Genomic DNA, 72,089 nt, shown 5'->3' with positions numbered 1-72,089 from the left:
GCTTACAATGTTCAAGAGAATCCAGAATTCCTTAGCACCCGCGACATAGATGGCACACAGGTGCCTTACTGTCAACCCTTTTTGATGAGTCAACTTTGCTTAGACTTGTACCTAATGCAAGACTCTGCCAGTGGTAAGTCCCCTGTAAATAAGATGCTACTGATAGTTGTAAAAAACTTTTCTGATCTGGTATATGAATCATGACTGAGAGTTTACATATTAATCTTGTGGTGTGTACACAATATATTTAAGAGCAACAGTATTTTTTTTGCTGTTAAAATCTCTTAAGACAGGAAGAAATCAGTAGTAGTGGTAAGAACAGCCTTAGTATGAGATTATAGCGTGCATCTAAATGCACTACTAGGATTTCTGAAGTCTAATATTTATGGAAATCTTTGATACAGTATTTCCTGATCAAAAAGCAGAGGACTTTGTAAAAATGTACATGGTATTTAAGTGCCCTTCCATATCACAGCTCTATGTGGCCTAGTTTTTCACCAGATTCCCGTGTAAATTGGATAAACTGTAATGATATCAATATGAATTGGAGACTAAACCTAGTTGAAAATTTGTCCTTTAATCTATTTTTATGTACCTCTTTAACATTACTATTGGCTTTTGGATTGATTATTTAGGCGGGGGTTTATTCCAATAACAAAAAAATTCAACAGAAATTTTGACTTTGGATGTACCTCCTTTGTGAACTTAAATTTGTGTATAAAACTGTCGGACCCACTGAGCTAGTGGTTGTTTTATCTTTGCTCAGTTCAGCTTGAAGTTGCTATGTAGTAACTTTACATTTTACAAACCTGTCCAGTTCCAGTCTGATATGCAATGGCAGTAAAACAGATTCCTTTTGGACGGGTTCAGACAATATTTATAATACAGGATTACATTCCTAAAACAAGTTATTACTGCGAACTCTCCAAGCAAATGAAACAGTTGGGAAGGTGGTATACTAAAGGGCTTAAATCAGGGCAAGGTAGTGGTTTGCCTTCCTTTTTGACAGACATGCCTTTGGGGAATAAATATTTGTGTTATAATTTTCAAGCTACTGTAAGTTTTTCTCATACATTTTAAAAACCCCACCCTTTTTTCCCCCGTTAAATTCTTGCTAGTCCTTTTTGTTTCCCTTTAAAATCTTCCAAATAATAGTAAAAGGAAAAGCATTTTTAGTAGGAAACGCGGAGACATATCATAGCTGGTTAAAATATTATGCCAAATATGATACTTCATTTGCTGTAAACCTTTCATCAGATAATATCTCTGTGGAAAAAAAGCAGAAGAGTCCTGTTTTACCCTTCTGATGGAACTTGTGAACCTTTTCTGTCATTCATGTGGAGTTACACCTGAAGCATTGACTGACTGTGTCCATGTTTACATGTGTGTTTATTTGAGGCTCCTGTCCTGTGCATCCTTGAATAAATGATCTGTGAGCACTGGGATTGACGAAGAGAAGGAAGGTTGCAATAAGGATGCTTTGGTCCTCAAGTCCTGACCTTACACTATCCCACTGTTCAAGTAGGTGTAAGACTTCAGTGTGAGGTAGTACTTCTGTCCCAAAGTTTGGCTCATGCAAACTAATTTTGCACTGTGTATAAGCTTTGAGAACATATTCTGTTTGTGCAGAGTGTGCAATAGTTTCAATAGTATTCTTAAAATAAAAGTCTGGAATGAAAAGGGGTGATGTGGGGTGAGCAGGAATAGAAGAGGCCTTGGAGGAGACAAAATTATTTGAACCATCTGCAAGAGAAGGTAGGCAAACAGCTGCAATGGGGAGGGCACACACAAGCAAGGAATGTGTGCAATTAGATTCTGCTTCACATTGGGGGACTATAATTTCATTTTATGACTTTGTTGACAATCCTCTCATTTCTTTTTTATTGTGAATGACATCATCAATACTATCAGATGGTTCACTAACAGATGGTTTCGTACCATTACCAGTATGATACCCAGCATATCATGTTATATTTACCTGCTTTCCACAGAGTATTTTACCTGGAAGGACTGCACTGCTGTGTAAGAATACATTTAACTGAGGGGTCTTATGTAGCTCTCAGTGGGAGATAAGGCAATAAACAAAATTTGGATAGCATTTTGCTAACTAGTTAATGAAGGAAGTGAATTAACATGTTTTGAACTTACTTGTCCATTTACTTTTCATTTACTTGTTCAATTTTCTAGAAAGCAAAGGATATCTCTTGATTGGAACACAGTTCTAGTTGAAGTGGGAAAAAGGAAACCTGTGCCACTGCATGGTGTGCTGAAGAGTGAGCAAAAGCTCTTTGAAGTATTTTCTTTCCCTGTTGTAAATTTGTTTTCTATTCTTTTGCCAGTTAAATGTTCCAATACTTTTTAACTTATCTTGTAATTTATAGGTAATTTTGACACTTAGAGAACACCTTGCTACCTGTATGACTTCACTATGCAAGTAGGGCTGGAACCCTTACTGTGAATAATCTGTACCTGAGCTCTGCCCATCATTAAAGTTTTAAGGCAAGATGGTATTGTGAAGTGTAATTTTCTCTAGGGATTCTGGAAGAGGTTGTTGGGGATAGTTGCTCTGGGAATAGATGTTTTGGATTCTCTAAAATGAAGCAAAGGAGGAAGGGATTCTATAAAATCGAGGTCTATATTCATAATATTTGCTTTTACTTCCAAAGTCATGTATTTGTATGTCTAAATTAATGTAGTCTCCTTATAGCTAATCTTTTCTCCTATATATCTAGATCTGCCACGTGGTTTTTTGTGCTCTATTTAAAACCTAGCAATGCACCTAGCTTTGCATAAAAGCTTATCAGTTGATGATAATGCTAATCCTATTGTGACAGTTCCTTCTGATCATGCAGGTTAATGGTTGGACTCAGTGATCTTAAAGGTCTTTTTTAACCAAAACCATTCCATAATTCTATTCAGCCCAATAATGTAGTTTACAGTAACAGCTTCATATACTTGGTCTTCTGCAGAAAAAAGCTGTCAGAGAAGTATGCTGGTTTGGTGACATATTCAGGTTAAACAACTCAGCTCCCAAAACTGCAGTGTTTGGAGCCACTGGAAATGCTACATGAAGGAGGACTGCACACTCAAGCTTTGTGTGATACAACTAAGAAAACTGTGATAAGATTAGTAGGAAAATAGAACAGTATGCTATAGCAGAAACCAAAGAGTGGGGGATCCTTTATGCCGTGAATAATGTAGATCTTTGGAAATCGTTGACAAAGCATCTTGTAGACACTTACAGTTTACAGTGGCTAAAAATGGGGGTGGAGAAGTTCATTGATGGTTTGTAAATGTGTAAGAATGACCTCTGCTTCAGAATGTCACCAGGCTGAAAATAGAAAGAGGCTGGAAAATAAGAGAGGGGAGCATGTCTCCCTTCTTCTTATTCTTCCATAGGCATGTGCTTATGACCTTGGAGGCAGAGTAAAGCAGTAGCTGGACTGCTGAGCTGAAGCAGTTTGGCTCTTCTGAAACACAGCAGAGCTCTAATAATGAAACCTTTAAATAACAACATGCTAATAGGTTTTCTGGTGTACAAAGTGAGAATAAAATCTATCCACCCTGTAGTAAGTTGGTTTTGGTATATCTAAGTCCTTTTCTCACTGATTTTTACAAGGTGATAAACTTACAGACGGAAATTCTTTTAAGCCATAAATACCATGCATGCTGTCATGCCTAGAAGTACAGATAAAGCCAGTGGGATGCTAAAAACAGTTGAAGTGCATTCCTTCTCTACCTGGTTTGCTCAGCTGAAACTGTCTGCTATCAGTTTGGGCGTACGGTGTTTGACCCTTGCCTGTAGATATAAATGAAATAGAGCTCCCATCACTTAGTCACAATGCACTGAATGACAAATTTGTACACAGCAGTTGACCTGAAAAGTGGAGGCTTAACCTCACACGGAAGCCTCTGAAGTTTCTTGTATCTGCTTTATCTCTGTAAACATTCTCCAGTCTTTCCCCATCTTATTCTTTACAGACAAGAATCCTACAGTTGCAGACTTGGTCTCTGAATTTTATGTTCTGTTACACTCTTCTTAGTTCGTGGTTTTCATATCCTGTGGCTCTGGAGAAAATGGATGGAGTAACATCCACCATACTTTGCTTGATTTTGTGCTACAAAGTTTTTTAAATTATCATTTCATGTATTGCAGGATATGCATTCTATGCATACCTTTTATCATGCCACAGTACTTGCAATGTTTCTTTAAGTTTTTCCCATCACAAATCTGAGTAATATAGGTAATAAATTGTTGAGCCTGGTAGTGCCTGATTGAAATATAAAGTTGTGAGTATAATACTGAGAAGTGATATGTACATTCATTAGCTTTTACTGATCATCAGATCCACAGTGCAAGAAATCACCTCCACAGTGTGAAACCAAAGGCAAAAAACACTTGATGTGCATTCTATTTCCTGAATATGGAATTTGCATATGAAAATGGAATTATCAGCTCTGGACTTTGTGTCACACTAAACAGAAAGAGAACAGAAAAAAATTACTTCTGGAGCCAGTGTCTTAAACCTCCAACATCAAACATGTGTAAAAAGAGGTATTATTTCTTCTTATGCTTTCTAAAATTCCCCATTGAGTGTAGAAATGCCATTAGTAACACTATGTTCCAAAAATGTGGAAATTCAGGGATGATGCACAAATAATTTGTGAATTGGGATCATTGAACTCATGCTAGGAGAAAATTGATATTTTACATCAAGGACATTATTTGTCAAAGGGTTTTCTGTTCACCTGGTCAAATGCGAGAGGCAGAGTATGATGTACCCTTATCATTCAGTTCTACTATATAATTTCATTCTTAGAAATTAAAAACTCCCAATTTCACATCTAAATCAAGAGATTGAAATGTTATTGCATTTCATTTATTAAGATAAAAGATTTTTTTCTCTGTTTTGTTGCTGTATGCTGTGGATTTTTCTTGGGCATTGAGCAACACTTTAAATTACACCCAGAGGCTAAAAGTGAAGGATTCCGAGCTAGAAGGCTGAAGAAACTTTGTGTGTTTTGGAAAGATTCCTGAACAATTTCTATACTTCTTTTGCTCTCCAATAAGGGAAAAGGTCAGCCCTAACTGTTTCCACAGCTGCTTGTTCAAATTTAGAGGGAGAGTAAACAGACACGGTTATGTTCTTCAGTTCAATTACAGCAGATTTTTCTGCAAAACCACGATGAGGAGTTAGAGTAGGGACTTGACCACATATCTTGAAATTTTTATTTTCCTGTTTCCCCAGCATGAGCAGCTGGGGAAAAGCAAAACTGAATTTCTCTATCTTTTAATTTCTGTGGAAGATGGTAAATATATCACTTAGAGAGGAATGGTCTTCTTCCTATGTGTGCATATGACTATTTTAATGCACATTTTAATGACTATTTAGCCTGTTTATTAGAGTGATTTATTTGCATATAACATAAGAGGAAATGGACTGTCTGTAGTACATTAGATCAAGTATCTTGTCTATGCCTGGGCAAGACCAAAAGGACAAAACAAGGCTGCAGTGAATATTCCCAGAATATCTTTGCTGTATTACCTGAGCTTTCGGCACAACATCTTCCATGAGCGTATCTATCCTTTCAAAAGACATGCAAACATTCTGCAACCATGATGGCACCATGAATACTTGCATATAAAAGACCAGAATGTTGTATTTACTACAGAAATTATGTACCTGCTGCAAAAAATATGGGCTTATGATGCCACTTAGAAAGTTCTGGTTTGTCTTCTTGAAGGCTGTGAACTTCAGGTTCCAAGTCCCTGTTGCAGAAAGAATTGGTGTACCTGTCCTGCAGAGACACAGGCATTCCTGTTCTCTTTCCAACTTGGCAAGTCCCTGTAATGACTTTCAACAAGGTAGAAGAAGGAGGATTGCATTAGAAATCCCCCTCCAGCTCTCCCTCCTTGCAGGCACAAGCCTGAGAAACAAATTCTCTCAACTTCATCTAAAGAGGATCAAACACCTTCTGCTGTTATTCCCAGGCATTGTTAATTGTTGTTAATTTCCAACACCTCATTAATTATTTGCTATTAAAGATGTGAGTGAGGCAAATGCCCTTCACCCATGGATAGTCACAAGAATGGATCATTAATAACTACAAAAATTTTTCTACTTTTGAAGTTGAAAGGAAGCTTGTATGAAAGTCACTTTGTTTGCAGGAAAAGCCTGGTGCAGCATCACGGTGTCATTCCATAAAGGGCTGGGTGTGAGCAATGCCTTGACATGCCAAAGAAACAAAACAGGGAACAGTGATAAAACTGGAGTTGATGTAATCAACAAGGGTTAGAAGTAGCCCATTCCTCTCTGCACTACTTCTCATTTAACTTGTTTTATGAAGGACTATTTTTATTCAAGACATTCTGGTGATACTTACCATATATAAAAATTAAAAATCCTATAAAAATGCACGGTAAGGTTTATTCGTTAGTATGTAAAGCAGTACATTAATCTAGTATTCTTAATATGATAAGTCTGAGAAGCCTCAAACAGGACTGAGACTATTAACAAAAGTAACAATAGGACAGTCTCCAATCAAGGAATTCACAGCATTGATAGCTTGAACAGTCCTCAGAAGTATGAATATGTTTCCTAAGGTGATTCTCAGGAATTCTCCTTTACCCTAGGAGCTGGGAAAGGATGCTTATTATTTTGTGATAGTAGCAGAAAAGGAATTTCTTCTGCCCCTTTCCAGCTTTTATTTAAAGCTGAGCTTGTCAGATTGGTTTCCACAACATCAAGGTTTGATCTTCTTAAATAAAATTTTGAGTAAATCTCCAGGTAGTGTCCAATAACCTCTTCACTATTGGCTTTGGCTTGTGGGTCTGCTGTACCTTAGCCATGCAGCTGTTGTCAGAAATCCATTAGATGTCATTCCTGGGACTTGCTTGTCTTTGGCTATTGGTGGCTGATATTCAGGTGAGATGACAAGCTTTCAGGCTGTTATTTCCCTCCATTCTCTGTTCTAGAAAAGATGCCATCAATCTAATCTTAAAATATATCCATTCTGTGGCTTCTCTTTACCTCTCTCAGTTTTCAATTTTATCTAGAATATTCGGTCACTCACTGCACAGACATTTGGTAATGACAGCTCCATGGCTGGCTGAAAATCAGTATTAGATTACGGCCTGAAAACCAGAATTGGATTATAGGCTGATCATCTTTCACTGTTTTAGCTGCAGTGACTGAGTAACTGCCAAAGAGGGGCAGTAACTTCTTCTCCTTCTGCAGCCAAGTCCAAGTAGGATTGTGAATCAAAGCTGTCATTTGCCATTGTTCACAGCCTGGTATATTCACTTTAATTAACTTTTTTTTTTTTTTTAAAGATATTAATATATAAGGCAATGAATTTCAGCAGCTGGAAAATTTACACACCACCCCTCTGTGCCTCTTTAATGGGCTCCACACATTCTTCAGAGTGGGTGGGTTGCCGTTTCAGTAATTTCTGGAGTCGTGATTTCTTTAGCTGCTGCAGCTTTTTCCAAAAGGGACTGTGAAGCAAAGCCAAGAGGTCATCTGGGCAAAGACTGAAAAATCCTGTTCTCTTAAGTTACTTATAAAGATAATTCCATATACTATCCATTGCACAAAAATCTTAAGCAGTGCCAAGAAATCTGTCCATGTCTCCTGAGCTATGTTACACCTTTAATACTAGAGATATCTTCCAAAGCTAGATTTGAATTCAATGAGTTGAGCCTCGGACATCCACCTTACAAACTAGTCAGTGTAGGGGAGTTCAGACTGCCCCATAACTGCAGTTCCCTGATGCTGCAGAAGCTCCTGGTCTCTCCTCTGCGAGGAGAATGAGGATTCATAATGTTGGATCTCAGCTAATTAGGGTAGTACCTGAGTAGCATTGCTTTTGTCTTTTTTCCTTTGCTATATGATGTGAAACAATGAAGTAAATAACACAGACTTAAATATTTTCTTCTCTAGAACCTTCTGTGCGTATTATAAATCTAAATGGTGCTAGCCTTGAAGGCTGATAAAGGCCACTAGATCATCTGTTTATTTCTACAGACAGTGAAATTTCACCTCTCCTGGAATTGTCTCTCAGCTTTTACTGGGCCATGGAATCTTCTCTGTAGGTGTCCAGCTTTGCTTTGGAGAGATCAGTAGGCAAGACATTCACTACTGTCCTGATTATAATCCCCAGAGCTGATAAGCCTCAGTGATTAATGATTTGGTAATCAAAAGTAAATGTTTTCTGTAAAAAATACAGAGACTTTGCAAACACTTAAATGTTATCCTCAAAAAATATTCAATGCATATTGCAAACTGAGAACACGATTAAAACAGTAAATTATATCCTATAGCCTTGTCTCATGTTTCGCATTAAAAGAGATAAAACCTTCCCAGGAAGTGTTCACCAGATGCCAGATCTGTATTTGTTTTAGAAGAGCTGAAGCATAATGAAGTACCTGACTTAAGACTTTACAAGATAAGAAGTGCCTGGTTGGTGCTAAAGCTTCATTTTTAATTCATTCTTTATTATGGGAGTTGCTCTCTCTGGGAGGGTGAGCTGTGATCAGGAGCATAGCCAGGACAGATAAGGCACATGAACCCTGGCCTGAAAGCTGACAAACTACCATAGCTGAGCAGTCAGTTATACTGGAGACAGATCTCTTTCGGAGACTAGTTCAAGCCGAATTTATTCTCAGTCACCTCCAAGAAAGACTCACTAAAAATGGAATGCACCACAATGATATATGACTTCTAAAAGTTTATAATCTATGTGCATACAGGTTTCTGTCAGGAGGTAATATGAAAAGAGACCCTTCCTCTACACATGTGCATACCAACATGTACACATGCTAATACAGACATAGAAACTCATATGTGTATATATAATGATATTTACATATTACAGTATTTATTACAGTGGACTTTAATCAAACAAAATCACAGCCAACTGGGTTTAATGAATTAGAAAAAGCTAAACCCAGGAGACCATGAAGCCGTATGGATATTATCTTTAACGAGTTTTGTTGGAAAAACTTCGTATTTGATTTGAAAATTAATTTTGTGATTCCAGTTTGGGTTTCTATGTGCTCTACTGTGATAATTATTTTCTTGGTTTTCCTAATGATGGACATATACTCATTAGTGTTTTGTGTTTACCTTGCTTGTATTGCAATTCACTTTGTGGAGAAAGCAATGCACCATTGCTTTGTTACGTCATCCAGTGCCTAGCATGGTGCCTAAATGCTCCTGTGTACTACTTCAGTATAATTAATATATGGTCATGATACTTCTATTTCTCTATTTCCTTCTGTGCTGGAAACTGATTTGATTCATGTCTCCTTTAAAATGTCCTGAGCCTGGAAAATCTTGCATTTCCATATTGAAGAGAGACCAAGACTAACAAACAAGCAAACAACCAAAATTTTTAAAGGAAGCAAAATTCCTGGAGTTAAGGTACAGCTATCAGATGTTTAAAGGGAGGTGTGTGCATACGCAAATACAATAGCTGCGTCTCCAAACAGTATGCTTACATCAGTAAATTAAAAGCTTGATTGTGGTGGACCAAGATTTGGTTCTTCATATCCTATGAATATGTTCTTTATTATGTTGAGGGTGTGTTTACCTTTAATCTGACCAGAGAAGGTCAAGTCTCTTTTTTAATTATTAGCACAACATTTTATAGTTCTTTAGTTGTAGGCAAAACTCTTTTTCATTGCAAAACAAAAGCAGAAATCTTGCAACCAGTGTATTTATCTCTCTTCGGGGACTGGGGGTTAATATCCAATAGCTCATAACATCTTTATTATAATGCATTTATAATGATTTACTGGAATGACTCTGTAGCTAACTATCTAATGTCAAAGACTAGATTTGGTGTGGTAGAAAATGTCGTATCCTTTGGTAGCTCTAGGGAAAACGAGGCCTCAGTCAATGCTTTCTGTATAATTCTACTAACTGTAATAAGAATAGGGGTAATTGCATTAATGTCAATTAAGCTATTAATAATGCCCATCTTGTAATTCCTAAATATAGCAGTCACTCATACATGCTGCTGTCGCCTGTAAAGACTGTATGCAAATGAGATCATGGCTTATTTATGCTTCAAAATCTGGCTGACAGCCAGTCTTGTATCTCTTGTATACCATCAAAATAAGTACTATTTTGGAGAGAAACCACCTAAGGCACTTGAAGAGGCCATGTCCTGTAGCTGTGATGTTGATCACCTCAAACGACACTCACAGCTCCTTTGTAATTTGCAGACCCCCAGGAGCCAGCAGGGCGCTCTGTGTCACTTCCATTCATGCCACAGGAAGTTTTGCCATGACTGACAGTGAAGTTCTTTAGAGGAGTGCTTGCAGCATCTCTGTGCACTTGAAGAAATGTCATCTCTGTTAATGATTTCAGGTTTCCTGTATGGTAGGCCATAACTTAGGGGCGCAACTGTCCTTGCTAACCATCTATTGTTGGCTCTACTATTTTGGCTGCATTTGTGAAACAAAATTCTGTTTCTAATGCCAATTAGAGAGTATTAGTTTGTCTTAAGTAGGATTACCACTAGGCAATTTAAAGACAGAATTCTGGAGTAATGTAAATGGTCATGCAAACTCCATGAAACACATACAGATCTATATTTATTGAAAAAGTTGCTGGAAATTGATGCAATAGCTTCACAGAATCAAAGCCTACATGGCGTGTTGTGCAGTGCTTCAACGATGGTGGTCAAATGTTCATCACGAGCTGCAATGTGCAGAAAACCAACATTAGCAAATTTCAAGGGTTGTCGAAGGGGTCACTCTCAGAATTGCACTGTCCTTTAGACAAGAGAAGAGAAAAATAGAAGAGGAACCTTTCAGTCAGAGCTCATGACAAATGAGAGGCCATGGCCAATTCCCACAGGAAGACAGTGAGAAGTACCATGATGTGCTTACATCAAGGAGCAGGAAAGGAGGCAACAGATGATATGTATGCATTAAGGACAAGAGAGGAAAGGGAAGTGAGAATGAGACTGGAATTGTTTGTGAACACCTCTTGATATTCTAATGCTGCTCAACCACCTCCCATCTCCAGAGAGCCTGGGGTAAGGTTATGATAGGTGAACTCATTTTTGTAATAAAGTTGGCTGTAGCTCTAGGCCATAAATCACAAGTTCAAGTGCTCAAACTTATACATTTCTCTCTTGCCTCACTCTCTCTTTCTATTTATACTTTGATATGGATGAATCACTGAATCGAAAGCAGGAAGAGAGAGTAATTATTTCATCCCTATAGAGAATAATGCATTTACATATGAATTATTAGGCATATTTTCTGAAGAGATACATTCTATTTTCTTCTACCAAAGGAAAATATTGTTTCAGTGAACCTGCTACTCTTTCCATATTATTTTAACTGATTCCTACCACAAGGTTTTAATGAGCCTGCAACTGCTGTGAGTGCTAGCCGTTAGATGGACTGCAAGTTTTTATCCTATGCAGCTGAATCTTACTCCTGACTCAGCTTTCATTTATTCCTTCCTTACTCATTTATTTCTTGTTCCAGTGAAGTTAAAATATCCTCAGTGATGGACTGTGTCTCAAAATCCTATAATCTTAAAATTATTAACATTTTAAGAACAGCTTAAAGGAGGCGTTGATACCTCCTTGTCCATTTTTGTCCCTTTTGAGTCAAAACTTTGTCACCTCTGTTAACTAAGCATATTTGAAACAGCTTTTTAAACTCTCTTCCGTCATATTAGTTTCTTTCATAGCTTCTCCCTTTAAGCATAGGTCCAGTAAAAATGGCTTCTCTGTTTAAATAAGGGTCCAATGCAGAATGAGAATGAATGTTGTCATATGAAGTGCATTTCAAATGTAATAAAGCAGAAAGGAGTTCCTGGCCCCTGTGTCAGTTGTAAGAGTGTGCATACTGTGATCACTATAGCTCAGTGGCTGCAAAGCAGAAAATGAAGACTGTAAAAACGTCACATAAAGAAAAAATGCACAGTGGATTCATTTTGCGATGCTCATAATTCAGTAATGCCTTTAAGTAGCTAGAAGAAATATAATAAATGTTTTTCCACAACATTGATCATACTGTATCAGAGGAAATATTAGTGTGCAGGGAGCCATGATTATGCTGGTAGTAATTCTCGGTGCAGAAAACTCCTAGAAGATGGGACCCTTTATAGGCTGAACTTTTATTGGCTGCAGTTATTTACCTTTAAGAATACGCCTAATACACTGTCCTATAGCTAAATATTTTTGTGAAAACTCAAACCAGCAACTGTCAGTAAATCAAAAAACCTGCTACCACTTCATAGAATTTATGTTTTATTATGGACAATCTGATAAGTTCTGAGATACAAAAAATGACCAATCAACCACGTAAAACAAATTTTCCTGCTGTGTTCCAAAATCTGGATTTGGTCAGACAGGTTTATTGTGCATGATCCCATCAAACCATTGCCTGTAAGTATAAAGTATCCTCAAGAAATGTAATGCAATATTAGATTAGGCAATAGATTAAAGTACACGGTTATCTGAAGGTTATAAGCAAACATACATGGACCACCATGGATGATCTCCTTACAGTACTGCAAAACCCACCCAAAGTCACCGAAACATGTTTGGACTTTGGGCTGGGTGAGGAGCCCAGTGTGGGTTCCCAGTGCCAGTCTCCTGCTCCTCAGGCTGGTAGGATGCCGTAGTGCCGGGCCAAGGTGTGGGTCAGCCCTGTGGAGGGAAACCACTGGGCACTTGGGGGAGGCCAGCCAGGGATGGCACATGGGCACTGGGGACCAAGAAAGGAGAACAGAGGTTGAGGGAAGGAAAGTGGAAGGTACAAAAATGTTCTGCCATGGATGTTGAGACAGCCCTTCCCCTACACTGGAAGGGATGGAGAGGCTGAATTTGATATGAGGAGAGCTGGTCTGCCAAAGCACATGTTGCTGGCTTTTGGGCTCTGAAATACCCCATTGTCTCTAGAGAAGGCACTAAAATATTCATGTTTATTTGTCATTAAGCTCCTTTTCAAGACAATGTTTGAACATGGCTACAACTTTAAGCAAGGATCTATGCTCACATACTTCCAAAGTATTGGTCACAAGCCTAACTCCTGCAACAGGATCTGCTGGGCCAGGGCCTGAAGGAGCAAGTCCATTCTGCTTATCATTGTCTCAAGCCAGGCAGAGCATCTGGTCTTGTAAGATAGGGATTGGTTTTGTTTCCTTGATAGACACTTTAGGCAAAAGTTTGACGTGATTGTTTCCCTGAGCAGATGTTGCCTCAATCTTGAAACTCTAACCATTTGCAGCTTTTTTCCTGAAAGATGCTCTGTAGCTTTTCTTACACTTAAAGTAGCAGGGTCATTTTTTCTTGCTTAGAATAAAAAAGGCAATCACACTCCCTGCTATGGGCTAGTAGCCTGGATTGGAGACTAAAGATCAGTTCTGCATGGTCTGTTCCTTGGCTGTATCAGTGCTTTGTGACATGATCTTAGGCAAGTCATTTAAACTTTCTGTGGTTTAGTCTATCTATCCTTAAAGTAATTAAAATAATAAGCACATCTCTTAGCAGTTATCGCATGGGAATTAAATAGTTAAAGGCCTTTGGTAGGTTGTGTCAAAACAAGGAAACTGCAAGGCTGGGAATTATCAAACGCACAAATTCTGTCGTGCATCTTCATATAATTTTTTTAAGCAATGTGGGCATTTAATGCTGTTGGGAATGAATTACTGTGGCAGTCCTTTATTCTGTGTAGCTTTATATAGAATGCATACATCTATGTTGTTCTGGGGGGTGTTTATTTGCATAGGAATATTAGAGTTTTAAATGCAGTGATCAAGAGCGTTACCTTAGTGCAAAGCAGAGCTGTTGCTATAACTTGAAAGAAGCTACTGTAAAGGAGGAGGGGTGGGATTAAACCAGAAGCCCTAAATGGCAATTGATGCTAAGATTCTTCAGAGTTTTGCTTCAGAGGGGAATATACACTTCAGGTAATGTAGTGCCAGCCCTGTGCAGTTCTGCGTGCTCGAGAAGGCTCTCAGCCTGAAGTACAGTGCTGTCCCCACCACGGGCACTGCCCCAACCCGTGCACAGCCCCCAAACGCAGAAAACGATGCTGCTTTGTACGGCTAAAATCGCCCATGGATACAATGGGCGGATTTTACAGAAACTCCAGATGTGTTGTTCTGACTCTCCGTAGTTTCCATTTAACCCGAAGGCAGCCTGCTGCCTTTCAGGGGAAAGAAAAGCGATCATTTGGTTTATTTTAGGTAGTGATGTTGTTGTGAGTGGGGAGAGGTGCCACTGGATGGCACTGTTGCACACGGCTGGCAGGAGAGCTGCCCCGGGAAGCCCCGGCGGGGAGAGGCGGGCCGGGCACCGCACGCACCTGGGGCTGGGGGGTCACCGGCCCTGCGGCTGCTCCAGCCCCGGGCAAAGCCCTGTGCCCGTAAAGTACTGCAACACCCCCAGGAGCTGCCCCAGCGCTTGCATATGCCCTCGCCACAAACAAGAAAACATTGCCTATTTTATAGCAGGTTTTATTTATTTTAATCTAACTTAATCTGGGTTTACGTAAAATGAAACACTAGCAAATACAAATACTTCAGTTGTTCTGCACACCTTTATCTGCCCACATGAACGGTGAAAAAGCTGAATTTAGATTGATTCATTGTCAGTGTGACCTAATTTAAAACCAACTAGACCAAGCCATTTTCATTTTCACTACAAATATCAATGGGACTGCTGGTTTTGAAAATAATTTGCTCTTTTAAATATTTTTGGTTCTTTTATTTTAAACCACAGATGAAATTTTGCATTTAACTTAATTAGCTGCTATATTTATACTTCCTACTTTTTTTTAGGAAACAGTAAAAAATGGGAAGGTTGTTCTTTTCCTCTATTCTAGAACAGATATCAGGTAGAATTGTCATTCCTCATTCAATTCTGTTCTTAACATATGAATTCTTACACTTCTATGAGAATTTTCATTTGATATTAAAAAAAAAAGTTTTAATTATGTTGAGAAATTGCCCATTGTTATGAATTCAGCAGAACCTCTGTGTTCTTTAGTCCCCTTCTTTTTCCTTTTCTTGAATGTTAGAGTACATAAATTGTAGAACAGTTACAGGCTTAGACTCTAGCTATGGGATTTCTTTCTGTTCTTGTACATTATCACAAAATTATGTTGCTTGCCATCTATGGGATGCTTTGATCCAAAATTTCAGTCATTGTTTCCACATTTAGGGGCTGGAATGAACATCAAAGAAGTGGGTGTACTGAATTTGCTGAATGCCAGAGCAGTACAATAACATGCAAAGGATATAAGCAAATCCCAAAGGTAAAATGTGCTGCCAAATCTTGCACATAATAGAAGCTCTAAAGTGACAGTCTGTCTTTGACAAATGCATAATGATATCAATGCCAAGGGAAGGAACTAGCATGCTGAAAGGTGAATAAAAGAGTTGGGAACAATTCGCTACATTTACACATTTCCTCAGTGTGTTTTCACACAACAAGGAAAGCAGATGAGACAAATGTATTAGGTAATCATTGGAGAAGACCGTAAAACTGCTGAGGTTTTTTGGTAACCTGGGTATTTCCTTGCCTTGTAATGAGTTTTTAAAAACAAAACATGATTAGAAGCAATTCATATTCTAAAAGAAAAAAAAAATGCAGTCCACAAGGAATGTAAAAAATGGTTAATTCTCTTTTCCTTTGACAAGATCACATTTAATGCCCATATGGTAGTTGCAATATGCTGTTCTCTTTCCTGGTTGATGGATTCCTAAATGCTTCAAATAGCTGCAAAGGCAAGTTAAGGATTCCATATGCATTCACCAGATTTTCCAACACGGTGAACTAACAGGGTAATTTAAATGGGTGCTGCAATGTAAAAACATGAGAATCACTGCACAAAACCTATCAATTTATCTTGTAAAAGATCTGAAACCTACTTGTTAAATTCATTTTATTTTCCTTTCTTTGAAAACAAAAGAAAACCCAACGCAAATAATAGCTGTAAAACCTGTAACAAAAGGCTTCCTTTCCCAGTATGTGCAACACTTAGCAGAGGCGAGTCTTGGGTAGTTTAGCAGATCCTAGTGTGTTCTGGAGAAGAGAGGTTTTTCCCAAGCCTGCATGTTAATGTTCATCAGAGGGAGTCTGACAGAGGCCCACTGAAGTGCAGCACTCCTGCTGCAGCCACTCAAATATTCAGAAGGAAGTTCTGCTGTAATAAAACTTCAAAGAGATAATGATGGAGGACCTGCTCTTCCCCCATCAGTTTTCTGCCCTATCTCTGGTAGGTGAACAGTCACCTCCAGTTTTCATGTGACTGGTGACTGAAAGCATGGCTGCCACATGTCAAGAGTGCTGCTCAGGTGGTAGGTACATGGTCAGTCAGCATTTTGGCCAGGTAATAGCCATATTCTGATCATATGATTTAAAAAAAGACTATTCCATCTTTGACAAAGAAAGGGTTGGCCTTTTTGGGAAAAAGTGACATATTCTTGCCTGGGCTGTGGTTCCTGTACTCCAGCTACAGAGGTCTAAGGAGCAGTTGAAAAAATCTAGGTGGGGTAACATTCCTCCTGCTCAGTAACTGAGGAAAAAGCTTCTGACTGGCATGGGGCTGTGTTGAGACTGGAGGGAGTGTTTCCATTGCCTGGAAACACGGATTTTCACTTGCCATTGGCTTTGGGGCAGCTGATTAACTCCTCAGGGTGCACCAGAACTTAGTTGCTTGGGCTCTTGAAGCATCCCACAGAGTCACATAGATGGTTCAAACTTGCCTCTGTCTTGCTCTTCCTTCCCCTTTTCTCTCCTACCCTGAAATGACAGGTTTTCTACTATGCTTTGGTGAAGTGTAGCAAAAAATGTAATTCTTTATACATATAACATCCTGATTTGTGCAAGTAATTAGGAAACTGAATGTCGTGCCCAGATGGGGACCTGATCCTGTATGCCTTGGCTCTGGTCCTGTATTAGATTTGTAGGGAGTGTGACCTACATTCTCTTCCAAAGAAGGCTGGGTAGGAAAGGACATCTGGTTTGGATTGTGGTTGCTACTAAAATCTCTTATGAAGCAGGGAAAAGAGCTGCAAGTGGTCAGGCAGAGATGCATCTGTTATCATAAAACAGGATACATACAATCACCACTGAAGAAACTAGACAAATAGATAATGCAAACTAGATAAGAGGATGTCCAGTACTGAAGGAGGGAATGTCTAGCCTTTTGCATTTTGCGGCCAAAGTGTCAGACCCCATGACAGCCACCTGCTAACATTGAGAGCAAGCCTGCTCTGACCACAATAAGACTGTCTCAGTGATAATGGGGGAGAAGCTGAAACCATCAAGGGCTGTGAGATTCATGGACAGGCAAACACTTTGCCAAAACGTGAAGTTACTGGCAAGTAAGTCCCATCATCTTCAGGATAGTGGTAACATCTCCTGAATGTCCCTAAAGACATACTGCTTCCCAGAAATCTGGGTCAAAATATTACTTTTTCTGTAACTCATCTGCCTCACTGATCTCTTCTGTTTCGTCCTTCTCTCTCGTCACAAAGATACTGCTGGAAGCAATGCTGGGCAGATGAAAAGATCTGCAGAACAGGGACAGAGATATGGGGATCAGAAACTTGGGTGGAACTCCTGTAAATCCTCACATTTGACAGTCTAGCAAGAGCCTGAAGATGAACGTGCAGCTATGCCTATGACACTGGAAGGATGTTAGTTTACCTTGACTATTAGTGATATTCTATAAGTTGCTAGGTAAATATTGAGCCCATAGTAAAAGAAAAAAACTTCGAGCATTTGCTAGCCTGGAAAGAATGGTTTTAATCTAAGAGTTAAGGAGAGAGCTGGCAAGACTCCATAGACTGAAATAATCACACCAACTTGCGTGAGGGTAAAAAACTACATGTAATAGTTCCTAATAAAGTCACAAGGAAAAGAAACTAAACAGGTCATGAGTGTTATTAATAATCATACTGAAAAAGAAAAGGAATAAACAAGGAAAACCAAAAATCATAACAACTGATTATGAGTACAGCTGAATTGGAATAACAGAGACTTGGTGGGAGAACTCATATGGCCGGAATATTAATGTAAAGAATATAAAGGATATAGATTCTTCAGGAAGGAGAAGCAGGTTGAAAGGAAGGAAGAATATCATGTGCTCAGATGTCCCAAATGGAGCTCAAAACATGTGCATGATGATAAAGAAGACAGCTAGGGTCTCCTACAAAGCATTAAATCTGGAAGTTCAAGCAAAGCTTAATTTTGATAATTAAGCAGAATCTTCTAAGGCCCTGAAATCTATGTACTTTAACTATCAAAATGTTGGTAAAGGCATTGGTCAGCAAATTCTTGGTTGATGCTAGTTAAAAAGGAAGAGCTGAAGGTGAATCAGTCTTACAAAAGAGTTGAGGTTTATGGGAGGTTTTTTTGTAGAGATTGTTTTCCAATTTTTTGAGAGTTTCTCAGATGCTCACTTGCTTTCTACCTTGGCAAAAGGATCTTTTGAACAGGTCCCAGGCATCCTCTCAGGTCTGAAGATATCTGTGCTTTGTTTGAAGCCAGGGCAGCAAATACAACAGGGAATTCGCCTTCCTTAGCACTGTTGTATTGAATAATGAAAATGTAAGGACTCTGTTTAAAGCTCAGTGAAGACCAGGCTTGTTTTAATTTGAATTCAGCTTAGCTGCAGAGTCCTTGTGTTTGGACTTTGAATTCAGAGCCAGATTTATTTTAGATTTTGCCTTCATCAGACAAATTATTCTTGTCAGACATCTTTTCAGTCCTATGGCTTAACTAGACCTCTCAGCCAGGACTAGGTAAGTCACAACTCATCTTTCTCAATTTGCTGGTTGGGGGCCTATTCCACATTACTTCCTTTGTTTTGCTCACATTTGCAGGATGCCTCCATACATGCCATACACTGTGGTCAGGGGTGCACACTGTGACTGTGCCTTAACTCTTTAAAACCCTGAAAGGTGTAGTGTCTCAGGGAGACAGTGGCAGGCAGGTAATTTGGGGTTCTTATATGTTCCTGTTTCACTCAGTCAGGTAATGTTTGTTTCTGGTTTTCTCAGACATTGAAAGGGCCTGAGCAAATGTTCAATACATTCCTCTGTGTGAGTAGTAAGAAGCCAAGGTCTGAGGAATGTGCATAAGATATGGCACTATTCCACTGCAGAACACTGAGGGCAGCAGCGCTTGGGTGGTGTAATTGTGACAGAACTCACAATGCATAGCATGAGAAAAAGGTAAAGCAGCAAAAGTAAAATGATAGACTTCAGGAAGATAAAGTATTCTGGAGTTAGACAGTTAGGAAGCAAGCTCAACAGAAAAGGATATATGATGCTGTGAGAGATGAAATATTTTCTACCTTTTATTGGATCAGACTCTACTAAATGCATCAACTGTAGCAGCTGGGTAGTATAATTAACACCAGCTAAAAAGGGTAAAGTCTTCACCTAGGATAACGTAAGGGCAGGACAAATGTGTTTCATTTTCTTGACACACGTCTTAATTTTCCCAGAATCAATTTCATCATGGCCACCTGAAATTTGCTAGCAATTGTTTGGAGAACACAGGAAAGACCAACGAGAAAAAATTTTAAAAGTCAAATGTGACATTTCAGAAAGGGAGAGTAGGAGAAAAAGAATTTTGGGTGCCTATTTATCCAAAGATTTTCCATAATTTGTAATGAATTTTTAAGCCCCAAAAGATTAGAAGGAAATAATTAGCAGCCAACATGAATTTGGGAAATTCATCCACTTGATAAATACAACTTCATCAGTAAGTAGTCATGTCAAATTGATTTAATTTCCTCTTAAAACAGAGTAACAGGGCACAAGAAAATGGGGGAAATGATAGGTCACAGGTATTCTGGCTGTTTGACACCATGTTGCATGGCATTGTCTTGAACAACAATCTCAGTACTGTTTAAGGCCTGAACTTGTGTATTATGTCAGGTTTTGGGGCACCAATCTCCTAGAAAGACACAAAGGCAGTTAGAATCCAGAGGAGAATAACCAGGTCACAACAACATGACATGTATGAAAAATTGGAAGAAGTGTATTGTATTTCTTTCTCTAGAATAAGGAAGACTGATGGGCCATGAGAGCATCCTTTTATTTTATTTACAGCAGCCTTTTACAGGAATTATTTGTTCTCTGTGGTAGATAAAACAGATTCGCTCTGGCAAATTCATACTAGACCTTAGGAAACAGCTTTCTGATTCTGAAGATGGCAAAACAAATTTTTTGAGAGGTCTGTGGAGTCTTCATCACTGAAAATGTTTAAGATTGGGTTTAAGAGGAACACGTCTTAAATTAAACCTGCCTAGAGAGAGGGCAGAGACCTTCCAGGGGAATCTTATTTTCCACTTATTCCCGGACGTGAAGTCAAATGTCTGCAAGCTGCGGTTTCTGTGCCATCCAGGGCAGGATATCTCTTTGCAGTGCAAGGGAATATCTGTGCTTTACCTCCCACAGGCAGCAGCAGCAACTAAGGTGATACACCACTGTGCTGGAAGCTGAAGTGTCAAGCCAGGTTCCCTCACATGCTCTGGTTTTACTCTCACTGCCTAACTCTATTCTTTGGCACCTGTGCTGCAGTCAGTCTTCACCAGTACAGTTGATCTTTTCCTGTGGAAGTGCAGAGAGGTGTTAAACACTTTTTTACCAAGTCCTTTACTATCCCTGTGTTTTCTTAATTCCTATGCATCTTTCAACAGTTGATAGTGAGTAATGATGAAATTTAGCGTAGCAGAAAGTTTTGTCTGAATCTTTTCTTTTATAATCTTTTGGAATTGTGATTGGATTTTCTAGAGTCTCCAGTAAATTAGAGCATTTGGCTTTTCCATTGTTTCAGAACTAATCATTGAAGTAGCTAAATGTTCAAGACATAAAAATGTGCAAATGGGTGTTAGTTGAATGGTTATAGTAAGATTTTTTTCTGGCATGAAAAGCACAGTATTTATGAGTTAATTTAATCAGAGAAGAATAATACTGAGTAGGTGACGAAGTAAAAATGATGACTGTGTATTATGTTTTGCCATGCAGCTGAACAAACACATTCAATGACAGACTTTGGCAGGAGCTGCAAAGATGTTCTTGACAATGGCATGAATAAATATTAGGTGCTGTACACAATTCACTGCATTCCAGGCCTTGAACAAAACCAGGTGAGCTTTGCCTGGAAAATTTGGAGGAAACAATGTAAGCATGTTGGGAAAATGTAAACATCTACAGTATTCTCCCCAGCTGCTTTGCTGTAACATTTTCATTTGCATCAGCAACAACTGTCATTTTTTATCTGCTCTACTTTCATTGCACTTCTAGGAATCAATTACACTCCCAGCTACTTTATAGTTCATGGTAGGCACGTCAGTAATATTGCCCAAATGAAGGACTTTATACTTGCTAAACAAAGTATATTGATCAGGCTTCATTTGCATTGCTGCAACCAGTTTACAAAAATAAAAAGAAATACTTTTATATTCTTAGTGGTCAATACAGAAACAGAAAGATATCTCCTAATAATTTAAAATGGAAATTTGAGGAAATTAGAGAGAGTCTATACAACATGGATGTGGGCTATTAAAAGAATGAGTATGACAATATGGAGGATAATTTCCTTTTAAAGATTATTTTTTCTCCAAAGCTAGTTTATAGTCATAATCTTTTGCTAAAACCTACAGCAGTATTGGTAGCTCAAGCACACTTGACTGCTGAGGAGAAAAGAGAGATGGGAATATCCTGTAGTGCTCTACTCTTTATTCTGACTCCACTGAGTGAAATTTAATTCAAGGTTGGCCCTCACATCTTCAGTGTTCAGAGTGGTAGTGCTGACAGTACTATTTCTCATCTTCGTTTTTTGTAATCCTGAGAATATTCTTAATTTGTGTTGGAACAATAATATCCACTGACAAAAATTAAACTTAATGTGGAAGTTTCTCTCATTAGTTCTATTCTCTACTGATCTCATTTGCAAGCGCACAACACTCATTTCAGAAGTGGTGTTCTTCAGAGTAAGCCTCCTTCTGTGTCACTGCAGAAAGCAATGGGCACAGTCTACCTGGAATCTTTAAGCTGTTGTGGCCTGATGATTCTACAAAGGATAACAGTGTCTCTCCTTCTTTACAGTATGATGTGTTTGTGTGCCTGGCATTCTTCAGTGAGTCCCAGGAAGAATAAGGCTGCAATAGAGAAATCATTGGCATAGCTCGGAAGGAGAGAGACAGCTCATGTCACTTCTGCAGTTTCTCTTCTAGAATGAGTCCCAGACATAACTCAGAGCAGCTTCAGACTCCTTGGCCATCTATAGCCTCATAGGTACGTTTTAGAAGCTAAGGATAGATGTGGTATTGAGCTACCCAGCCCACAGCTCCCCTTCTTAACTTGTTCTCCCTATTCTGTGGGGGATGTTAGAGTTTGTGAGGATGTATATCACCTTCCTGTAAGAACTTCAAAGGGACTGGGCCTGGCACATTTTATTTATGCTATATTTTTTTACTGGACATAATATTTACTGGAAATAAAAAGAACAAAGTAAAAATCCATCTTCTCTGTTTGCCTTTTTCTCCTCTGATCCTTTCAGAAGTGAAACCCTTAAAACTCAGTGAGTGGAGCGGCAAACAGACTACAGTGACATACTGGTAAAAAAGTCTAAAGACTATTTTTTAATGTCGTTTTTACATGTCAAGATGATTGATATTAAAGAAGGAGTAAAAGTAGGTCTCTTCAGTCTAGAATAGTTTTGTTAGCTGAGGATTCATGCTGTATTGCTGTCTGGGATTCTAATTTTGCATTTGAGTATGTGCCTTATGGATTTCTCCTCTAAGTTTGTAGAGCAGGTTGATTTTCTCGAAATGGCCAATATATCTTTTGTATCATATCTGTTCCACAGCTGTTGGCTGCTACTATTAAACAACTTGGGCAGTAATTTTGTGGTTCAAAAGCATCCCAGAAAGGGTGACCAGGAGACACCCTGATTTGTTTGCAATTGTATATTTTATAAGGAAAGTCGAGAGTTTAATCTGAGCCTCAGTTAAGAGATGACTTCATCACACCATTATACCTATTAGTACTGTATCCAAGTACTTACTAGTGGAAGTTTTCTGGACTAGTTATGTCCCATGTATGGACATACATGGATGTATTTTCAGGTACACTGGGCAAGCAGAGAACTTATCTTTTCCTAAAAAAATGGCAGATACTTTTTGGGAATTCTAGACCTAAATACCATTTTTGTGAAAAGCCTGAAAATCTGGGGCCCAAAGTCTGAATCAAATGATATGTTTGCTTCATTTTTTAACATTAACTGTCCAGAGATCCATCACTTGTGTCATATCTCACTAGGATCTTGCCAACTGGGATAGCAGTCCAGGAGCATCAGCAGCATATGCATGGTGTCTGTGATTGTCAGATGTTTCTGTGTTGGACACACAGAAAAAGCATTGTTTTAAGCTACCTTTTCTGAGGTATTTTGCAAACTTCACCTATCTGTTGTTATGCAGGAGGTCGAAGCATATCCCATCTGAAAGAATTCCTCACTAAGAGAGGACTTCTGTGCTTCACTGAATGTTTGTGCATCAGCTACAGGAAAACAATAAAATATTTCCATATATGAATCTTGGGGCAGAGGTTGCTGTCTTATTTTGCAAATTGTAAGTGAAACATTATTAGTAAAATATCTCTAACTGGTTAGGCAGTTCCAAATCTTGAATATGTATTTACAGATCCTCATTTTTATCCTGTAATTCTTAACTGCAGAATTTAAAGCATCTAGAGGCAAAATTTTGAGCAAATAAAGCTATGGTTCATCATAAGTATGTTTTCAGGGAAGCAAACAGTTATTGATGTAAAACCAATACAAATTTCTATAAATGTTAATGAAAGCTGTGTTGGTAAGTTAAAAGGTAAGTAGTCTGAGTGAATAGGAGCAATTCTGAGCCTTATTTAAGAGCCAGAATAAATGATCACTTCAGTTAGGGGAGATATGAATACCATCAGAGTATGAAAGGGACAAGGGACAATTGCTCAATCATTTTGGTAAACTTACATCTCCTCATGCCATCTACTTGCTCCTGGAGACATTGCTTAGATATTGATATTTATCTTGGTTTATTTCCTGTATGTCATCTCTGACAACACTTGAATAAATTTGGTAGGAGAATAGACGGTTTTTTTAATCTCATGATTATTCTAGTAGGCTCAACTGATTATGGAGAAAATAATTTTTAGTTATTTTATTCACCAAATGCTACAGAACAGTTTCAGAAAGCCCTTAAATGCAGATATTTAAAAACTTTAGGTTTAGCAATTGCATCTGCAGGTGCATCACTTTTTCCAGTGCCATAGCCATATTTTGAAAAGATTGTGAAAGTTAACTGCTGATTTTATTGCAGGGTATTTAAAATTACGCCTGTTCCTTTGATTCACTTTGGTACTGACTGGGACTTAGATGTGATTACACTGCCAGAAAGAAAAGTTCTTGTCTCTTTATGGTTCCTCTCTATTTCTACAGTCTTAGAGAAAGTGTTCAATTACTGAAAATACCAGAAGTGCTGACCTATATTCAGAAGTTTTAACCTGCATGTTTTTGTGGTGAAGGATTTGTTGAGTCATATATTGCATTGTGTTAATAAGATGATAATACTTTATATTACTTTGGGTTCATATTTTCAAAACTCCTATAGAAACAATTGGTTTTTAGATATTTCTCAGGAATATTATATTCATAAGCATCATGACTTCTAATTTGTGTTTAGTTAATGATACATGGCTGATCATAGCACAGGAAACACTCTCTCTTGGTCTGTCTCTTGTAGTCTTTAAGAGATACAAACAAATAAGACCTTGTAGCCGATAGACTGTGAGCTGTGTGAATGGAGAAGGAATGTTGCAGACATGAAAACAATCTCTGGTTGCATTATTATATGAATGACTCTTTAAGGATTTTAGTCTGAAAAATCATTCTGTGTTACGTTTAGCACTAACTAAATTTAAGCCAAAGTTTTATTACCAAGAGAGAAATTTTACAAAACTTGTGGATCCCCAGTTTCAAAAGATCCTCTGTTGGTCTGGACTCATAAGCCACAGAAAAAAACCACTCAATTTCTCTAAGCTACTGTACAGTTTCTTGGCAACTGATGATAAACAGATATGGCTTGTTAGGAAATCTGTCTGCCTTTTTCCTCTTTCTTATTTTAGATGTAATCTGGAATGAAAACCAATGCTGTCATACAGGCTCCAAAAATAACAAATCAAATAATATTTATAATATAACTTGGGATGTAATATTAGATTAAGTCTTTAGGCTTAGCTATATTGCAGAAAAAAGTTGTAACATAAGTTTTCCAATTCCAAGCAACAATGGCAAAAAATCAGACTCCATGCATTGCCTCCTTCCTGCCCATTTGCTCCTGGATGAGAAGAGAATCTGCTTTCTAAACCTATGTACTTTGAAGCTGCTGTGATACATGACAATATGAAACTCTAAGACAGCTTTGGATCCCTAGCTCAGATCCTTGTAGATTTAATGAACAGAGAAGGGAAGTGTGATTTGTTACTTTTCCGAGTAAAGACAGGGCCACTACCCTTTGAGAGCTGGAACTAGCTGAATAGGAACTTGGAGTCAAAAGGAAAATTTTATGAACCTTCACCATCCTCTTGTCAAGCTGGAAGTCATTAACACGATCAAAACCAACCTATGGATATTGAAAGACATTTAAAAAGAGAGAGAAGCTGAGATTTGGGCCAAATCAGTGAAAAGTCAGCCATAGAGACACCAGTCATAAATCCAGATGCCAGGGAATTGTTTCACAGTTAGATATGTAAGCAAAGGAAAACCAGCAAATAAGAAAAGATGCAGGCAGACACTAAGGAGGAGCTCAGAAGCAGAGCAGGGAACTGAGGGGAAGGCCAGATTAGGAAAAAGTACCTAAAGAGAGTATTTGTTCTTATTCTGCTGATTTTTCATTAGTTCTTCATAAGCCTGGCTGTTCGGAACAATATATTCTGAACAATATAAATTCCTCCTCTTGACAGAAATGAACCTAGAGCTCCCTAAATGTGGGATAATTTTAGCTACTGTTTCAGTCATTGAGAGAATTTCAACCAGATTGTCTGAATACCATTAATTAAAAAAAAAAATTCACAAGAATTTTATGTTAGTGATTTTATGTTCCAGTGAAATTAATTTGATACAGAAACCTGTAAAATTTTGTTTTTCCTCCTTTCTGGAAAGTTTTTTTCTGTATTCTGAAGTAATGAAAGTATTTACCAAACCCATAACATACCTCTTTCTTGCTACTTTGGACTCTAACTCTACTATGAGGTATCCTAGGAGGATATTAGTTATTTCAAAAGGTAGCCAAGTATAAATTTAGATTTCAAAAAATAAGACCCAAGCACCTCAGTAATTATTGATGAATAGTACTGTGTAAAAATCCTGAATATGCTGTTCTAATGGAGCCAAGAATTTTGGGTAAATTGGGAATTAACTGTGAAATAACATGTCTAAGAATTTGATATCTATTTTTTTAATGACGATTAATCTTGAAGAGCTGTGGAAAACCCAAGAAAACTGCAAATGATCTTCTTAGCAGACCAGGATTTTCTAGGAAAACCTTAGTTCTCTGCCAAAAGTTTCCCATATAACTATTTTCATCCTTTTTTAAAGGATCAAGTGTTCTCATCTTGAAGTACAATTTAATGCAAATTTTCTCCCACGAAAGTGAGTTAGTTTCAGGTGTGTAATTCTATCATGCAATAATAATTTTTTTGAGGGGAAAAAAAGCCTGCAAAAATCATGTTATTGCACTATAGCAAGAACATATAATTAATAAAACTGTGAAGTAAAATAGTCTGCTGCAGCCCTTAAACCAAATAAATTCATCATTGGCATGAAAAATTCTGCAGTGAAAATTTTCTGCAAGAAAATAGCATTAAAATTAATAATTATTTGAAATGTACTTACAGTTCCTGCAGTTGCTTTGTTTAATGAATACATTTCAAACACCACTGGCACACTCGAAGATTGACTTGAGCTCTCTCTTTGCATTGCTTTGTAGTTAGTGGCAAACAGGACTTTAACCTTACCTCCCAAGCTCTGTATTACTTCTTTAACTGGCTAAGTAAATACCTGGTAGGGTTTAACAGTGCAGTTTCACATTCTTCTATTTCAGCAATGATGTCTAGAGGGTTTTTGTCCTCAGCTAATTTTTCCTGACCCACACCTGTCTCTGCAGTTGTTTTGATACAAATCTTTTAAAGATAGGAAAATAGGTAGGGAGCAGGTTCAGATTAAAATATCCCTCGATTTTATCTTCTTTTCCAGTGCTATTTTAAATTGAAACCCAGTTTCTTGAGCCGATTCCTGAGCGTCCCTAGAAGCACTCATGTCAGCACAAGGGAAAGGATGGGGCAGGAAGGAGGGTTGTGAGCAGAAAGAGAGTTCTTTATTCTAGAATTGTCATTGAAAATCATTAGAGACTGTAGCTGTATAGCAATCTAAAGCAGAAAAAAGGATTTGGCACCAGAAACTTAGTTTAAAAAGATAAGAAAAAGGAGGGAGCAATGATTAATTTACTAGAAGTACAGTAAAATACAATCAGCTCACATCAGTGCACCTGTTCCCCAACTTTTGGCACAGCATAAAATAAGAGATTAAATATTTCTCTCTTTCTATATTATCTGGCTGTGTGTGAGAACACACACAGGCAAGCAGATACTTGTGCAAGTATCTTCTTTTTCCTCCTGATTGTGGTGCTTGGCACGGGAACTGAGCGGAGAGGCCTGGAAGCAGGCAGTGGAGGTGGCTGCTAACATACAAGATGCTGCTGGATCCAGTTCTGCCAACACCAGCCAGAGAAGGAGACTGCTAGAAAAAAGGGCTTGGGTGTGGGTTTCATTTAAGATATGTGTCTGGATAATTAAACTGAGGAAAATATATTCATTTTGGATGGAACTGTGACAAGTTCTGTCAACTTTGATTCTGTCTGTATAGTTTTTTGACATAGTGTTTCTAAACAGGGGTGTAAACTTGTAAAGTGGCCTAACCCCCTTCCCACATCTAGTCTGCATAAGCAAGCACCCACTCTGAAACACAGAGATCTCACTCTTGATCTCCCTAATTGGAATTGAAAATATTTAGATTATAATTATTTTCTGTGGATTCGTATGACTACCTGATATGATTTTTACATGAATGGCCTTCTAAAGTTTTAATTATATGTCATTTATTAAGGTTATATTAATTTCTTTCTAATTCTTGGAAGTAAGAGATTGGTTTAATTGGTTTTCAAGGACTTGTTCAGGTAATTTCCTATTGCTATGAGGCATGTGTCATCTCCCATTTAATTATTTTTGTTTGAACACAGAAGTGATTGTCTGCTTCCTGCAGTAGCTTCTGTCCTCTTATAGCTGCATGTGTGACTGCTGTAACACTGTGACCTTGTCCTGAGGGCGCCTTTTTAAAGTCAGAGGGTTTGTCTTTTAACTTCTATGTGAGTTTGTGTGAGCAGGAGTAGGGAATAGAAATCCAACTTGTACTTTTTTTAAGTGCTATTATTTCTTTTAAAAATAATTTATTTGACAAATCATAGGCATGTCTAGATCCTGCAAGAAATGTTTGTGTGGGAAAACACCTCTTTTCAATTTGGCTTTCAGCATCCCTGAAAGGATGCACCAAGCATCCTTTGGAGGATATGTGCCATGCTGGGACAGCTGCCCTGCCTGCTGGAGCCATGCAAGCAGCAGATCTTCCACAGCTGCTCTTTGCAAAACTGTTGGGGGCTCACCACGAGCCCAAAGCTTGTTCAAGTTTTTTCTACCTGCTACTTACCCCCCTTCATCTCCCAGCTCTGCCCTCTCTGTTCTGTACTTCTTCATTGTGCCAGGAGTAATGGAGAAATCTGCAACAATGCAATTCTCTTAAAACACTGACCAAGCGAGAGATACTCGCAGGAGCTGCTGCTGGTGGTGACTGAAAGGAAGGGTGGTCGCCCAGCAGAGCTGGGGCACAGGAAGCAGCTTTGGTGGAGTAAATGCCCGTGAGGTAACAGTGGCTCCAGGATGTCTGAACCAGCCCTGGGTGTGACACGTAGGGGACAAAGCTGCCGATTATTTGTCCTCAGATGTTCCTTTCCATGTGGGCTAAGCAGGCAGGCAGCCCGGTATGGGTGATAGGAAACCTACTGGTGGATTCACAGAACTTCTCTGACAGTATGCTTTCCACAGTGCAACCATATTATTTCTGCTGCCCACTGGCCTTAGGGAGCAAATGTCTAGTTGCTTTGCATCCTAACCAGCCATACTGCTCTAGAAATTGCCTCAGCAGTTTCAAACGCTGGATGCTGTATTCATGTTTACACTACCTATGCAGCCTCATCAATGCTGTACTATCTGATGTGAAGGATATTAGCCTTGTTTCAATTATGTTTGTTGACATTATTTTTTTTTTTTTCCAGAATTCTAATGTTTTCAGTAATATACTAGATTTTTAATTTGTCCTCTTTGGCCAAAAATTCCCATTTGAAAAGCTCTTAGTCTTTTCTTTGTTGTTTTTTTTTGGTTTGTTTGTTTGGGTTTTTTTGCCAATTTCCACATCGGCAGAAAATACAAGAGTTCAGAACTATTACGTTGAAGTCCACCAGTGCTGGATTGAGTTTTGAACAAGTGAAGACAAACTTCATAATTCCTAGATAAAGCGACAAGGTAGAAAAGCTGATAAATGGCTGTCATTCTGTTCTTTTTAGACACAGAAGACAGAAATAATTTTCTCTAAATGTAGTGCTGTTATTATTAAGCTATTCAAAAAACAAAATATTTTCTCCCAAGCTGGAGATGGTACCTCTGCTGGGTTATCATTTTATGTGCTTATGAATGTATGAACTGCAGGTGACTATTCAATAAATCCATTTTTCTTGTCATTAATATTAAAAGATTTCCAACTTCCACTTGCATGCTTTATTTATGATCAAGTTTTTGCAATCAGAAATGTGATCTTTAATAAAATGAAATGTATGTGTCTGATGGAAAGAAGCATTAATCATGCAGAAAGCAGCCAATACACATTTATTTCCTTTTGCCATATTGTCACATTGCATTTCTATAGGTTAATCATGATTTCTAAGAAATATGTAAACATATTTTCAAAGAAGTGCTCTCCTTTAATGCACTGGGAGTCCCAATAAAGAAGAGTGTGTTCAGTTTGCTCTTCTATTCAGAGAGCAGGGCAATCCAATGCCCATTTACCTCTGCTTCCCTTATAGGTATTTCTATTATCTTGCAGGTTGTGGATTCAAAACTTATAGATGTGAAGTTAATTAAAGGATACATTTTAAACATCAGCACCACAGTGAAGTGATTCTAATTTTCCATAACCTTACTGAAAGCCCATTCTTTGTAATACTCATTAGTGCTCCCATGAATGCATGGAAATTATTTGTATTGATATTTCATTTATTTACATAATTCCATCATGAGTAATACCCACCTCCTGCAAAACAACTGATTTGTGAGTTTGTTAATATTCTGCTTAAGCCAACCTGGGATGTTTATTTAGCAATAAACTCATTTAGAGCTTATTCTTTTGGCAAAGAACATTTTAGAACAATGTTTTCACTGAGTGAACTACACAATATTTAAATCATACAAAAATGAATCACATAATTTTAAAAATTACATTCATAGCACAGCTGTACCAGGCAAGAAAGTGTGAATGAAAAATGAGTGAAAAAATTCTTTGAATAGTTGCATTAATTTCTACAGGAATTAATTGTGTTTATCATTATTTCCTTTTGTGTTCACTGTCATCAACTGCCACTAATCAGTTGAATCTCACAGGCCCACACAAAATGTAAAGTGACCCACAGAGTTTTCATCCCAGGCTCAATTTGGCACTGCATACAGAGCTGACTGGTATTCACTGTTCAAGAAGCAGAAAAATGTTAACAGGCTCAGACTTGTCAGCCCTCAAATTCTGAGCAGTTTGTGTTACATAAGCAGATGAAAAAACCAAAAATCAACAGCACAAAGGCATTTAGTGCTGGATGTGTGTGCCAGCCTCAGGGTGGGTGTAACAGAGCTATGCCCATCACCTACTCCTCCTGCTTGTACAGCCTCGGCTGCATGCATCATAATGTTCCCTGGATTCTTGATGAAGCTGCCGAAGCCTGGGGTAGTCCTGGTGCTGGAGGTGCTGTGGGGCTTTGGCACAGGAATGGTTTTAATGTGCTGAACATGGTCAACATGAGCATGTCGTGCCTAACTTTAGGCACAGGTAAGCCTGAAAGCTTAGCTGCACTGGGATTTTGATGGCTGGGATGCCGTTGGTGGGTGTGGGCCACTGAGGATCTAAGCTTTGAACTTGGATGCCTGCAATGGCTGCAGGATCCTGTATCCACCCGAATCGCATCCGTAGCCTTCAGTGAGTTGGGAGACTGATGCTATGGGAAAAGCCCCGAGGATGAGATCCTTAATAGTTGTAAATTGGCAGAGTACCACTGAGTGTGGTACTCTGAAGCTTACATAATTTACACTACTAGATGATTTGGCCCTCTGTCTTTAGTTGGAGTCTTTAGTCAGATCAGCACACAGCCAGTATTAGAGGCAGCTCACTATGGAGGAGCCATCTTCACCCATGTTCTCTTTCTGGGAGGTCTTACTCTTGTTCTTTCATGGTTTCTGTAGCTGTACCAATGCCAAGTAGAGGTCAGTGCCACTTAGGAAGTAAGTTTTGTAGACTGAAGCTACACAACAGAAACTCTGGCATATGAGGCTCCTCTCTGGGCTGAGGCCTGTGTGTGTTTGGGAGGAGGGATTTGCAAAGGTGTGCAGTTGACCTGGGTGAGTAGCTGTGCAATCTAAGGATCTTTCTCTTCCTTTCTTTTTAATTTTCCCTTCCCCGCATTTCTTTTCTTCATCTCTTCCTATCTTGCTTAGTTGAAGAACAGTTGCTGTTCAGCTGCCTATTCCAGATCCATTTAGGACTGTTGCTTGGTGAAATACAGAGCTGCAGGCGTAGCAAGACAAGCAGAGCTCTTGAATAACTGATGGTTGAAAGGCACTATTTGGCAGTGCTAATTGTACACAGAGTATTGCCCAACTGCACTGCTCTATTTAATGGCTTATCATTGTATATATTTTATAACCCTTTGTTAGTCTTGAAAATTTGCTTATGCTGATACCCAAAACTCAAAGTTGGTGCCAAAATTTTAATTGAACTTTGAAAATCTTCCAAGACCCTGCTTCATCTCAATAGTGGCTGTGGTAAATTCCCTCAAACTCATAAAACTCCCAAGCGGTCTTTTCAAAATGCTGGTGCGTATAGCTTCAAATTATGGACCAGAAGTTTTGCATGATTGTATGCAGTAGATGTACTCTCAGAGGAAGGGCTCTGGTGAAGTAACTCATTTACTTCAGAGAAAATCACATAAACCTTTTCCATCATTTTCCTGTCTTTTGATACTAGCTTACAATAATAATAGCAAAAAATTTCAAAGGTGTTGAAGAGCAGGTTAGAAGCAGCTCTGTTTTAAAACTGTTTGGACATAAGCAACAAACAGAGAGTGAGTTTGTCCATGCTTTGAATGCAAGGAAGTTTTGCTTGCATTTTGCAAGTGAGGCTGCTGTTGTGAATTTTAAGTGACACTTTCCTTTTGCTATCAATATGCATCTTCTGTGACACATACAGCTGACTATAAACTTCAGTGTGAGTTTGGTACATCATACCTTTATCTGTGCATTTCTTCTTCAAGTAGAACTTAATAATTAAAAGATTCCCACCTTCCCAACAGCTGGGAAGGTGAGCTTAGCGTAGAAAATTTACTCATGTTATTGTACTTCTGTGGCTTTTAGAATTGGTGTACAATAACTCAAATAAGCACTTATTAGAGAGGCAGCACTGAGATACACTGATCATACTGATAGAACTACTGTGATATAATTATACCACTCCAGTAATATGAGTACATTTTCTTGCATAAGCAAGCCTCAAGTCAAACCCTTAACATTATTAAATCATAGTTTTGCATTATGAACAGTAACGCTATACAGAGTTTCAGACATTAGAAATATTGAGTCTGTTCACAGGGGGCTAGAACAGGATTATATCCTTAGTGTGTAATAGTGCTTTGTTTCTTCTAATTTTAAATGTCTCAAGGGAATGGAGCTTTCACCATTTCCATAGAGACACTATTTCACAGCCCATAGATCTTTCTGTCAGGAATATTCACCTTACAGCCTCACAAATTTTTTCTTCTATGCAAGTTTGGTAGCATTTTTAGCTCCCCTGGATAGCTTTATACGAGAGAGGTGAAAGGAGAGGAATTACAGAGAGAGAGAGCAAAAACAGTGAAGTCTGAGGAGAGCTCTAAATTACTTCCCCATTAAAAAAATCACAGGACCACAGACTGAATGTTGCTCTCATCAGCACCTTGAACAGTTTGAATCCTGTTATTATAAATGTAAACTTAAGAAGATCTTAATGTGAAGTGGAGCAGGAATTTTACAAAACCAAGAGAAATTTCATCTAGAGAGAAGAGTAAAATATTGCTTGATTTGATTCACTCTGGTAGATTTCCTCCCTTAATCTGATATATCTGCTTTAAACCTCAAGGAATTGGTGCTGGTTTATAGAGAGTGAGACCTTGCAATGAAATGGAGAAGTGGGAGTTAACTTTAAAAACATACTGGCTTTCTCCCAAGCAGTGAGTGCTGACAAGTATAACCATATTACTAAAATCACATCAGGAATGTGATATATTAAATAAAAACATGATCATCTACAGCCAAAGTAGTTTGTATTTTATCCATGAAAAAGCATCATGTTACATCAATCTGTCCAAAAAAATGGGGCACATCAGAAAACAATGTTAAGAAGGCTTTTAAAACACATCATTGAGATTACAGCACCTTTAAAAATAAACAGCACTGAATACCAACACAGGTAAAATGTCATTGTGAAGCCCAGATCTGAAATTCAACGGCATGCTTTATAGCTTTCCAGTGTGTGATAAAATCTGTTCACCAGATGTACTATCTGTCTCCTGTGTAGCATACTTGAGCATCATCTAGGTCTGAGGCCCATTTATTTCATGTAAATGCCTTTCCTGTGCACACCTTAGGGCACCCTAATTCTCCATTTTATTTCAGGCACTGTACAGGGTACCATCTGGTAGTGTTAAGCTCATCTCATTTTATTGCACTACTGCAGGGGCTATATCCAGCCCTATGGCATTCTTTCAATGAAGAGAGAGTTCAGTTACTGCCAGCTATTTATTTTTGCCAGAAACACTATACACATGCAGAGTTCACATGTATATCAGTCTCACCTGAAAAGCAGGTCACTGCTTTTCACCCCACGTGGTTAAAAATAACTAAATAAATGGTGACTTGCTGATATCGGGTACAGCAGCAGTTTTGGCATGGTTCTCTTCGGTTAAGAGTAGGAGTTCTTACTCCTCCGAGTAATGATGTCTCTCTAGTATCTCACTTTTATTGGTTCTATTAAAATGAGAAAAAAAAATTATGTCACGCCTTAAAAAAGCACCTTACAGGAATAGCTTAATATTTAAAGGTAGCAATATACCTCTCAACTCTGCTTTGTTACAAAGTTCGTTTGCTATTTTAGGCACAAATTTACTTCTCTACATCACATTTCCACCTGTTTATTCTTGTAAATTATTGCCATTAAAAAAATTGAACTTGAAATTGAAGTTATAGAAAACTTCATCCATTTCTAGGTTCTTCTTCATTGTCTGCCATTTTTAATCATCTCCTTCCTTTTGAGTCTTTGTCATATATCTTGATGGCCTGATTTTTTAAAAATCCCTTTCGTGGGATTTTGTGTTCTTGGTTATTGCTACTTAGACATCTAACTACCTGCTTGGGCCTATGTTACAGTGGGGAAACTGCAACACACGTATCAATCAACGAGGCCCGTGGAAAAGAAATATATATGGACTGATTCTTGATAGATGTTTCAGAGAGATGTTTATTTCTCCAGCCGCATGGCCGGGGCTCTGCTGAGGAACTGCTCAATCCCGGGACCCGAGGGTCCTTGCCCACACGGGGGAACACAAAACAACCCATGGGGAATGAGGCTGACCAGGGGCAGCGAAACCCCGTGTCTGTCCCCAGGACCCCTCTCCCAGGGCTACATGGCGGGGGGGGGGGGGGGGAGACCCCAACAGGCCTACAAATGAGGGGGTTGGAAGTCTAAGTGACAATAATTACTCCCATGGTTTTCTTGGGCAAAAAGGGAGCCTGGTTTTTCAAACTTAAAATTTTGCAGGCAATAGGTTTGAAGTATGTAATATTTGAAAGTACAATGCTGTTGTCTGCTGTAGAGCCTAATTCTAGTTTCCTGTAAACTCTGCTGATTTCAGAATGCCTGCATGCCATTAAGGCAGACCAGAATTACCCTCACTGCTGCAACTCTACCAATGCTGGAGAGGAAAAAAATCCCACCTTAACTAAATCATGGTGGAAACATGATGTGAAACACATTTAGCACCAAGTTAGATGCTGTACAACAAAATACACAAATTTCAGTGTTTATTAGATGTGTGAAAGAGATTCCATTCTTGATGTCAATATCAGCATGAATGAAAAAAATGAACTGCTTTTCTCCCCTAGGCTTTTTAAAAACTATTTAAATCACATTTTCATCCCAACCCCTTCCCCTAGACTTTTCTCCCTAGGCAACATCAAGACCAGAGTAAAGTTATTTGGATGCAGCATAACACTTTCCCTCCTCCCTCCATTTTAAAGCTCTGTCTCCTCTCTGGAGCAATAGTTGGATAGGATACTATCCTTTGAAGAAATATGTGTGTCACCTGGGAGCAACAGTTATGTTAGGCAATGCTTCTTGATGGAGCTCAGGCAGTGTAGATTCTTCAGTAATCACAGCAAGGGGTGGCATCTGTCCTTTCTCACCCTGGGCAGGAGCAAAGTTTCCCATCTAGTGAAAAGCAGAAGTGTTCCAGTATGGTTCCAGGCTTTCTGCACACTCTGGCTGATGCCATTTCACTGGTACCACTCAGTTCATGTGTCACTCTTTTCAGCTGTGAAAACATGGATGAAACATTCATGTGACTGAATGCTCCCAGGAGCTGGGCAGTGTCAGTTTTGATCCATCCTCAAACAAGGCAACAGGTGAAAGAAATTGAGGGGAGGGTAGCTTTGAAATTATTTATTTTAGGTAAGTATTTGAGTTACTCAGCTGCCATTTCCAGTGCTGGAAATTGCTCTCTTTCTATAATCTGTTGCATATGACAAGGAGGTGAGAGTGGACTGCTTCAGAAAATTGCTTGGCTCATCTCTGGTGAGCAGCACAAACACACCATCATGAAAAAAAATAATCACTGTTAAATGCAATCTCCCCTTTCTCTTGACTTTCTCAAGTCATTGATTACTAGCAGCCACAGCATGGCACTAATAGTCATGTCTGAAAATCCCACTTTCCAGATAAATAAATTATAACATAATGAAGCTTTAAAAAGGTGGAATTATGTTCCTTAGTGTGAATTCTCTATGGTTTTAGTTCACTGGCAATGACAAATACAGGTAGATTCACCTGGATTAGCTGTCTGTGTTGATATAAAGGACAGGTGAATGGAAATAATAACTCTCTTTATCATACATTGTTGTAGGAAGCGTTTATTTTTCTGTTTTCAGTCTCAGCTGAAATTGAGAGTACTGGATTGTGACTAGACAAGCTGTGATTCTTCACAGCCAAAGTACATTTTTTCTCATGGTTTGTAAATCAGTAAAAGTCTCAAAAGAACCCCCAAAAGCCTTCATATTTGTTTTCTTGGGGACCTCCATCTCCTTTAGCTTTAAAGCCACTCGTTCTGTAAAAATGTTAATGATAATCTTAGTATGAAAACTCACTTCTCCCCTTCACCCCATCAAACAGTTCATCTCAATAATTCCACATATATTCATCTGTGAAGAGCCAAGTGTCTGAACAAGTCACCATAGAGCTTAGAGGAGTCAGAGCTCAGAAATTCTGGTAGATAACTGAGTGCTGAGATTTTCCATATACCAAGAAATGATGCTTTAAGGAAGGGAAGAGAACTTGGCAAGGTGTGATAGACAGGTGTGGGTGCAGCAGGGTACCGGACAATATCTATTGAAGGACTGGAGCCTTAAATATAATTAAGACTGTTCATTTGGCTTAGCAAAAAGAAAACTCATAGATTTTTATTGATAAAAATGCAAATGTGATAATTTGAACTAAAAGGGGAAACATAATGGCACACACTCATATCTACATTTATTTTCCATTAGGAAAATGCTAATTAGCCATTAATCATTTGATAATGTGTGTGTAGCAAAAAGCAGCTCAGAGTCAAATTGTCTAAATAAATAGCACAGTAGCCAGTCAAGGTGAAAAATGCCATGATTCTTTCTAAAGAAGAAAAGTAGAAATCATTGTTTCCCTCACTGAACTTGTAGCTGTGGCATACATACGGCTGTAGTTATGACACTGGGAATTATGTCCAGGTAGTCAATCTTTTCCTACAAGTGGCTGCACTTAAGTGGAAGCAACACTGAAACAGACTTATCCATCTCTGCAATCAAACTAGGAGAAAACTGTCCTGGGATGCATTGGACACTGGAATTTGAAAGCATCACATTCTTGCAAAGGTTCCCTCTGAGCTGGTTTCCAGGTGCCGGTGACTTCTGCTCTCAGCTAATTTCTGCTCTGCTCCCACTACACATTTTTGCATTCATAGGCCCCTGGAGTGCTGTGCAGCCAGGCCTGCCAGCATTGCCTGTTTATTTCAGTCTCTGGTATGATATTGGAAGTAACATCTCAGCCTGGAAGTATATTAAATGAAGTGTGAATGCAAATTACTACCAAACCATCTTTTCCATTTTACAAAAGGTTCTTGTTTGATTGGTTCATTTTACAAGACTTAATTCTGTAGGATGGGCTACGCATTTTTCCCATTATAAAAAATCCCTGATAACTAGTTCCACATCTGAGACAGTGAAGATTAAAATCAACCATTGTGTAGTATATGAGAAGTAACTATTTTTCATAGGGTTTTTAGTGTACATTTGGGATTACGATTTCATATTATGCAAATGCATTTTATGAAACCATGACACATACATGTGTACTATTGTTAATACACATTTGCAGCCTAGCATGTGAGGCCTCCAAAAGAGCCATTCTGGTGTCTTCTCTCATTGTGCATTATGAATAACAAACAAAATGTAGTTAGACATATTCTATATTACAGAACAATAATAGTAAAAATTACATCCTGTCATTAATATGTATCAACAGCGTGTATCCTGGTAGCTCAAAAAGACATCTCAATGTGAATGTATGTTAAACAAAAAGAAAAAGTTGTCTAATTCACAGCAGGAACAGGGACTGTTTGGGACAGCTCTGACTGTTGTACTTGGAGGGAGGGATGGTAAACAAAATCCTTCTTATTCATCATTTCTTTCAGCCTCACAGTGGCATTATCTCTGCCACTGCAGTCACTGCCTGCATGTTAGTTCCTGTGTCATATTTTACAAAGTACTATAATAGGCCTCAAAATATCTGTTCTTGTATTTGTTTTCTAAAGAACTTCAAAGAAGCAACTGGTGTGTGAGCAGCCTCACTGCTACAGCCATGCCTTGCCTGGGTGCTCAGTTTTTAAAAGCACCACATGCAATGCTTATGTTAATGAGGCCATTCAGACATAGAATCACAACTATATATTATTTCTTCTTAAATTAGTAATGGAAAAGGAATGAATTTAGCTGTTTTTCCACTTCAGTCTGATTTTTGCCCTACAGGTGCAGAAAAAATCACTATCGATATTCCTGAAAAAAATGCTTCAACAGTTGCTTGTGATGTACAGGTGTGATCCTATTTCCACTTATTTCATGGATCTCAGAATTGTACAGAATATCCATTTTTATGCAGTGAGCAAAGTCACACTGGCTAGTTTTATTCTGCTGTGATGTATAGAAATGCATCCCCCTACCTCTTACCTGTTACCATCGCTTCCATGGAGCCACAGCTTGTCAGCCCCAAATCTGTGCCAACATTATACACCCAGTACTCACCCAGTGCCATTACTCATCTTGCTGATATCCTGGAATGATGTCTGGGGCCCTTTATGGGCTTGAAAAATCTGAAAAAACAGAACAAAACCAACCAGGAAAAAAAAAGAAAAAGAAAATATGGTTGGGGAATGGAGCTGTTCTGCTGTACCCCAGATGAAATCATTAATAGGACACCTTCCAGGTGTTCTGGTACTGAATGAGGCTCATTCTGGCTGGTGGAGCTCCTTCCAGTGTAGTCTTGTCCATATAAACTGAAATACTACAAAATCTTTGAATGTCTTTTGTGAGCTGAGTTGACCACAGGTTCTGGGTATTATTACTTGAATTTAGTAGAGATTTCATTAGAACTTCCTTATAACCCTTTACCATAGCTAAGGGGAAATATTAACTTAATATCACAGTCCAGTAGAAAAATATTACTTTAATTCAAACGTCTGGATTTGGAAGATTCCTACAGGTATCAGTTAAAGAAGGTTCCATGTCTAGATGGCATTACAAGCATGATATCTAAACTTGAGCAGATAAACACTTGAAATTACATCTTCTGTATGATGAAATTTGCCTATCTAAAAAGCTCTTTTTCTCATTTTGGGGGTTTTTTTACCCAACCACAAAAAATATTTGTAAAGGTAATTTCACCAGAAATTTGGAGACTTTGAAGTGCTTTTCTATCCATACAGTTCTTTATGAATAGGTAATTTTTATCTGTGCTCTACTCAACTGAATGCTGATAAGACTGTCTGGTCTCAAAGATGCCTGCTTAAAACTTTAATTGCCTCCAAATGACTAGTGTAAGATTTATTCATTTATCCTTTAAGTACTTTGCAACTTATTTCCACTTTTTTCTCCCTTAGTTTTGCCTCCAGTAAAACCCTAAATTTTTCTGGTTTGCTGTGCTATTTTAATTAGACATTTACACTTATTTGTATAAGTAAGCAGTCTTATAAGTTTGAGACTGTAAATCATTCATCCATTAAAAACTCTATTTCCTCATACTGCAAGTTCGATTCATTGAGGAAAGAAATAAACCTTGCTGTGGAATAGAATTATGCAATGTCATGGACACATTAACATTTGGATCAAAATTTTACATTGTGTCAGCCAGTAAAGAGTATAAATGGTTCAGATTTGCAATAAATAATTGTCTATTAATACCTTGGCGTGCTGTAGCAAATTAAAGTCTCACTTCAGTAAGCACAGATGTAGGTAAGAGCTGGGGCCTAAAGAAAGCAACTGCTATGCAGCATTAGAGTAGAAAGAGCATCATGAGGCATTGCTGCATCTTTCCAGCAATGAGAATAATGTATACAGATTTAAACAGTAATAGACGAACATAGGGGGGAGGTAGGTTGTAACTGCAGTTGAGTCTAATCAGGCAAGATTTAGAACCATTTGTTTTAGATGCTCTGGCAGATGCTTCCCTTGCAGAAGATTAAGAGAAGCATTTTAAAATACAGCTTTGTGTGCTGTTGCATACGAAACAGAGCCCATAATTCAGGATGATCGGGACATTTGATACTCAGGGACCCCCTGGATCATTATGTTGGGTCCATTCCTGTTGTAGTCAAACAGCCCCAAAAATATTATCTATATATTTATTTTGTTAAACTGCCGTATTTTGCGGCATGCAGGTTGTTGCCAATTGTCTTGAGATTTTCACAAATTTAATTGCTAACTGAAATTTTGTCAGATTATTTCAGTAACTTCCTGCCCCACAGACTGTGAGCAGATGGCCCTGAACAATCAGTATCTGAAACTCAAAGTTCAGTTTCTCAATGTGGGTTATTTCTGTGAATGTTTTAACAAGCAGACATGCCACTACTTCAGTGCTAAAATTCAACACTAATAGGAGCATTATAATAGATTAATTTAAAATTTAAAATATATATGAACAATTAGGTGTTAGGAATTACTTAGAGAACTCCACTGCATAATACTGTCTCTCAGGTGTCTCTAGTGATGTCCCCCATGAACCACAGTTGTTGTTACTCCAGTCTTGAGCATGATTTTTTCTTTTGGGTTACCAACTCAGCCCATAATGCAGTAACACAATCTAGTTTGTCAATACACTAATGGGAAGGCATTAATCAAGATATTGTTCTCCCTTACATTAACTATAGAGCAATATATTTTAGAGCAATATATTTGTTAGAAGGCATCTTTGAGACCAGTCAGTCTTAATAAACATTTGATTGAGTAAAGCACAGATAAAAATTAACCTATTCTAAAGGAACCATATGGATAGAAACACAATATCTCCTTATTTCTTATATCTCATATTTCTTTCTCCTTATTCTCCTGTATTTTTGATGGTTTCTTTGTTCAAGGGTGTTTGAAAATGCACCCTCAGTGTGCAGGACTGCAAGTCATCCACGATCTGTGCTTGCATGGCTAAATAATCTCTCTCATTTTCCTTGGCACTTTGTGTTCATGTCCTTGGTGTCTGGAGCACGAGTCAGTGCATTTATAAGCAGAGTACAAGGTCTGTTATTTTGTAGATCTGAAGCTGGTCATGCTAGCTGCCCAACACAAAGGCTTAAAAATCTTCCTTCAGTCCAAACAAAATTTAAATGCCTGCTCTGGGGGAACACAAGAACTCTCTGCTTTCTGCATTGCCTCACGCAGTGGGACTGGTAAAAGGGTTATAAATGTACCCATGAGAGCCAGTGCCTCTGTGCTTCGAAGCTCCTTGAGATAGACTTGAGGTCTTCCTTAGCTTCTCTAGTAGTGCTGTAGCTCTTCTCCAAACTTCTGAGGCTATTAATAAAGAACCTGAAAATCATCCGTCTAATAAAACTCATGTCACTCCTTGGAAAGCTCAGACCTCTTTAACTTCCAGTGATTTCCTCCATTTGGGCAGCAAACTCTGTTGTCTTGAGTCCCTGCATAGTTACTGTGAAATAATGTGTGCTATTACATAGTGATCCACAGAGTCACTTCACTGGGAGCAATGGTGATTACAGAGTAAATTGTGTTAACCTTCCTGTGCTATTGTTTGGTAGCTGTGTAATTATTCCAGGTCACCTGTGCAAATCAAAGTTGCTTGATAATTTTTCTCTTACTCCTTACTTGCAACAATTCCAAGTTAGAACACTGATGGTATCTCAGCAGTGTATGTGGATCCGAGCCTGCCAGAGCTATGCACTGCTTTCTATATGCAACTCTTATTTTTTACATTATCAGTAGAAAACTGATTAGAGGGACAGAGGTTAAATTTGTCTACATGAACAGCTGCACCTCCATTTTTTCCTCATCAAAATCAAGCTTAATATTATATTGAATAGACTTCACTCACACCCTCTTGCTGTGTAGGGACTTCTGAAATGAATTAGGCATCCTGAATTCACTACCACTCTTAAAGTTATGAATTTTGAACAAGACAGTCAAAAATTTGGTGAAGCACTGAAAGATCTTGAGCAGGATTTGAAGAAGGCTGTGGCTAAGGCATCTTATAGCAGTCAAAAATCAGGCATAAACCATGTTCAATGAAGTATTTGTTCTGTGGCCAGAGAATGCAAGTGTGTGAGATGACAAGAGATGACAAGGTGTGACTTTTTTGCATATGCAATAAAGTCTGCACATCCACAGTGTAACAAAAAACTGCTGGGGACATGACATGACCTGACATGATTTTCTTTAGTACCAGCTTGGGTTGCATGCTAGAATACAAAGAATAAATTATATGATACATAACCAGCTCCCTTCAGTGCTCCAGCAACCTGTGAAGCACTATTTAGGCATGCCTTTCCAGTGACACTTCTGTCTCCAATATATCACACAGCAAACCCAACATAAAGAAACACACATATCAGTGTGCAGTGTATCATCCTGGTGCAGAAATTTTCACAGTTAATTACAAAAATCGAATATAAGCAGTCCATCTCCTTACTATACTAATTAAAAATATAAATACAATAAGCCCTGACTGAGTTTTTGACAGGTCATTAAAAGACACAAAATTGAGTCAAGTACAAGGACTGGTTTCAATACACAACAGAGTGAAATTATGATATAAAATGTTGAGGCTGAAGTTAAATTAACACTCATTTTGTTTCCATTGTTTCTCACCCTGGTGTCAGTGTTTGGATTTACACAGTGCAGTTCTCCAAAGGTAAAGCTTCAGGCAGTTTATTCTGTGAAATCAAATATGCCATTTATTGTTTTCTTACAGGTTTTAAATCTGCATCCCTAGCAGCAATGCCAGCTGTGCGTACTCCATGCAGTGCCTTTTGGACCAAAAATTTTGACATGATTTTCAATCCTCTGAAATTTTTTTGGCAATAAATATATACTCTCACCACTCCAAGTACAGCCTTTAGAAATAACTTTGGTCAGAAGTGAATCGGTGCTTTTGGTGGATCAGCTTAGGGTTTCCAAGCAGGACTAAGATCTAGCAAGCATTTTCCTTGTAGCTTTAATACTGTACAGTGGGGCTGCTCTAGGCTGTCATACTGGTATTCCCTTTCTTTCACATGGGAATCCCAGTCCTGAAGATACCCGTAGTGCATGTAGCTTACCCAGGCTCTTTTCAAGGGCAAATAAATATTTCACTTGGTGACTGAGAATAGATTGGACTTCAGAAGGTTAGTTTGGTGCTTGGCTGTAAAATACCCTTCTCCCATTACACTGGCAGTGTGAGGAGTTCTCCAGTATAACTAAAAAAATCCAAACAAACCCAAAATGCATGGGTGCAGCCACTGTTAATATTTTCCTGTTGACCTTGATTATCAACGGCATAAAGAATGTCCTGAATACCTTTGAATTTTCTTTGCGCTACCTTTTAGGGGGCTACAGGAATATTCCCTGTATTGTTTGGAGAAAAGTGGGGGATGCCACTGTGGATGAAAATGCTGCTTCCTAGCATGCTCCAGCTTCCATTTACTGACATCAAACATATATTCACTTGTATACAACATTGTAGAACAGTGTGTAATGTAGTTCTCAGCTGAATTGATTTCCAACACAATTTGGCCAGCCTATAAATTGGCACAAGCTCAGTTTTTATGGATCTGGACTTGGGGGACTTTATTTCCTGGCACTGGGAAAGGAGATGGGATCAAAACTGTGGTCTTTGCATGGGTGTAACAAGAGCCCCTATGCTGAGCCACAAGGATAAGAGAGTATCCCAAGAGGAGGTTTACCTAAAGATGTAGGAGTTTCTGCCTCAGGGCTTGTCTGCTTCAGGAGTTCCCCTGCAGCAAGCAAAAATGTGAACTTAGAGTTTTGTAAGACCCCTTAGACAAGCTGCCCAAGGACCTGCTGTGAAGATATGCTTTGAAATGCTGCAGAGTCACATTCTTGCTTGTTGCTGATTCCACTATGCAAAAGTGCCCCCGAATCTGTTTCCCCAGCACTGAGGCTCCCAGTCCAAAGGAGTCAGGACTATTGACAGTTGTCCTTGCTGCTCTGGCCTTTAGGATTTGCATGTGCTTGTGCATGTGTATGCTTCAAGAAGCCAGAGTCCTGCACCAACCTGTGCCTTGAAATAAGGGATTAATGCCTAGAAAATATCTTACTCAAAAAGTTTAGACATGGTTTTTATAACTTGGTTAATGGTCTAGTACGGGGGAGGCCTGAGAAAACACGGCAAATATGTATTAATGCCAGATCTTCCTTGTCCTCTATTCTTTTCTACTGCCTCTACATCAGATGAGACTCCTTTTTATCCCTAGCATTAAGTTTTTATCACTTTACTAAAATACTATAAATCAATAAAATAGGGCAGAAAATTGCTTTCTTACATCATTGCACCAACATGCCGCTTGTATGGTCTGGAATGACAATGAGACATCCATCTTTCTGTGCAAAAAAAAGCCAGTTCCCAGGACAAAATGCTAAGTGGTATATGGCTAAAAAAATTACAGACCAAACAGTAGCTTCTGCTGAGATGAGAAATGCCTACTTCACCTTTCTAATTTTTTGAAGATGAAGAGAAAATTCTAATTCTCTAAACACAAAATATTATTGATAAATTGATATTTGTATTCTGTCCTAAAACTATCTTCCTAGACATTCTTCTTCCTGATAATATTTGCTTGGTTCTTATGCCAAAATCTATGAAGACCTCATTTTCTTTTTTCTTCTTTTTTTTCTTTTTTTTTTAATTTTTAAATATACTCACTAGGGGGGATGCTCATAAAATTCAGCCTCAGCCACAATCTGGACTATGGTCTGCCAAGCTCCACATAAATAAATCATCAAGTCATTTTGGCATCTTCTGGGCCAGGAGGAATATCTTCAGGGTAGATTTAAAGAGACATTATCCCGTAAAGTATATCCTTTGTGGAGAAAACTAAGCAGCAGATTAGAGGCTACTTTGAATTTCAGATATAGAAATTTTTACAGGTAACGGCAACAAAATACAGTGAAAGACTTTAATTCCAAAATGACAACTGTGTTAGCTAATCTTCCCTGCTGCTGTCCCAGCAGAAATTAAATCAAATGCCCAGGACCTCAGGGTACTGTGAGGGGGTGATACTGGAGATGCCGACTTTGTGCTAAAATGTCTGCAGAACACACAGCAAGTGGCCATTTGAGATTTTCTCTTAGCAATCTGAATGCTGAAACAGGGATAAAGCAGCCAAACATTTCTTGGCTTTGCACTTTCTAAAGCCAATCTAAACACTGAGACACAAGAGCACTCCAGCTCCGGAAGAGCAAGCTGGGCTTGGCGTGACAGTGTGTTGGCCTGTCAGCTGGAGGCACCTCGGCCCTCTCTCCTTCGCTTTCACCCTGGGGAAACAAAACCTCAGCTCAGTTAAAGAGAGCGACAGCGTCCTGCAAGGGCCCCAGGCAGGGGTGGCCAGTTGGGCAGGAGCACCGTGAAGGACTTGTGCCCTGCAGCTCAGGCTCAGAGCCGAGTCCTGGTCATGGGACGTCTGTGCTGGCTGGGAATGATCTCTGTAGCTGGCTCTGAAACAGAGCTTTGTTCACCTACCCCGTGTGGTGGGCATCTAGAACAAGGACATGTAAATCAGATAATAGTCAAGAGAAAGCAAGCTCTAGCTGGTTTGTCAAGAGGAGGCCTTGGGCCATAGTCCTATCTGCCATTCACAGGTCACTGAAATCAATGGAGTTGTGACTGCAATTACACCACAGGGAATCTGGATCCTTTTACTTGGACTGTGGGAGGCTATGGAACAGTAACAACATAGAGCAAAATTGCCTCCTTTTAGGTTTAGTTAAAATCCCCAACTGAGACCAGGTTCATTGGCAGGTTCTAAACTGTTGTTGGTTCCTGAGAACACTGGAGAGGTTTGGGTGGGCAGCAGAGATAAGTCAGGCAAAAATTAGTGTCTTCAGCTGGGTTTTTCTGAATATCCCTTTTTTTCATAAGAGCTGCAGACAGAACAGGAGGAGTTTGAGTTTCTGAGCTCATTTGGAGAATGAAACACTTAGGGGTGCACAGAGATTGTGCTCATGGTGGAATCAGAACTGAAGAGCCCAATCTAGAATGGCATCTATGAACAGATCAGAGTTGCAGCTGAACCACTGACTGCCTGAAGGAAATTCCCTGTCTGTCTTTTAACTTCTGAAATGCAAAGGAGAGACTTAGCTGCAAAAAATTTGAAATTCAGGAGTGATCTTAGGAATTGTGATTGGGCCCACTGTAAGTAACAACGACCTCCTGAGAAAAACTGAAAGTTGAAAATCAAATTAAAAATTCAAGGAGTTTCAGGTCATATCTTCTCACAAAATAGTGTACTAAAACTATACTTACCACCAATGATTATGACTAGAGATGCTCTTTTAAAGAGCATTTACCTATATTGAGTGGTCTAATGATATTGAAAATGCAAAATGGAAAGAAGCATCAGATATCCTTTCTGGGTTACTCTGAAATGAAATCTTTGGGGTTTGGAACAGTGACGCAAGGTAGTTAATGTGCTGGTGGTAGTCTTTGTATGTATTTCTGAATTGAAAAAAGGCACTCAGAAATACATGCCAGGCAGTTACAGGTTAAGGATCATTTACATAAATTAGCAAATTTGCAAATGAATTCATCTAGTGAAAAGTAAGACACGGGACACTGCATTTTAATAATTGACATTCCACATGAAATGCAATGTTCTTGAGGAGGAAATTGAGCTCCAGGTTGCTATTAGAACCAGCGGAGCAGCAAGAGCTGGAAAGAAATGCCATCTCATATTATGTGAGTTACTGCTCCTGCATAACAACTATCTTCTATTCTAATAGACTTTATTTTAATAAAAATAGTACTAGGACTTTTACAGGGGTGAAATTCCATCATCTACAACACTGGTCAGGAAGCAAAAATGCAAGAAATCTTTGTGATCAGGTTCTAACAGTCAGCTAGTAATTCATTGTACTCTAAAGTAACCTTTCTTGTTCTATTTGCCAGGCAAACCTCCTTACTCTTCAGTTATACCAAGTAGTTACAGTCTTACCCCAAAATATGCAACACTGACAGAAAATTATAAATTATCTAATTTTTTTGTCCCCTGTCATAACATAGGTTAAATTGCAAGATAAAGATAAGTGATCCACTTAGCTGCTTCCTGCTGTCCTGATCAGTTTAAGAACACATTATGTTACAAATATTGTTCTTGATACAAAAGTAATGACTTTCATAAGGTGTTAGTCAGTCATTCAAAGTCACAATACTTCCATTGTATGCCATAAATACAAATTATACACTCACTGAGAGCTGAAAGCAAATCTGTCCCTAGTAATGTTTCTCAGTATACTTTAAAGATTAAAGTAAACCCAAATAACTCTCTCAGTGACACACTTTTTCCAAAATCACATAGGGTAAGTGTGTAATTTCAGTGAATGCCAGTAAAATTTCTCCCCCTTTAATATTCCTAAATACTGATGAAAATGTTTGTTCTTAATCTGGCTACAACTCTGACATCATTCACAGGGAGTACTGTGCTAAACTTCCTGAGATGGAAAGATAAAGCAACAAACTATTGCTACTTGTAATAGTTTGACATTTGGTTGTCCTTACATCCTTACATGCTTTTGACTTCTGTTTTGATACAATTTATTGCAGCAACATGGGCAAGCTCACTAAGTTCTGCCCCCCTTCGTTTCTCTCCTTTTTTTTAGGAACCTGAGACATTTTAATTCCTGAATAAATTGAGAAGTTCCTCCAAATGAATCAGCTGCATTAATAATGTATCTTTATCAAATGATTCAGCTGTTTGAAATACAGACAAGACTCTTACCTATAATGAGCTCAGACTCGATAATAGGCAGGCTGACACCCTCTCTTTTCAGTATTTTGACACACTGTGGTGCATACATATGTACAGGTAGAGCAGAGACACGGGTTGCAATGATGCCCTGATAAGGAAAACTCGCTCCCCTCACTGGCACAGGAGCAAATTTATGTAACTCCAATGCCCTTTGGTATGAGGTCTTACTGAGAAGTATTCTCCTCTACTGATTAACAGACTGAATGAAGAAAGCTTCCATTTTAAACTTCATTCTTCATGACATAAAAATAACTGTCAAGTATTAATGGGAACATTCATGTGGTGGAATTATTTCACAAGAAAGAAGAAAGAAGGCAACTCTTGGACATTTTTCCCAACTCAGAATACTCTTTCCCCACCAAATCAGCACTGTAACCTAGGTCAGATAGCCCCCTGTGTTGTATCCTATGCAGAACAGTCAATAGGCTTTGCAGAAGTCCATAGCTTCACCAAAGTCTTTACCTTTAAGAGTGCAGTAACGGGATAAATGCTTTTCACCAGCATGTCACTGATGGATCTGAGCAGCTTTTCATGTATGCATGCTGCAAACTCTTTATATTTTTACATTCTAATAACAGTGAACAGCATAAATTATCTCTAATTCTTGATTCTGCAAGGAAGCAGCCATCTGGTCTAATACCACTGTGACAGTGATATAGGACTGAACACTCTGTGCTTGGTCTGCTGCACAGGAAAGGACAATAGGACATATTTTAAAATGTCAGGATACATCAGAACCATATTCAGGAAAGTTTGCATTTATGAAAATTGATAGTATTGGAGATATATCATGATGCAGACCTAATCATGGCTGCTGGTATGGTGAATTAAATTAAGAGCTGATTTGAATTTTTCTAATTAAAGATGTGTTATTCCTTCTCTCCTCATGTTTTCTATTTTGGTAAAAGAAGCTTATTAAACAATTTTCAGGAAAGTGTTGTGATTCAAAGGGTTAAGGCTTTAAGAAAAAAGAAACCCTGGTGTTAGTGGTGGTTTGACTGTCTCAGTGCAGTATTCAATGGGCATTTATTTGTATTCCAAAATCACTGCTGGTGTTTGTATAATTGTTATTGTAGACAGACTTGGTAAGAAGCATAGCCAGCTACTGCAAGGTAGGGTGGCGTGTAGGCACAGCAGCTTAGCAGAGCTGGGAGAGAGAGCCTGCTTTCAGTGCCTAAAGCACAAGCACTAGAAATAAAGGAAGGGCAAAAAGAAAGAAAAATTGCCATTTTAAAGGTAAGCTAACATGAATTAGATCGAAACCTATCGAGCCATGGTTTGTCCCAACAAACTCACTTCAGCTTTGCTGTAGTACTTACATAACTAAGTAGGTTGTTTATGTAACTTTTTTGAATAATGCTGGATATTTTTCAAGACTTCAAGACATCAGGAACTTAGGAGTATAATTTATAGGCATCACATAGAACGTATTTCCATCATTAGCTGTAATGATTTTAAGAAAATTACTGTATTAGTTAAAAAATAAGCATTAAATAGTTTTTTTCACAGTGTGAATATTTGTTAACCTGTAGAAGTCAAAGAGTTAAATATTGTAACCGGATTTTTAAGGGACTTCTTAACTTTATGACCAATAATATAATTTCTAATTTTACATACTAGGAGGGGCCATCAAATTCATACTCAAGGGTGTTAGCTGATCACAGGGACAAGAAAGAGTCATCTCAGCCCTTTTTGCCATGTAGGACATCACATAAACAGCCAGCTGTTTTCTTTGAAGCACCTAACCCAGGCCACTGGTGAAAGCAGAACTCTTGAGCCTGTAGAATAATTGATCCAATCTGATCTGGTTTTTATGTTCACTTGTTTACTCTTAAAATACATATTCTTCAGATCAAAGATGGGGCATTTTGGAGTCTTTCATTTTGCTTTCTGCTTTACAAGCATGCCAGAGGTATACATTGCATGAGTCGTTTCAAAAGTGTTTCTTCTGGAGCTTGCACCAGCATATTTACTAGTTAGAATTGTCCAGTACTGGGATTACCTTTAAGGCTTTATGTAGAGAAGTACTGCTTGCAGGGTGTTGTTCTTAAACATGCCAGTTTTGCTAACTCAGGTCATTAAATGCTAAGGCATACTTGGTATTGTTCAATCCTTCTTGCCAGCTCACCTTCCTACTACCATAACATCTCACAGGTGCTGGGCTGCTGCTTTCAGGAACACTTTTTTTAGAGGCAATTGCAAACATAATATTATTCATGAAGGGGAAAGTAGACATAAACAAAAGCAATTTAGCCCAGCTCCTGCTTTTGCAGGGACCATCTCCTGTCATGCTTCTGCTCCACAGCATCAGAAATAGTCTTTGCCTATACTGTAGGCAAAGAGAGCACACCTTCAGAGGTAAGCATGGAAAGGTAGGTGAAGGTAGATCTGTCATCATCTTGCACACCATGTTTTTGAGAAAAAAATGCAAACTCTGGCTAGAGTCTTGCATTTTGTGTGAAGGAAGTGGGAAGCTTCTGTGTGCCTCAATGGAAATTTTCAGCACCTGCATGAGTAGTTAGGAGTTTACCAAAGATGAATGGGAAACAAATTGATTTATCTTTGTTTAAAGCCTCATATCAGAGTTTGAGGGAAGGGAAAAAAAAGCAGTGTTACCTTACAGTCATGATAAAGTTTCTGCAGATATTTCATTTTCCCTGTTAACTATCAGACAGATCATGTAAAGCAAAGTTTCTAAAGATGATTTCCTTGGGGGGCTTCTCCTGTTACAATCCCAACTGGTTATAATCTTCTAAATTCACACAAACAATAAGAAAGGTTATGAATTCAGTTATTCTATGCCTTACCATTACTCTATGCCTTAAAAATATGCCAAGAAACCAACTGACCTATTGGTCTTCACTCTTTTGTTGCTTTGCTGGTTCAGAGCCAAAGTAAAATGTAATCAAATATGTCGGGATCTGTGAAATCCTAAACTCAAGCTACTTCCTGTTTCTGGCAGAAAAATCAGAAGCAATACTAGCTCCAAAGCCCTATCAAATGGTTTCTACACAAGAAGTTTAAAAACGCTGTCTCTGAAGGTAGGAGACAGAAATCGGATAAGAACTTGTGCTTGTCTCTCTGTGTATATTCTTTGATACCATCATCAGTGTCCTATGTGTAAATGCTGAAATCAAGTTTCGCAAAGTCTGAGTTTTGAGTTTCTTCTCTCGTCCTGTATTTTACACAAGGATCCTTTGCAACAAGCCAGTGCACCACAAGTCATGCCTGAACTTTTCTAGGTCACTGTTGCTGCAGAGAGCCATACGGAAAGCCATGGTCCCCTTCTGTTGCTGCCTTTGCCAGTTTCTGACAACTGTGCGAGCCCCTTCAAAATACTGAACTAGCAGAAAACTAGCTTGAGAAGAAAAACTGTATCTTTCTTATTCATTTTGTGAACTGAACGAGGTTACAGAACAAAAAAGGGGTGGGGGATGGGAGAAATTACTGAGCTGTACAACTGTGTCTTTGTTGACAGTAAGTTTCATCATTTCAGCCATGGTGTTTCGCATGACCCAAGGTGTCTGGAAATAGACAAAAGTGGCTATTGTTAAATAGCATTACTTTTAAGATTTTGTGCTTTGATTTTATCAGGTTTCTTAAGACAAAGAAGATGATGGCTGGTCAGATGAGATCTCTCACTTCCCTTTCCTCTTTTCCCTTGAAAAGCCAAAGCTCGTTATGCTAATTTCTACCTGCACCCTGTGCTGAGCTCCCTTTAAGGCAGAGAGGCAGTGAATGTGCAACAGTGAACATTACTTTGGATGAGGTATCAAGCCACGGTCTTGACTCTAGATAGAATCAAACCATGTCTGGACCAACTAGACTAACTAGACTCAGGAAATGCTAATGAGAGTTTGTAACAGAGACCCTGCTAACAGGCTGCTGTGTAACCAGGAGAGATCTATGTTATTTGTCATCTTACAGAACTATTCTCCATCTGGATAGATGTTACACATATTCATTAACAAGAGTTCAAGGATACTAATGAACTAAAAACTGGCAGTCTTTTCCTATTCTGGACAGTGCAAAATAGGTTTTATGTGCAATTAATTAGAATTTCTATAGGTTTAGTTACAGAAACTCAAAGCGTGGCCCACATAAAGAAGGGGTTGTTGAGTAATTTTTGTTATCTGTATCTTATAGGGGGAATTTGAAAATCTCTTTGAAAAGTCATCACTGTAGTAGTTGGAATATTGATTCCCATTTGTTATTTATGTCATAGAAACCTGACTAGAAAGACAGGGAAAGAAGGAAGGAAAAGAAAGAGGGAATCAAATAGAGGAGGAGACACAAAGAGAAGCTAGAGAGAGGGGGGACCGACAATTTCCGTATACTTTCTAGTAGAGTTTTCACTAAAGGTCTCATTAGAGTATCAGAGGACGGATGTTGAGGATAATTACCTAAGAACAAGTGAAATTCTGCAACACTGCTGTAAGCCCAAGAAAGAAGACTATGAAATGCTGTGGGCACCTACACACATCAGGACAACTAAACAGGGTTTGGAATCAGAAATACCAATGACACGGTTTTTATGATACCCTGTTGTCCTGCTAGCAAGTGCTTTACGATCCATCAATCAGTCACTCAAGTAGTCAAAATCTTTAACCACATAAAAATCTACTGAGAACAAGTTTTATTTACAATGGTGACCTGGCCAAGAAAACTCACAAACAGCAATATGTAACATCACTACAGACATACAATCACTGTTGTATATTACTAGAAAGCTCCCAAACATATCATGAGGCATAAATCAATTATATAAAATACCACAAACATCAAATAAACCAATAAAAAAGGGAAGGTCATAACACAACCAGACATGTCATGAATAACCGCCACAAATATCAGCCAGTGTTTCATCCACAGTATGAATAAAACCCCAGAAGATATACAAGCAATTTTTTTTAGATCCATTTGTGTTCTGTTAAAAATGTGTTACTGTCTTTTGATGTTGTCTATTTTACAACGTTACTTCTTTTTATAATTCACTAAGGGCATAAGTTACTTTTAATGTCTATGTTAATTAAAATTGGGAGGGTTTGTTTGTTTGCAATGTAAGTGTGCATTTTAGCATGTATGTTTTGATTAACAATTCATTGCATAGTTCTGTGCTTGCTTGTAATCAGTAACATTTTCCTTTAGTAATAAAGTTCACAATATTGTTATAGTTCAGTATGCTTAAAGAAATCAGAGATAGAACAAAGTGGGAGGCACAGTTCGGTATCATTGTCATTGTCATGTGTGTGTGTGTCCTCTCCAACCCTGCCCTGGATTATGAACATAATTCAAAAGCCACTATGATTTGAAGAACACTGCCTCCAGGTAGTCAGCATCTCTTAGAATGTGTACCACTATTTGTATATTAGCAACAAAGAACACATACAAAACCATCATTAAACTTGGTCCTTAGAGAGTTGAGAGTTTATACATGGAACAATGTATCTGTAATGATTAGGTGTGATGATTGCAATCAATCCATTTTGAGCTGCCAGATCATGGATTTCTTAGTGTTTATATGTCTTATTCCCAGAAGTCCATGTTAAAAGCTGTCCTATTCCTCTGTGCTCACAACTGCAATATGCATTTATATTTTTGTGAGAGTCTCAAGATTTTAACCTTCATAAATTCTGGTTTATTTGATGGTGTTTGACACATGGATTTTCAGGTTGCATTCAAAGTAGGTCATCTGTTTGAATGAAATTCTATTACATAAATAATATAGAATATGCTAAATTCTATCCTCTGCTTAGTACTCAGAAATATTCAGCATTAGCGTAATGTAAATAAGCTTCACCTTCAGTCAAACTTGACAGAAGATTAGATACCATGTCTCATCAGATCCTGTTCTCAAAAGGGACATCTATGAGAAGCTCATACCTTAAAAGGTGCTGATGACATTGTCCACCATTTACACTGCTGCAGTGTTCAGCTGATGAGACATCAGCAAAACAAATCTGTCTGCTAAGTTGGAAACAAAAGCATTTCATTGCTGAAAACAAGATCTGCATTTAAAACTTCTTTATAGCTAAAGTGAATGTAATGAATTAAGAAAGTAGGTGAAAACATTTGGTTTATTTATATTTATCCTTTTCCAGACATGAAGCTTTTCCTGAAAGTCAAAAGGAATAGATCATCCAGACTGTAATCTAGATCCCATGCTTTTAAACTGATCATATTGGCTGAAAATCAGACCACCATCATTTCAGATTAGTCATTTTTGCTTCATTGATAACATATCCACTCAGAAGCAAGTTCTGCACATTTAAAAAAAAATCCTTCCCTCCTATGCATGCATTTTTCCAATATAGACCCAGCTAGTATATGCTAACACCAAGCAATTTGTTTTGCAGCATGTCACATAATTCTCTTTTTTTTACACCCAATATCTATGATTAAGAAATGTAATACATACTAAGAAAGTCTTAGATAATTTACACTATGCATTAAAGTGTTTTGCATGAGAATATAGTATGATGCAGACAGCAGAAGAATTATGTCTTTCATTAAAAGGTTTGCAACTCAGTGTGCTATGATATAACTATAGCAGTTTTTCTGTCTCAGTGAAGGTTTTTTATTTTAAACACTGCCTTGAAGACCAAGGGATGCATATGCAATAGCACTATTTTGGCTATATGTTTTAACTTAATATCACCTCTTAGTAATTACACACTGTCAGTTTACCTGCTGTCCCAGGGTTATGGGTGAACAGCTCTGCTGTCACTGTTCTTCATCTCTCTGAATCCTGAAGTAAGCAGTAAAATAAGATGGCATTTTTTTCATTATTTAACATTTTAAAAAAATCCTTGTTCAAAGCCTGTTTGAAGCAGTTCAGCAAGAATGATATACATTAAGGTCAGGATTAAAAGGAAACCAATTACATGGAAGAAATATGATTTTTGACACAGATCCTTTATGTGCAAATTAGGATTTGTATTTGCTACCTAATTTAGAACGCACCAGAGGACAACTTTCAGGGATGCAAACTAGGCTTTGGGTGCATTCAGCATTTGTGTTTCTAGGGGAATTTAATCAGGGGAGAGGAGTGCACTTCACAAGAAGGTTTGTGTTGAGGGTAAAACCTGGCCATTGGTCGGGATGCTTTGTACTATCTGAAAAAAACACTTTTGGTGTAGAGCAGCAGCTTGGAAGCTTCTCCGCCTTGGAGTAATATGGCAGTGTGCGTGTGGACTATTCTGCATCCTCTTCTTACCTCCACTGTGTTGCTGACAGAATAAATGACAGCTCTAAGCTGATGCAGCATTTTGGTGCTTCTGACTATAAGAATGGTTTACAGGGCAGAAAAGGTTTCAACTCCTTGTTTTTCAGGGTCTATTTCAGAAGCACTACAAACCATGCTTAGACCCTTACAGGTATCTTCCATGTCTCCCATTCACTAAAGTTAACAACCTGCTGTGACAGTTTCTACCTGTTTTCCCTTTCTTACACTGCCTTCTCATCACTTGTCTACTTAATTTTGTGTTCACTGCTTCCTCATATCTTTACACTAAATATTTGCTTGGAATATGTAGCTATGAAGCTGTTCTTTCTTTCTATGTCAAAACTCTACTGCTTTATTTTCAGGGGGCAAAATGTATTGTACTTCCTTGAAACATCCAAAAATCATAACTTTACCTCAGTAGATAGTGTAGATTGTGTAGATCAGTATGATGTGTAGTTGTTTCAAACCCTCCCCAGCTTCACATAGGTCTAAGCATCTACAACGTCACATGGTAAGTGGGGATATTTTGTTCCCTGCTCAGTACACTATGACTATTGTTTCACTTGTGCTTTAAACATAAAATATATTTGAGTTTCCAGTCCAGATAAAAATGACAATACCTATCTAAGAATGACCACTATAAACTAAAATGCAGGAGATTGAGTTTCACTTGATAGTAATTAATATTAGCTGGTATAAATACCATTTTAGTTAAGTGGTAAAAAAGACTGTAATATGTAGCACTCAAACATAGCTCCTCTGTTATGCTGTTTCTGACTAACATAACACATATACTTAATAAATCCAAGGCATTAAAATGATTTTTTCCATAAGATATTCTGTTAGTATGTGGGATTTAGTTAAATTTTTCAAGCTGTAGTTAAAAAGAAATTGAAGAAGCAGTAAATCTTACGTTGTTTGGCCAGAGCTTACTTGTACTTTGGTGCAGAAGAATAATTATGTTCTCCTTGGAGTGCAAGGCAGCCAACACTGAAGGTCTGTATATCCTCCCAAGACCTTGTTTATAAAGACAAGAAAACTCAGCATGGCTTGTCCTGACACTTCACCTTAAAGAAGTTGTATTTCTTCTCCATCCTCCTACCCACGGCTGTGGCAGGTTGGAGTCACAGCCCTGAGGAGTTTGGCAGCAGTGAGTTCCCAGAGCAGAAGAGAAAACCTCAAGAGATGTAGAGCTATAACTAACCCCATGCAACACAGTGTGCTCAGATTAATGGTAGCAATAGGCAGATTTTTGACTACTGTAATGACCTTTAAGGGTGTAGGCATCTGGATGCCTTTTAATCTAACAGACTGCTCAAGCCAGTGGTACCATGCCTCAAGACATGAATGGTATAGTGCTATTTTGGTCTCTTTCTTCCTACTAAGTGAGCTGAATTCCAGACCCCTGTAGTGAGGTCCATGACCCTCACTTGCTGCCCAGTTAATAATTTGCTGCATGAATTACAAACCATCTCCCAAATGCTCTGGGGATCTGAAAAAGTGAGAGTGACACTGACACCTTTGGAAAATGTGGTGCATTGAGCTATGAATGGAAGTTGTTACTATGGCAGTTGGTGTGTCCTGGGGGCAGGTGAACTGAAAATGGGCTGTTGCTACTATTCAAGGAATAGTCTTGTGGGATTTTATTTCTTGCATAACCAGTTGGCTCTGATGAATACTAAATCTTCAGTCTACTTGATCGTCTTTCAGCTCAGGTGTTTGGAGCATGTGAGCCACAGCTGATACTTCATTCTCCCAAGACCAGGGCTCCAGACCAGTGCTATACCTGAAATCATTGATCAAAAATTAGAAATTTAAATTAAGGTCAGACAAAGGAAAACTCTCCCTGGATCTTCCTGGATTTGTCTCTACCACACATGGTCATCGTGATGCCATGTATCTTGCTCTGCAGCAAATTTGCACATGGTCAATAACTCTTATATGCTGTGACTTTCAGCACTAAAGATTGCTCACAGCAAAAGTCACTGGCAGATGAATTTTGAATGTATGAAGTACTACATGCTATTAATCACTCCTCCCCTCTCTTGCCAAATTAACCATCTAAAATGGGCAGCCAAATTTATTGGAAACTTCTAAGTTTAATATCACTGGGACATGGCAACCCTCGATGTACAGACAGACTGGGAAGTGAAAGGCTGGAGAGCAGCACCATGGAAAGGGATCTGGGGGTCCTGATCAATGGTGAACATGAGCCAGCAGTGCCCCGGCAGCCAGGAGGGCTGACCCTGTCCTGGGGGGGCATCAGGCACAGCATCACCAGCCGGGCAAAGGAGGGGATTGTCCCCTCTGCTCTGCACTGGGGCGGCCTCACCTCGAGTCCTGGGGGCAGTTTCGGGCACCACAATATGAAAAAGATATTAAGCTATTAGAGAGCATCCAAAGGAGAGCCATGAGGATGGTGAAGGGTCTGGAGGGGAAGCTGTATGAAGAGCAGCTGAGGTCACTTGGTGTTTCAGCCTGGAGGAGACTTGAGGGGAGACCTCAACTGCAGTTACAACTTCCTCCTGTGGGGAAGCAGAGGGGCAGACACTGATCTCTTCTCTGTGGTGACCAGGGACAGGACCCAAGGGAATGACCTGAAGTTGTGTTGGGAGAGGTTTAGATTGGATATCGGGAAAATGTTCTTCACCCTTTCAGTGTTGTCAGTCACTGAAACAGGCTCCCCAGGGAAGTGGTCCCAGCACCAAGCCTGACAGAGCTCAAGAAGTGTTTGCTCTCAGAATTATTAAAAATATTTTGATTCTTGGGGCTGTCCTGTGGAGGGCCCAGAGCTGGACTTTGATGACCCCTGTGGGTTCCTTACAGCTCAGGATATTCTACGGTTCTCTGATTTTTATCAATCTGCCTTAAGTCAACAGCTGTGAATTAGATGTAATACCTGTTTTCCTCAAAGAGACAGTAGGAAGATAGGTGCTTCACAGAAAGTAAGTGCTGTATTGATGAGGACCACATGGTAAAATGAGGATTTCTGTCTTTAGAACATGCTTTGAACAGTGCATGGGAAGAAATTAATGGGACCATATACTGGCAATAGGATAAAAACTGCTGATTCAAGAGCTTCTTATTTAGTGGTCACTGTTTATCCTGTATATTATTACCTCATCCTGGAACTTGAGAAAAATGTTGTGGAACTTGTGAAAAATGTCTTGTAATTTCTATCAAAAGTAGCATGCAGTCAAGTAACTAAAGACTCTTGTAAGATGCATACATGTAAGAGGTTTGAGTTAGTTTTATACAGACTTCCATTATTCTAGTATTTCTTTCCATGATTGGCTTTGCAAACTTATTAAAGTTATATCAGAATAATTGGGGTACCAGATTATAGGAATCATTGTACTGAGAGGAAAAGATGCTTTAAGATCTATGATCCACTGAATTTTTCAGACCAGAATTTGTTGGTATTTGCTATCTGAGGCAATGAGTCAAATAAAAACAGTTGTCAAAGCAGTTAACTGAGTATGAAAAAAAAAATCTTTTTTACAGTTTCTCAATATCAAAGAGTCTTGCATATGTGATTGGGAATTTTTTTTTAATGGTTTTTGTTTGTTTTTACTGCCACATGCAACTTAGAGTAGTCTGTCTTCTGTACTCTGACATGACAAAAATTCAGAAGTGAGATGAGGATGGGAGAACCCCAAAAGACGTCTCAGGGTTACTAGCCTGTTTCCTAAGAGCCCAAAACATGACCTTTCTCTCTCTTCAGAATATCTGTCCTTGTGTAAAGAGACATCATTAAGAGATGCTGTTTATCCTTAAGAAGCTGTATGTGTTCTTATAACGCAAAACAGATATACCCTGAAACATCTGCCCTGTGGAAAGATTGTAATGAAATGGCACTTCATTTGAAAAAATGTGAAGAAGTGCCACTCAGATTACACCAGGAGCAGGTATATATTGTGCGTGTACATACTGTTTACATCCTCAGGAAAACATTTCACACAATTGAAATACAAAATGTTAGCAGTTTTCTTTCTTGTCCCAGTTAATAGCAAGTTTGTAATACAATGTACACAGATATCAGTGGATGTAGAGTCTTATTACCTCTGCCAGCAACACCTACAGGGTTCAATTGATAGAGCAAGTGGTTTTCTCCTTAAAGCTGCAGACCATTATGAAATGTCAAGCTTTCTGCTGGTGCTTTAAGATGGGAACCAGTCACAGAGACTGGAACAAGTAATATAGCTAGCCTAGTTTACAGCATCACTGCCAGAAGTGTTTGCTTTTATTTACTAAGCATTAGTCACTAAGTTCACCTAAAGCCAGTTTCAGTCATCAGTCAGAGGCTGAATCAAGAGTTGAAGATCAAGTGAAAAGAGGCAGTTAAATGGAATGTTTCCAATGATATTCTAATTTAAAATGCTCTAGCCAAAAGCGATTCGAATTTTTAAAGTGTTGCATATTCTCATTCAGCTGGTGCAGAGACATTGTTGTCACTATGTAGCAAGTAGGTGCTCAATAGTACCGCAGACTCACAGCATATTCTGAGTTGGAAGGAACTCACTAGGATAATCCAAGTCCAACTGCTGGTCCTGCACAGGACTGCTCCAAAAATCACACCATGTGCCTGAGAGCATTGTCCAAACACTTCTTGAACTCACAGAATAAAAAACTCAGTACTGTCTTTCTCTTCATCGCTATCAAGGTTCTACACACGAAGAACTGCAGAATAGGACTTGGCAATGTCTCTTGGATCCCACCTTCTGTACTCTGAGGTTTTGATGGCCCTTAAGGCTTTTTAATCTACTTGTCTAGTTGGAAACTGGAACAGAAAGTACTGATAATATAATAGTTCAGTCCCTCAGGTTTGCAGCTTGTACATAAATTTGTATGCCCAGGAACTCTCCTAAGAGCTGCCTTACACCTCCAAGGAACTCAAAATATACTGTTATAATTTGGTCCCCTATTTACAGGTAGGCCCATTTCATAATCTCAGGAATGAATGAGCTGCTTTCTACAAATATACGTAAATTTTTTAGACAATATTCATTTTTAAGATTAAAATTCACATAAATAAGGTGATATTGCAGGCTACTGAATGTACCTTTGTGATATGTGCATAATCATGGCTCTTTTAAAGCCAATGGGAGTCTTTGACATCAGTAACCTCATGATGTTAATTGCTTTAGCAGAAATTAAATGTTTTACTAAAGACTTTTTTTAAAAAGTTAATCCTTACTTTTGGAACATTTTGTTGATTTTTTCATAATTATCCATCTTACTGTGAACTGAGAAGATTTTCTAGCAACACAAAATATTTGAGTCCAGCAGGGTCTTAATTTTAGTACTGCAAGCCCAAATTAACAGCCTCTGGAAACTAAAAAAGTTCAGTTCTTGTAACTACCCTGGTAGTTCCACAGTAAATATACCTGTTTGTTGGCGGAGGAACATGCCCTTGAGCTACTGAGGTTGAAAGTAAATTTTCTATCACTGCTGAGAAAAAATTCCAGAATTAAAGTCTTGCATCCACTAAAGTGCATAGCAAAATTTCCGTGAAGTTTAACAGTCAAGAATGTATCCACATACCTAATCTAAACTGTAGTCTCTGACACCATCTACAGAGATGGAAAATACCTTAGAGTGAGATCTATACTTCTTTTGCCATATACTTAAAATTTATATGCAAAACATACTGATCGTAAGTGAAATATTTTCTTTCATAAATTGATTTTACCCCACTACCATTGATGCATCTGTTTCAGCAGCAATGTACAGGCCCATTACTAAATAAGCAATCTCTAGGCACACTGTAATAAATTTTGCACATTTCTAGTATTTTAACATTTCTGGCACTGCTCTCCTTGTTTGAGAAAAAACAACGTCTGCTCATATTTTAAAATAACGTGACTAATTTACTAAATGTGTAGAGTGAAGAATGTTTATTGTTAAGATTTAAATTGACTTAAAGAAGAGCGGAGAAAGACAATTTTATGTTAGCATCTTTTTTCCCCATGCTACTACAAGATAGTGGATGGAGCCATGTGATCAGCATTAACATGACCCTTCCAAAAGAGGCTGCTGGCCTTAGAAGCACCTCTTACCAGAAACATTATAGAAGCTTGGATGGCCAACAGTATCAAGAAATAATTGCAACTTTATCAGGCTGATTTCAAGTAAGTGCTGTCACTGCCTGAATCTCGTGATAAATTGCATTGATCATGTAGGTTACAGAACCCCTATCAGTATCAAAGGAAAGACATTATAGTTTGACAGTGGTGCCTCCACTGTCAACTTCTGGAAGTATTGTACTGCACTACATTGAACGGCTCATTTAATAACTGTTTATAAATTAAACAAGCAGAAAAATGATTCCTAGCAACTTAAAATGCTTGAGAGAATTTTTAGTTTTAAGAGACACTTCAAATTAGGTAAAAGTTTGAAGTATGGATGTTGCAGTAATGTTGACCAATGTTATTGTAAATAAGGAATAGTGGATGTGTACTCTAGATGGTAATATCAGGCTCAATTATTTTGGAGCACCCATTTTTATGGGAGGGTAACATGCAGTATATATCATGGTCAGATAATAGGAGTTACAGAGGAGTTTCCACAAGCCATGTGGAAACCCTGACTCCAAAACTATCAGGAGTTTTCCATATTATAGCAAGACTCTGATCCAATATTCACTTCTTAACTGTGTTTTAGGATTGCTATAAAGCTTTGAGATTGAACCCACAGTTCTAATATGTAATTTGAATGGTGTATCAGCAGGCTGTCACACTGTCTGCTGCTATACACAGGTAAAATGTTACGTGATGTTACGTTATTAATTTGAAACAAAAGGTGGAACTCACGGTTGTCACAGGCCAGACAGGTCTTATGCCTTAAGCCTTGAGGAAACCTTTTGTCACCTCTTCTGGTCTCAACAGCTAGCCAAAATTTTGATTTTTGGTTACTCTTAGGAGGAAAATTAATGATCAAGTCAGAAAATTCAATTTGGAAACATCTACTTTCTTAATACGAGAATGTAATTTATAAGAACATGATGGAAAAAGAATTTTATTTTAAAAGTAGCATGAAATGAGGGTAAGTTTTGCAATTTGTCTAGCGACATTTTTTTCTTCTGTACTTAGTATTGACACGTACAGAATAGACTGTTATGCACCCAAATCCGTAACTAGAAATTGACTCTTTATAGGGAAAAATCCATTATCCATGTGCCTTGGGCTTACTGGGCCTAAGAAACCGGAAAGGTTTTGCGTATTTTGAGATAGTTTCCCCCCACACCTTGTTTTAATTGATTCTGCTCTGAGTCTTAAGAAATCTGGATTTTAGTGCTCAGCCCCATCTCAGCCACCTTCAATGAGGAGAGCTGGGAATTCAAAATAAAGTGTCTCATAGGTTATGTCTGCTAACAAATTTCCACTAATTGACATCAAACTGGTTAATTTCCATATAATAAGTGTTGATTGATTCAAGGGCTTGACTCAGCTGGCCAAGACTGTCCTTACAATGATCACTTATGGGCTACCTTTTTGGAACACAGTGGAATATTTAATGTCTTGCCAGATTTGAAGGATGCTGGGAGTTGGAACAATGTTTTTAATCTTGGCTACTAATTACGTGGCAAAGGTATAAACTGGGCTTTGCAAATCATTATTTCCATTAGAAAGGTGTTGGAAGCAATTCCACTGAGGGCTTCCCTCCTATTTATGCAGCTGTTATTCCCATGAGGAGGCCATTGCAGTCATGGCTGAAACATGGGCTTCTGTTCTGTTTCCACAGCACTTGGAAGAAAAAACAAAACAGGACTAATGAAAAACACACACGGGAAATGCTTTATTATTTCATCATCCTCACCTACTGAGATCTGGCACCACTCTGTGTTTAGGAAGAACTTCTCCCGCCCTCTCTCTCGTGCGCAGTGTGGTTGTATAAGGCTGACACTCTGTCATTTCCTGTCAGATCATTTCAGAGGAATTTGCTCTTATTTCCTCCCAGCCTCATCCCCTCCTCCTGGCCTCAGCCTTGGCTGCGTGCCCCAGCAGCCATGCCGTGTTTACTTAACCGCATGGAGCGCTGGGCTGCCCGGGCTGCAAATGCTGGGGCAACACGCACACACGCACATCAGGAGCTTGCTCACGGGAGCTCGCAGCCACACTCAGGAAACACACAATTCTTTTGTGAAGAAAACATGCAGGGCCAAAGCCAAACCTTACTCAGGGTCTTTGTAGATTGTAGGTGAGTGAGTTCTAGATGTGGAAAAAAATAATATATTTTTTTTGGCCCACAAGTCTCCACGTAAATTGTCTTGGAAGAGGCATTGTTTATCATTTCAAATGTTCAAATTAAGGCATTTTCTGGACTTATCCATGTGTCATGGAATCCATAGTACATGACTACGAGTTAATTCAGCATTCAAGTTATCTGTTAGTGTTAGCCAAACATATCTGGCTTCAATATATGTTCCTGCAACGTTGCATATATATGTGATTACTGCTACTAGTTTTTCTACCCTGGCATACTGGATAGGTTTGCTAAAACGTCTATGTTTTATAAATGGTATAAAACTATTTTAGCACCCGACAATGGTGTGAAAATAAACCATGCAGAAACAGGACATTTATACTTGAATGATGTGTGAGCTTTTCAGTGGGTAAAGTGGTCACAGTTCATTGTTTAAAAAAAAGTAGTCAAGTCACTAATAGTCTCCACAGCAAGATTTATAGCAATGGAGAAAAAGAACTAAGTAAACTATCTGACTGAGAAGTCATTTCTTCCTTCCTTGGCAGCATAGGATTTGTTTAAATGCTGTTAGGAGAAGGCTAATTAAAACAATTTTGCCTGAAGTCTGGGACATTGCTAAATCCAACACCAGCTCAGTGCTCTTGATCTGGAATGACAACTTGTTCCCTAATATTAACTAGAAGTTTCTTTCTGATACAGAAAATTAGAAGCCAGAGAGAGAAGTACCTCCCTCTGACATAGTTGAGACAATAACCATTATTTTGAGTAGCAGTCATAAAAGAAATGATATTTGACATTTTATGACAACATTTAAATTTTATTTAATATTACTGCTGATATTTATTTAATTCAAATCTAATGGGCTATCTGCCAGGCCAGAGCAAGAATGAATAGTTTCTATTCCACTTACGACAGAATTTTCTTGTCCAGAATACTATCAGAGTTCAGAGCAAAATCATGCAATCATAATCTGTATAAGTGGGGGGTTTAATCCATTATCTGGAATTAATGCTTAGTCCATGTCCTTTCATAATCAGATACAGTATCAGGCAAATTGCAGTTCTTTGTTTTATGATTCAGATCCTCTTTGTTTTCTCAGTTCCATTGTACATTTAGTAGAGTAATAATATAATATTTAATACAAACATACAAAAATACAGTAGAATAATACAAACAAGAAAACAGCAAGGTTTATTTCCATTTGCTGAATATCCACTGTATTGAGCCCTACAACTCACAATCTTACAATCTAATATTAATACAACTTTTAGGATTTTCCAGTTTTTAAATTTACGAAACGGAAGTTAGAAAAATTCTCAATTCCTTATTAAAAATAATTCTTGGTATTAGAAAGTTTGTCCATATGTCTGAAAGTCTATTATTAGCTTTGCAAAGCAGCTATGTCAGGTAGGAAAAGGTCTTTCTTCAAGTAAACCAATCTACTAAATAAGATACTTTAATTTTTCCAGAATTATATGCACATTTTCTTTTTTTTTTCCAATTTGAATCATATTTTTGGTAAGACAGGTACTCTTGTACAGTTATTAGTTTGTTTTCAGGATCATTACTGCACACTTTTTGCTTTCTAAGGTTTCTTTATATTCCTATATTTCTAGGTCCTTCATAGTGATGACTGGCCCAAACAATAAGTAATTTCAGTAGGGACATTACAAGCCAAAAGAGAATTTCGTGTTGTTAAGATCTAAATATTTTTCTAGGAAAAGAAAATCCAAAGGATGCAAGAGTAGCTTGCTATTTGTAGCAAAAAAGTTTGGAAAATTTATCACAAATGCTGACATTTCATTTGAACACGATCCTGCTTACAACCACCAACAATAAAGATCTTAATTACTCATTACTTATGAGTATTCAGTTCTTTTTAACTCAGGTGAGTTTACTATGTGCATTTTCCTAGAAGTATTCATTATACATTACTCCAAGTCTGAGCTATGTTTCCTGGGGGTAACTGGGCAGGGCGTATGGTCTCATTGTCTGCTCTTGAAATTCAGTGTTTCATTCCTGCTGGAGCAGACTGTGAGAAGGAAGGAAACTGATTATTGGTGCTGGGAGCTCCTCAAGGCAATTACAACCCAGAAAATTAGGATAAGTCCACTTAAGATGAGTCCTACTGCAAAGCAGGAACATCCGTGGAGTTTTTATCAGATCCTTATCCGATCAGTTCTTAAAGGCTTGCACAGACAGAAACACCTTATCTGCAGATTACACAGAAGCCTAAAAACCTATTTAATCTCTATAAGATACAATAGTCTATGAAATACCAGTATTTGGAAGAAGAGAAGAATTGAGGGTTTCTAGATTGAGATAGACCTATGGAGAATTTGCCAAAGTTGCCAGAAAACGACTCTTCCTCACCACCAGTGACTATGTCCTCTGAAACTGTAAGAAAATGGACCAAAAGGAAGGTGGGCTGGAAACCTAGTACTGAAGATCAAAAACAAAGTAGTTTCAAGTAAGTGTACTCAGAAAGGGAAAAAAAATCATCCTGAGGCAATAAGCCTAGAAGGAAGAGGTACCCTAGGACTGTGGTGCCTCTTACTCCTTTGAAGCCTCTGAAGAGCACAGTTGAGCTGAAAGAGGATCTATTGCAACTTTCCGTAGTCACGTCTCACGTGGTGGTTTTTTCTATTCTGGGAACTATAACTAAACTATTTTAGCAGAAAAGACATATACACTTATCATGACAGGCTTTATGACAGGTTTTATGACTTATTAACCAGCAGCAACAGAATGACTGAGACAGCATCTACAGCAGCAGAAAAATTGGAAGATTGCTCTACTGGGAATACTTTTTGTGATCTAGTATTTTCCAAGGGAACGTTATGAGACACAGGGAGGAATTTCATGTCTATTTTGATGCACAGCCTGTAGATAAAATCTGGGATTGTACTGCTATATTACAAGTATTTTATTATGATTCTAAAAACCTCAGTCAGTATATATCTGCATGAATAGGGCACAAAGTAACTCTAACAGTAATTGTTCATCTAAGGGCAACCTAAGAGTCAAAAAAATAGTCAGAAAAAGTTTTTCTTCTGAACTCGTATACGGAAATAAGAGGTTCTTTGGACCTGACAGTAAACAGAATCCAGAAGTAGAAATATTGTTAAAATGCATGCCTTGACAAAGTTTGAAAGGAAGTGAAAATGTATGTTCAGACAGCAATGCTGAAGTCATATCATATGCAGCTAGGAAGAAATTATGAAAACTGTTCTCACCTGCATAAATATTAAGGTTAGTGGACAACAAATATGATTAATAGGACGCTCTGAGTCCAGTCTTCAAGCTGAGCTCTACCCCTTAGATGTGCAGAGATCATCTTGGAAGCATTATAGTGGCCAACTGGAGGAGGCATGGAGGGCTCCCTGTGAGAATGGTGCCTGTGTGAGCAAGGTATGACTGGAGATGGAGATAACTGTTGGATGGTCAGGAGCAGAATACCTCTGTGGATGAGGTCCAGCATACTCTCAGAACAGTTTTGTCTAAATAAACTCGGCTTATGCACTTCAGCACTCCTGAGATACTTAAAAACAGATTTCTATAAGCCCCAAGGAGATACAGGTGAGAAATTAAAGGCTGTGGAGCACAGAGACCAGGATTATGAGATTAATCAGTCCACAGAAGGAAATGTCACCTATGCTGTACTGAAGCATTTACAATGCTCTATCTAGAGAACCCAAACACACCTAAATCTGCCTCTCTGACCCTTGTGGAGAATTGTAGGAAATATGATAACTTAATGATGAGTTTAATAATGGTATTGCCTTTTTGCAAGTAAAAGTTCTGGGTGAGCAAAAGGCAGCATTTGTATTTGAGGATTCTGCAAATGCCACTTCATACTTTGGAGGGAAGGTCTGTGGAGCAAGAAGACCCACTGAAGATGATGTGTTATCAAAAGCTGAGGGCAGGAGTGACCCAGGCTCTAAGTCAGGAGAGATGCAGATGTATAATCAATCCTCTTCAGAGAAGTATTCAGAACATTTTGCCAAAACTGACTATCAGAATTTGAGTAATTTCTTTCTGGTTCTAAGTGCTGACAGTGTGCTAAGTACCACAAAAGAGAAAGCCCCTGTTTTGAGAGGCTTCCAAAATAAGTACTTTTTTTTTCCTGGAGTTTGGCTCAGTGCCCATTAGTAGCCAAACTGTGATGCAGTCCTAGACATAATGACATACTGTGCTCATTTTCCTCTGAGAAAGATGACTGATGATGATAATGCTTATGAAGAATTTCAGCTCTATTACATGGGGACACGTACATGCACAGACTGCAGAGCCATGTGTCGTTTGGGAAACAGGCAAGCATTCAGTATCTTTCAATGCTGAGTTGCTTGCATTAATGACCTGACTTTTGCTGGTAATATTCATATGTATAAAACTCACCAGGAAATAATTAGGAACAAAAGATAAAATCTTGATCCCATTGGAGTTAGGAGGAATTTTCCTTTTTAATTAGAGGTTGACATTACCACTGTTTGGCTAGGTAAAGAGTGGTCAATTTTTTGTTCTAATTCTGTGCTGCCTAAGTCCAAAACCTACAGCTGTAGTAGGGAACTTTCTTATGTCAACTCATTAAATATAAGTTCCAAATGAAACCTTAGCATAGCAATTATATAAACTAAAACTTCACATTATTTCTTGATCGTATTCTTTGAGTTTTAACTTATCCTTTTAATTAAAAAATTAAACCAGAATTTTATGGAGGAAGAAAATATGAAAAGTTCCTTCTTTTTCTGTCTCATGAAATGATGGTTTAAATCTAATTCCACAAGAATTAACATAATTATATCATTGTAGGCAATAGAGAATGAGAATCCAGATTTGAGTATTTACAGGAAGTTCAGTTCCATACTTATCTTTCTGCAACATAGTAATCTGCTATTACCTCACCTAGTAAGATTACTGCACACATGAGCAGGTATGTTTCATCCATACCTTTAAACAGGGGAAAGTGGTGGATATTTTTAAAGTGTTTTTCTTCGTTAGGTTTGAATAGGGTCTTATTTATGTGAAATCTGACTCAAATTCAACTTAAAACATTGTTTGCTTTCTTTTTTTGTCTTCCTGCTCTTAACTATTTCTTTGCAGTGTGAAAATACCACAGCCTATGGTTGATGTCTTCATCACAGTGGAATGCTTTTAAACTTAATGAAGAGTCACAATAAATCAGTACACTTCATTCTGCTTTCTGTCATCAACACATACATACCTCCTTAGCTATTATTCCACTCAAATATTATTAGAAGTCAATAAGACATGTTAAAAATAATTACTATTAATTTTGAAAAGGATTGTACCTTGTATCAGAGCTACTAGCTATCTTGTCCCCAGTGAAATGACATTTATACATTGTCCATTTCTGAATTCCTCAGAAGAAAAAAAAAACCTACATAACTTACAGCATTTAGTTGCATCCTTGCTTCAGGATACTGAAGTTAAGGATGTGCATTTTGTGCAGAACTGGGGCCTTAACTAGATGACCCATTCAAGCAAGGACTTTATGTGATTCCATGTTTGCCTACCCCAAAGCACTCAGATACTGCAGGACTCTATTAATGACCATAAAAATATCATATTGATTTATTCTTTCTGATGTTTCTTAATTCTAGATGTGGCAAAATATTCCAAGGGTAAGGCTTTCCCCCCCTTCACTTAAGGGTTCAAAGCTTTTTACCCAAAATCCATAGTCTGTCAGGGCCATGAGGGCACTTCTGGTCTGTCTGCCCTGCCTGGCTGGCAGCCCAGGTCCCCATGTCAGCCCCCCGGGGCCACAGCCCCTGCCCCAGCAATGCCACAGCTCCCCTGAGCCCTTTTGCCAGCCCACATCCCATCACAGCCTCCGCCTGTCCCAGACCCCAAGAGGTGCCCAGGGCTGGGCTGCCCCGATGCCCCTGCAGTTGCCCTGCTCCTGGCCAGGATGGGAGCCCCCCCGGCCCTGGAGCTGCCACCCCACGTGTGTACCACCCGCACAGCTGCACACAGCTGCACACAGCTGCTCTGCCCTGGGGTGGCTGCGCAGCACTGCTGGGGCTCTGCGTGCCGGTCTGAGAACTCTCTGCTTCTCATCTCATCAGCGACACAAACCCAGTGTTAATAGGTCAAACCCAAACCCTGGTGTTTGCTTCACTGAACTTGGAAAAGTTTTCATTCAAATCATAACTTTTCAGTCTTCTCTCTGTGGTTATGCAAAACCAAATCAAGTGTGGTTCTGTTTTTTCTTAGCTGCAGCCTTCACAAAAACTGAGAGGTGGATCTGCTGGGAGCTGGGAACTGGGCAAGGGATTCTGCAGTTAGTGTTAGTTCTCAGAACTGCAGTTTTTTTATTCTTGAAAAGGTTTTGGTCATTTTCTGGGCAAGTGTACAAGTCAATTCCTTTATTATTTCAGTTTGGTTTTCCTTATTTTCCCTGCCAACACAGTTAAATTGTAATTAAATGTACTGTACCTGAAACATGCCTTTTTACATACTGAGAGCAATGGGATAGGGCAGGTTGCTACACTTTGTTTCAGATTTTCCCTCTTAAAGATAACAAGGAAACTCATAAAAGGGCAAGATATTTGTGAAAGCAACACAAAAAGCCAAACTATGAGAGTGAATTCATTATGACCGAGAAATTTTTACAATATATTTGCTTACAGGATTGTCCCTAACCAAGGCTACTATCTTAGTAAGGAGGTTACTATGGAAACAGTGAAACAGCGTTTCACAGATTTCTTGATTGCCCTTCTCAGGCTTTATTATATTCCTTGTTGAAAAATAAATTTTGAAATCTCTAAAAATAAACAAGTCTCTCTTGTGTGCAATGGGTATTTAGGTTTGTAAATAACTTATTGACATCTTACAGCATGTTAGAAGTCCATTTAATGGTTTCTGTTCCATGAGGAAATAATGTATTTTATGAGATTTTTGGTCTAGAATGAGTTTAATGCCACTTAGTATTTAATGCCATTTAGTATTCAGGTTTTCTGTCTTTGGGCCCTGGGTAATAAACCTATAGTAGAAAGACAGTTGACTGATAGGCAACATAAGATAGAAAATAAATTAATAAAGCTTGAATTAAAAGCATTTTTTTAAATAATAAATCTTAAAAATAGTTGTTTATAAGAAACATGCTGAGCGTGACGCCATGCGGTCTGGGATATCGCTTAGGTCAGTTGTGTCATCTGTCCTGGCTGTGTCCCCAACTTCTTGTGCACCCCCAGTCTACTGGGGTGGGGTGGGGTGGGGTGGGGTGAGAAGCAGAAAAGGCCTTGACTGTGGGTAAGCCCTGCTCAGCAGTAACTAAAATATCCCTGTGTTATCAACACCGTTTTCATCACAAATCCAAACCACGGCCCCGTAGCAGCTACTATGAAGTAACTTCATCCCATCCAAAACCTGCACACATTTATATTATAAATGTTTCCGTGAAAAAGACACAGGAGCAATGTCCACAAGACATGTTCCACCCATGAAATGGGGTGTCCCTCAGCAGATTCTGCAGGAGTTCAGCTCATGTCCAGGAAACTGCTGCTTTGCTTTCTTCACTGGAAGCAGCTGCTTTTTAGATCAGATTGAATTAAGGCCTAAGTCAGTACCTTTGTGCTTCAACTCTCAAGTGGTGACCTTAGAATTTAAAGTTGATTGGAAACAAGTCTTTCTGTCTATCCTGGTTAAGAAGAAATGCTCAATATTAATTTGCAGTAAGAAATACAGTTTGTTTAAGTGTTGAGACAGCCTCTACTGAAAGCCATAGTTCATTGTCGTATTCCCAACCTGAGCAGATGTTCCCCTTCTTCCACGGAAATAAAATGCAGGCTGTAGAGCAGGCAGGGCTGGCCTTTCCCAGTGTGGTTTGGAAGCAGTTTGGGAAATTGGATCTTTTGTCTAGCACTGTTCTCTCCAGTGCTCTGGAATCACATGGCATCAAGACAGTCAAGCAGTGGAGAGGCTGGCCAGACCTTGTGTAGGATCCATCCACAGAGGTTTCAAAACCAGCCCTGAGTGATTTGGTCTGACCTCAGAGCTCATCCTGCTCTGAGAAGAAGTTTGCACTAGAGACCTCCTGCGGTCCCCTTCATTATCTTGTGATCCTATGTTTCTGGAGAAAACCCTCCCAAAATGGACATATGTAGGATCTCAAGCTACAGCATTGCCAAGGAGATTATTAAGCTATCTGATCCACTCCCTTTTCCCTTGCATTGACATTGAAAGTCTTCTAAAAGATGATTAGGCCTTTGAGTATAACAGGAGCAAGTCACTCCTCTCCATACTTTCAAGCACTGCTCCAGAAAAGAAGTACTGCTTGAAGAGCTTTGAGATGTGAAAAGCAGCAGAATGTTGGATTAAATACACAATGGTTCAGGCTTTTTCCTCAGCCATGCATGCTCCTTGTAG

The sequence above is a fragment of the Corvus cornix genome, chromosome 7 (assembly GCF_000738735.6).
Source record: "Corvus cornix cornix isolate S_Up_H32 chromosome 7, ASM73873v5, whole genome shotgun sequence".
NCBI classification, from domain to species: domain Eukaryota; kingdom Metazoa; phylum Chordata; class Aves; order Passeriformes; family Corvidae; genus Corvus; species Corvus cornix.
This window is presented reverse-complemented; position numbering follows the sequence as displayed.